We start from the raw sequence: 72,089 nt of genomic DNA, 5'->3' as shown, positions 1-72,089 counted from the left end.
GAAGAGACACAATAAAGTGGGCCCTTGGTAGCTGCTGAGGTTTGGTTTCAGGACCCTCTGGGAATAGCAACATCCACAAATTCTCAAATCCCATTAAATACAATAGCATAGTAAAGTGGTGTCCCTTATATAAAACTGAATATCAAGGTTTGCTTTTTGGAATTTATATATTTTTCAAATATTTTCAAGCTGTGGTGCTTGAATCCATGAATTAAAAAAAATGTGGATATGGAGGGCTGACTGTAGCTGTGTTGAAATTGAACAAAGGCCAGTCTTATCCAGCGTTCACTGGATAATAGTATCCAAGTGTATATTGAAGAGAAAGCCCACAAGCATGACATAAGCAACAGCATAATCCCTCTTATGTTTTCTAATAAACTGGTAGCCAGTTGAAGTCACTACTCTTTAGGATTATCAAATCAGAACTATCCCAGAATCTGAGATTTCAGGGGCCAAACCTGACCCTTTCTGATATCACAGGAGTTGGGCCCTGGTAATGTTATAATAGGGACAGTCCCTGGTGATGTCACCAAGAATAACATATTAAGCATATTAAGCATCAACAGTTGTACTGAGCATGCCATTCATTTTTTTTAAAGAAAAAACATTGACTAACAAAATGACCAACACACACACACATACACTTCAAGGCAGTGCTCTCACTACAATATACTTTTCCCATTCCCCCAGGAACTGAAGAAAAGGAGGTGGAACTTCAGTCTCCAGGTCAAGCCCTGAGGTCTAGCAATCCTACTAACATCAGGATCATAGCTCCTGCCATGCATGCATATTCTGTTATGCTTTGTGTATTGGATGATGGGATATGCTACATCACTGGTGATACAGGGTGGAAAGATGGTTTAACTTTCTTGGAGCTGAGTAATGAGCAGACTGGCAGATGGTGAAAGGGAGGAAATACAAGCTGTGAGTGTCAAGCTCCTTTCTGTGGGAATGCTTGGATGAGAGGGCCAGGCCTAGGAACAGGAATGTTTTGCTGTGAAGACAAATGGAGTGTGAGTGTGCAAAAATATAAGAACTGCTTTTAATATGCCTTGTAACTGAAATGGCTTCAGTCTTGACAACATCATTACGCTATGAACAACTTTAGTTTTCTTTATAAAGCTTTTGGAACCTACTGAAGCTTGCTTTTCAGTACTGAACTTCTGCCTCCAAGATGTTACTTTGTCTCTTTGTTCACTTTGTCTAGAAAAATAGCAATCCTAACACCCCAACCCCAATAATGGTTACTTGCTTATCCACATACAGAAAGAGCCAGCTATATAGGTTATCTTCTTTTATCTACCTTCTTTCATTATTCAAAATATATTTCCTGGGACAATAAAGGTAATGGTGGGTTTTTTTAACCTTGCAAGAACATCCTGAGTAATTTCTCCTGTTTCTACTACAAGCTCTTATTGCACTAGCCCTGCTGCGCTCTGCCTAATACAAGTACCAGAGACGTAGACTTGAATCGACTGACTCAGACTGAAGTCGGACTCAAGTGGACTTGATTCAGCAATAAATAACACTCTGACTCAACTCAAAATCTGTATATTTTTAGTGACCAACTCACTGGTGCCATTCACTTTGACTAGCAGGCAAGACCTGCTCCCAGAACTCGGGGTGTATTTCTAGGGGGTGAACAGCAAATGTGTGAGGCAATGGGCTTGAAGCAGAAGGCTCCTTCTAAAACTTTTCAAAAGCATTATTTTGTAGGGAGCATGCTGAGGGTAAGGGGAACGGGATGGCAGTCACTGGGACCACATTGATTTAGCCCTATATTTTGTGCAGTGGAAACAAGCATGCGGATTTCATTTAGCCCCTTTATTATTGCCTTCTCTTCCTCATTCATGATCAGGTGACCTTCTAGAGGGCTCCAGGATGAGGAAGCCTTTAAGGGAAACACTTTGCAGTACTCATCTTGGAAGAGTAACCCAGTATTTGCACATTCATTGTACTGTATATCCAGCTTTTAATGTGTTTTCTTTAAAGCTTCAGGCTACAGAGATGTGCTCTTCTTTATATTTTGAGTAAATTTTGAACCTCTGCAATTGTGGGTTTAAAAAGTAATTTCCTGGATTTCTAGGGATTAGCATAAATATAGGATTTAGAGACAAGTTGATTATGTACACCTTCAGCTACCAAGACTTAGGAAATATTGTTAAAAGTGTTCTCTGGAGTCTTCTAGTATCCCTTCTTGTCATCTGCATTATTCCTCATATTGAAGATGGCATTCTTGTCCAAATGTATGACTAAACACTTGCTTTTGTAACCACTAGTAACTGAATGAGCTGGTGGCTTTTCATGCTGTAGTAATAAGCTATATTACTTGAATGGCAAAAGGATGGTATTTTGGGATGTTCCTGCACATTAAAAAACAAACAAACAAACAAAAAACACCTCTCAGCTAAAAATTAAACAAAATAACCTTAGCACACAGGGCTGGATCATGTTGTTTTGATGCCTAAGGAATGGTAGAAAATCCCTCCTCCCTGAGCAAGTTACAGAAGCCAAGGCAAGTTATTTTTCCATCAAAAGAAGAAAAGCTCACAAGCGTAGAAGTACATAGCAACCCTGTATATTGAAACATATGCAAAAGTAATAAATGGCACAACACTTTATTTATTTAATTAATTCATATCCAACCTTTCACCCAAAGATGGAACACAGAACGAATCTGCTAAAACCAGAACAATAAAATTTGAACACACTTAAAATCACATTAAAACAATACATTATATATATTATAAGATCATTACCAAGCACAAAAAATTAAGATAAAATGCATGCACCCAGGCTCCATGCAAGCAGTTGCTCCTTAAAAGCTTGTTTGAACAAAACAAAACAAAATGTCAGTTTGTTGCCCTGACTTGATATCCAAACCCAGGTTTCCAAACACAGCTACTTCAGTTCTCTCTAATGGCAGGAATACTTCTGTTATTACATCAGAATGAAAACGGGGTTAGCCCAGCATCTCCCTCCGCCAGTTGTTTATTTGTGGAGGAATTCTTTTGTGCAGTGGAACATTCAAAATGTTACCATTCAGTTGGTACAACGTGATACTATCTATTATACTGACTGTGGGCACCCCATATTTCATGTGCCAATCAGTTCTTAGTAACACAGTGATAAGATTTAGTCTGAAATGATAAGTTCATTTACTGTAGGAATATGTGGTGTCTATGGAGGCAAAACAGACGGCCCCAATGGGAGCGGAAAAGATCTGCTATATTTGGGGTGAAAAAAACCATCCTTTTGCCTCTGGAGCCGGCTTTTTGCTGGTTCTGGGGTATGTGGCATCTAAATGCCATGCCCCAAGCTGGATAGAAGTTGGCCAGCATGTAATCAGCTTTTGTCCAGCTCGAGGGTGTGGTGCATCTAAACACTACACTCCCAAGCCGGTGAGAAGCTGGCTTTACTGGACCATATGTTTGGCCCTATAGCAAGCAGAGTTTAGTGAAGTCAGTGCAATATTACTTTATGGTAGAAAACAGAAGAAATACTCAGGATGCTCTTGGTAAGGTTAAAAACAAAACAAAACAGCAAACTCTTACATTTTTTGTTTCAGGAAATCCATCTTGGGATAGCAAAGGAAATAGACAAAAGAAGATTACTTCTGGCTCTGCTCAGTTGTTCTTAGGTTACTTCTGGCTCTGCTGAGTTGTTTTGATCTATTTTGTATGATGGTAACAGCCAAGAAATGAAGTGTTACAGTGTCAGGATTTTCTGATTATCAAGGACACTGAATCATCTGCTATCTCTATCAGTTCCTCTGTCTCCTCTGAGCTCAGCTACAATCTTCATAGTAACTGTACATCAAACTGTTTTTTCAGCGATGGTATATTGTTGTATGTTGTCTCACCATCCATCCTGTTATGCAGACTGTTTTGGGTGTGCTTGGTTTGAACATATCACTAAGGCCCAAGACACACCAGCCAAAAGTGGTGTGCCGGCACCAAAACTAGGGTTCCAGAGCACGTGGCAACCGCATGCTCCGGAATCCTAGTCCGTACAGGCAGCAGCATCATTGTGGCGTCCTGCCCACATGGGCACTGCCATGATGCTGCTACCACCGCACAGTGTCTGCATGCCGCTGGGTGTTGCATACGTCACAAGTGCGCCAATAGCACACTTGTGATGTACGCAATGTGCCACAAAAAGAAGCCAGAAGAACCGGGCTCTTTTTACTGCAGAGGGATGCCACGCGGTTTGGCAGCTGCAGCATCCTTCCACAGTTAAAACGGGCGACTTCAGCCCACCGTTTTGTTGTGGTCTGTACTGCCCCTAAGACTCAGCAGCTTTAAAAAAGAAATGATCCTGATAGAGATACACTCTGTTCAAAATGATTTATTGACATGGATCCAAATGTTTGCACTTTTTGGATTCTCCTTAGGGGTGTGACTATGGGGACTCTTGTATGTGCATGCCTTTAAGTTACCTGTGGATTTATGCTGACCTCATTAATTTCATAAGTTTCTTAAGCAAAGGATACTCCGTAGTGATTTTGCCCATTCTTTTCTCTGAAATATATGATCTTACTCTCATTGGGTTGTAAATACATGCACTTCAAAATTTACCCTTGCATTCAGCCATCATGAACTTAAGGTACTGATGACTGAGGACAGGACTTTTCCATTGGCCATATTCTGTTCATGGGTAAATTTCATTTTTAAAACCTATTACTAGTCCTACAATGCCTACAACTGTGCAAAACCAGGGATGATGTTTATTCTTTATTCTGGAGCAGCCAACAGAGAGACTTGCATCCTTGTTACCTTTTCTTTTGGCGGGGGGGGGGGGGGACTTATTTCTTTCATTTTTAAAAACTGGAATGCCTGTAACATCTACTTTGGATTGGTTTAAAAAACAGCACACCACACAATTTATTCTAAATAAATGAAGATTCAAAAAGCATTCTGTCAATGGTAAATGGTCAATGAAAAACTACTGTGAATGTGTTTCAAACATGGAATAAGGCAAACGTTTGGTACCCAATGTTCAAACTTTGGCCGTGGTTGTTAAGCATACATCTGTAATAACAGCCTAACAGAGAAAGTAATCCTGGATAAATAGCTTTATGTAGGGAAATGCTCAGTTGCCTTGGAGTCTATTTGTAATAGTTTGTCCAGGCTCTCTGACTGACAGAAGTCTAACCTTCTTCATATCTCCCCCTTTTACTGATAGGACTAGTAATAGCTTTTTAAAATGAAATTTATCCAGTGTCAGGAAAGAGCCAGCTAGGATGGAAATGCATAAAGTGAGTGCCAATGAAAATCTGTGTCACTCTCAAGTTTATCAAAAGAACAGGTGAGGTTTGTCCTCAGACAGTCAGTATAAGAAAGCATGAGTAGAGACAGCAAAATTGCAGCTGGGCATAACTAGTAAAGGCCTAGGCAAGTCTAGGAAGGCAATCCTGATTTCGATTTAATTGTCTACCATCTTTCTTTCTTTCTTGAATTTATACCATTTCTTTCTCCCAGAATGGGGTCCAAGGCAGCTTACACTAATATAAAATGAGTTTTAAGTTTAAATCTTATTTTATAAAATAAGACAGGAATAACAAGGACCAGAATCCTGTTGAGCAGTTACTAATGTGTAACCTAGAGTTACACATTCATGACCATTTGTATTCACAATACCTAAGACAATGAAGAAATAGTATAACAGTTCTCATACTTGGGATCAAACACTGATAGCAACTGAGATCGCAATCAGGAAATTAGAAGAAGATTAAGAATGGGGAGAGCAGCTATGAAAGAATTAGAAAAGATCCTAAAATACAAAGATATACAACTGAGCACAAAAGTTAGAACCATATAAGCCATTGTATTCCCTGTTACCATGTACAATCCCTACAGTTAAGACAGTTAAGAAAGAAGATAGGAAGAAAATCCATTCATTTGAGATGTGGTGCTGGAGAAGAGTGCTGAGGATTCCATGGACAGCCAAAAAGACAAACAAATGGGTCCTAGAGCAGATCAAGCCAGAAATCTCCCTGGAAGCCAAGATGAAAAGACTTAGACTGTCATACTTTGGACACATGAGACAGCACGACTCACTGGAAAAAATAAGAGTGCTACAAAAGGTGGAAGTAGAAAGAGAGGAAGGCCACATGCTAGATGGGCAGACTTTATTAAGGAGGTCATGGGTGTGAGTTTGGATAAACTAAGCAGAGCAGTGGAGGACAGGGAGTTTGGAGACGTCTCACCCCCAGGGTACCATGGGTCAGGATCAATTCAAGGGCAGTTAACAACAACAAACATAGTCTACACAGTTTAGGGGTTTCATAGGGGCTGTGAAAGTCCCACAATCTCAATTTACTGGGAAGCAGCCAGTGTGATCAATAGGGGTCTGTTCACCTGTCAGTTGGGAAACAGCTCCCAGGAACAACCTCTGTTGTGACAGGGTCCCTGTTGCAATTTCTCCTTATGCCAGAGATTGCTCATGCAAAGGATGGGTGGCTATGTCAATCATCTGCTTCCTAAGTGACAGGGGAACAGATCCTCATCAATTGCAGCACCTGCTTCCTAATAAATGATGATTGGGAGATTGGGATGGGATTCACTGCAAAGCAATGTAACTACATGGTTTATGCATACCTAAATCCCCAACAGTTTTCCAGCCAGTATTATTAAGACATATGGTTATAAACAGTTAAAAAGCCATTTAAAACATAATTATAAAAATAAAAGATAATAAACACAGCACACCACTTCACAACCACTACTGCTACTTAATTTAAAACTCAAAGACCTGCTTGAATATAATCATCTTCACCTGCTGGCTGAAAGAGAGCAGGGAGGGGGCCAACCATAACTCACATGGAAGGAAAGCAGATTAGGGACAACCATAGGTATGATCCTTTGGCATGTGGTGGGACTGAGGTTTGGGACTGAGAGCAAGCCCTCCTCTGCAGATCTTAAAACTTGGGTTGGCTTGCATAGGAAGATACCGATGAGACCCATGAGTTCTTGTTCTGCCTATTCCGCTTCACAAACACAAGCAGGAAATCACAGAATCATAGAATAAGTAGAGTTGGAAGAGATCACAGGGGCCATCCAGTTCAACCCCCTGCCATGCAGGAACTCTCAATCAAAGCATCCCTGACAGATGGCCATCCAGCCTCTGTTTAATAAAAGGTGAAGTTCATGGGGATTGCTCCCATAATGCTTAACCATGATAATGATGATAGCACCATCACTGCTACAATTAATATCAAATTTAAATTAATAATAATATCCCACCTTTTTCCCGATTCAGGACTGAAGGCAGCTTACAAAGGTTAAATCAAACATAGCTAAACATTCACAACACTCAAAAGTTAAAAATACAATTAAACTGTCAAACAAATAAATAAAACCTGTTAGAAATACAAACCTTAAAAAAAAAAAACAGCAAATAGTAAATCCAGAACATTAGGCAAGGCCGTTTGCCATTAGGCATTCAATCTTCCAAGACCTGCTAAAACAAAACAGAAGCCTTTGGAAAGATTGAAAGGGAGGTGCTAGTCTAATCTTTCCGGGAAGGGAGTACCAGAGCCTGGTATTAGCCATGGAGAACACTTTCTCCTGTGTTTGCATTAGATGTACCTGTGAAAGTAGTGGGACAGAGAAGACCCCCCTCCCAGTTCTAAAAAATAAATAAATAAATAAAGGGGAAGATAGAATACAATCCTTCAAATAACCTGGACCTGAAAAATAATAACATAATCTCCAATATTCCCAATATGGCAGGGAAAGTCCTCACTAATCTTCTGTCATCTCATCCCCCCCCCCGCCCCAGCTGCTTTCAAAATGTCTCACTTTCTCTCCTCTCATCTCCTCCCTCTTTTTTCCTCCTTTATCCATAAATTGGTGCAAACTGAGTTCAAAATGCAAAAGTAGTTTGTACTCAATTCAGCAGGGGAGGGGGCAGAAACTTAGGCCTGTTACAGACAGCCAAAATAAAGCTGCTTCGAGTCACAGTGGAGGTATGGTGTTTCAATGATGCATGCATCCTAAGAGTCCAGAAGTTGCACCAAAGCCACGCTCCAGCCTTAAGGACTGGAGCGTGGCTTTGGTGTGGCTTCTGGACTCTTAGGACGCATGCATCATTAAAACACCATACCTCCACTGTGACTCGAAGCAGCTTTATTTTGGCTGTCTGTAACAGACCTTTGCCTCCCATTAGGCTGATGCAAAAGCAAACTGCTGCAGCCTCCCCTAGCTTCTCTGTTCTTCTTCACTGATAATTTTTGTTCAACTTGACAACACTTTGATATTGCTTGGCTATATGTGTGCTGGTTTTCATCTGTGAAGTGTTGGAGGGTACTGGTTGTATTGGTTGTAATAATAACAGTGGTGGTAGTGGTGGTGGTAATGATGATGATGTATTTGAACTGAACTAGGGACTAACCTAGGCATATTAACTCTTAAAAAAAGAAAACTGGGGTGCAGTGATGGGCACCAAGAGCAGTGCCATTTGTGTCAGGTTATTATCTAGAGTAGTCCACTGAAAAATTGAAAGCAGGGACCCCACTAGTTTCTGACATCTCTTTTTCAGTTTTGTTCCTTTTCTCCAAATCCCACAGGCATTTTCTTCCTGTCCTTGTTTTCTATCGGGTTGTGAGATTTTGAATTTTCTTCCTGAATGGAAATGTGTCCACATCTTAATGTATGCGATTATTCACCCATTTTACCTAATTTACACAATTTTCACCATTGGTTGAAGTATTTGTGCCTGTAATTCCCAGACTTTCAAGTCTGTGCATCTTCAACCTACTTGCATTTTAATATGTGTGCATTGTTTTTTGCACACTTTCTCCGAAACGTCCTGCAAGCCTAAAAATGTCCAAATTCTTGAGAGTAAAGTGTATTATTTTCCCAAGACAACTCAGGATAGATGTGCAAAAAGCCTGTTTTTGATGAGACTGTGAAATCCAATTAAACTGTTATCCATTCCTGTTTCTAATAAGTCCCATGACATGCCTCATTAAGTTTTTGGTTAAATCCAAAACTGAAGACTAGTTCAACTGAAATGTAGATCTAAAACTGTGGGTGGGATATAACCACAATCTTTTCCTTTGATTAGAAGGTGAGCCAATGGCTAAGCCATTTTCTCCTGGTTTGCTGGCAACCATCTCTTGTTCTGCATGTTTTTATATAGGCAGTCTCAATATTAGGAGTTTTGTATATATGTAACATGAAACCCTGGACATATTATGTGTTTATTTAACTCTGAGCATCCAGTTACAAATAATGGATCACCTGGAGCAACCACTGCTTAATATATGGATTTGCAATGTGTGTTTGTTACCTTTCCATGCTGATATCTTGGAGATAAAGAGTGTCTCCTTTGTGGAAAATAAATTGAATTATCTCTTCTTCTGTATATCTGAAGTCTTTGCTCTTCTATAGATTATCCAGAAAGGCCAGATGGTGTGTGTATGTGAGAGAGGGGGAGGAGAGGGTAGATGTGAGTATTTTTTGCAAGCAAAGCAGTAACTGAAATATCCCAAAAATGAATTACACAGGATCAAAAGATTCTAATTTCCACATCTCTCTCAAACTCCTTTTTACTGTCTTTAGGTGTTTGTGGGGAGGGGGGATGGCTTCAAAAGACTTTGAAGGCGAGCGCTGATGGGAAGAAATCAATAAATACAGAATTGAAGAATAAAATCTACAACTGAAAAATCCAGAAATAAGGCAAAAATAACCAACCAGAGTTTAGTTGCTGGCCCATGGCAGAAGCTCCTTTTATAAAGATAAGCAGTCAATGAAATGAGATTTTTTAAAGGCATTAAATGTAACAACCCCAAATATAAGATTCTTTAAAGTTTGACGCAAGTAAAAGTTTGAGCCATTTTCTTTTAAATGAAACGTTTGTATGTGTTTTTTTAAAAAATTCCTATCTTCTTGTTTAGCTTAGAATCAATTGACTTTAAAAAAAGGAAAGGAAAAAGGCTCACAACTAACCTGGATCAACACTTAAAGCAGCCAAAAAGCAAAGACAATTTTGTATTCTTTTTCCTTCCAAAATCAGTATTAGGTTAATACCTTTATCAGGTTCACACAAAGGTGACAAAAGAGCATGGGTGCAGTTTAGTTCTCAAACTTTCCATCAGACAGATGTAAAAGAAACTAAAATGAAAGGAGGTAAATGGAAGAGAAGAAAAACCTTGGCTTTATAACAGTGGTCATATGATCTGTATTTTATCAGTCTTAAGAAGTGTGGAGAAACATGCAGGCAATTAGGCTCTTTAATGTTGTGAAGTATTGGACTTCATCTAGAAACACCCAAAGAACTGTTGGAATTAATGGCCTGTTACAGACTGCCAAAATAAAGCTGCTTCGGGTCTCTTTGGAGGTATGCTGTTTAAACGATGCATGCATCCTAAGAATCCTGAAGCTGCACCAAAGCTGCACTCCAGTGCTTAGGAATGGAGTGTGGCTTTGGCGCAACCTCCGGACTCTTAGGGCCCATGCCTCATTTAAATAGCATACCTCCAAAGAGACCCGAAGCAGCTTTATTTTGGCAGTCTGTAACAAGCCAATAAGTCCCAATTAATCCTCTGTCATGCCACTTTTCAGCTGCTTTTATGTCCCAATTTCTCTCTTCTCCTACCATTTTCTGCCTTTGTCCTTAGCTTACTTAAATTGCTTCAAACTGACTCCAAAGTACAAAAGTAGTTTGTATCCAATTAACTCAGTAGGAAGGAAAGAACCTTGCCCTTCCCTGTACTCAAGCAAAAACAAACTATTGCAGCCTCTCCTAGATTGTCTGTTCTGTTGCATTAATAATTAATCATGCTCTGCTGTTCCTTGGGCACTCATGGCACAGTTATCTGTGAAAAGCTGGAGAAATGGAAAGGATATACAAAGAGAAACTTACATATATAGATGTCCACATAAACATGAACTTGACTTAAATAATACAAACATTGTGGGTATAGGCCAAGAAATTTCAAGGCTGAGATCAGTGGAGAGGATTCCAGTGCCCTAGCTTTGTGCAGACAAATGAGGCTTGGTATGATTTGGTAACGGCTCTTTCACACACGAGGTCTCTGTTAAAAATACATTTAAAGTAGACCAGGGTTCAATTCCCAGCTTGGCCATGAAACCCTTTTGGTTACCTTGGACAAGTTGCATGCTTTCAGTCTCAGGAGAAGGCAATGGCAAACATCCTCTGAACAAATCTTGCCAAGAAAAACCCTTGATAGGTTTATCTTAGGGTCATTGGTAATCAGAAATGGCCTGAAGACACACAGCAACAACAAATAACAAACTCCCCAAATTAAACTATGTAAACTTATTATTTGTTATCATCTGGCAGATGGAACTGGAAATGGATTACAACAATGGTAGGTTCTTTGACCCTGATGCAGGAGATGCTCAGGAAGGCCTATTCAGATCAGATCAGCAGCTCCAGCATACTCTGGAATAATGACATTATTTTTGGAATTGTTTGGGTTGAACTTCTAAAACAACTGGCATTAGGATGGCCTATTTGGTGTTGCTGAAAACAAGGTTTATATTTCAGGAAAGAGGGCAAAACAGGATAAAATATACAAGATAAAATATACATAAAATGTGTGTGTTATTAAGTCATACAATACCATTTTTAAAAAATTGACACACAATATACTGTGTTCAGTGGGGCTCACTGCTCTGTGTATGTTTAGGGCTAGAGCTTCTGTTAGTAGCTATACATTCATACAGTATTACAGTTTTCAAATAAAGCAAAGCTGTTTCTCCCATAGAAAAAAAAATTCTATAATAATGGAACAGGGATAGAAAGAGGCAAAATTTGGTTAATAGCATGAAGAGAATCTTGAAATTTGAATACAAAAAGGTGGGCAGGATTCATCCGAGAATATGAAATGATGGTAGAAAGAAAGCCCTAGGTAAGCAAAAACGTTAGAAAAGGGGTGAGATTGTGTGTGTGTGTGTGTGTGTGTGTGTGTGTGTGTGTGTGTGAACACATTAAAATGCAAAATGCACTTTCCCTGGGAAATATGACATGTTTAAGCTACATAATTTAATTAATATTTAGGATTAATCTGTATAAAGCATAATTGACTTATTTAAAAGCTGATTAGATTAATGCTATTATGATGATAATAAAGTAGTTCTAAGAATCCCACCATCATTTAAAAAAGTGCGCTCGATAGTACTATATTACACAGAGCGTGCAGAGAGCAAGTATAGCAGAACACTATGATTGATTTATACCAGAGAAGGTAGTGAAATGTAAACAGTTATGTACCTGGACTCTGAAACATGACTTCTACTAGTGGAAGATATGACTTTCAGAAATCTTGTGAATATCAGAAGAATGTTGCCTTTTGTTTCAATAGACTTGGATATCATTGAGCACATCTAAACCATGGACTCTTACAAAAAAGCATGCCAATAGAGGTCAAGACAGTGGAAACAAACTGCTATTACTATGCAGTATAGATACATTTGTAGAGTTTGGACAGCCATGATGAAGCTCAGGTTGGCAATAATTTTTTGGGGGGTGGGTTGTGTATGGATGGGAATCTTACACATGTGGCCCTTGGAGTTTGGGAGGCGAGGGCCAGTATATTATTATTATTATTATTATTATTATTATTATTATTATTATTTGTATCCCACCCCTCTGAGAACAATTAGGGCGGCTAACAAGATAAAAATATACAACATATCAAATCCCTGGTACCCTCCCCCCTTCAAAAGGTATTAAATCTAACAAAGAATTAAAACCATACAGGTTAAAACTGACTGAAGGGTCAAACAACAAAACAATACAACAGAACAACAAAACAATAATCAATACAACAGTGATCAATGGGAGCAGCAGTATCTCTTTATGGGAGTTTCCTGAGGCCAGGTTGGCTATTCTGGAAAGGCCTGCCAGAAGAGATCCATCTTAACAGCCTTTTTAAAGCTGTCTAAGGATGTAAGGAGACGGATCTCATCTGGCAGGCCATTCCACAGTCTGGGGGCGACGATGGAAAATGCCCTCTGGGAGGTAGCCGAGAGCTTAGATTTTTGTGGCTGAAGTAGGCCTCTCCCAGAGGAGCGGAGTGCGCGGGGAGGATTGTAGGGGAGAAGGCGGTCCCGAAGATAGTTTGGACCCAAGCCATTTAGGGCTTTAAAGGTGATAACCAACACCTTGTACTGGGCCCGGAAACTAATAGGCAGCCAGTGGAGGGACTTTAGAACTGGAGTAATATGGTCTCTCCTAGATGTTCTGGAAATTACTTGGAACCTTGACTGACCCCAGAGATCTTGACACCACCCATAAGATTTTCAGCCAAAACTCACTTGTAAATGCTAAGAAAGCCCTTTGTGGGGTTTCTGTTTCTTGCAATATTGCACTGCAACATTTCCATAAAGATTTCATTTATATATTATAGTACTGACATGCCCTAATATGGTAGTACAACCAAACTGAGAGTATAAAATGAAGCTATTCATGAAATGACTGGTAATATATTTGGATTAGCTTAGTGTCTTGTGGTAGTTAACAAATGTGAACAATAAGTTACGAAGTTCTGGTTTCAAATGTCACTTCAGCTCAGAGCTTAATATCTTTTGCACTACAACTCCCAAAACCCCACTGCTAACATAGCCACTGGTTATGATGACTGGGGGATTCAAGAAGTTGGAGTAAACAACAGCAGCAGTAACAGCAGCAGCAGCAGCAGCAGCAACAACAACAACAACCTTTCGGTCTCTCAGACAGTCTGCAGTGCAATGAGGACAATAATAGTGACTGAAAGGGCTCAGTATTTTATTGGTAAATGCTAAGTATTAGCACTTGCAAACTTTGCAAGGTGCATTTCATTTCTGGCTAGCAGCCTTATCTCATGGACCACGACCTGGCAAACAATCAGACATTAACTTTGCAGCCCAGTTTTCACCTTGAAGATGTGCCCATCTCTTGCCAAACATTTATCCTTGACAAGAAATTCATATCACTATTAAACTATTGGCCATTTCTACTGAGAGATAGCAAAGCTGAAGGCAGCAGAGCTGACGGCTGCAAAAAGTGATGAATTGTACTTATTTTTGTTTTACTTTTCACTTGGATTATTGTTCAATATTGTCTTTCAACCAGTCTTCCCACTGGGCAAATTCAGAGCCTTTAAATTGTGCAAATCTTTGTTGTTCATCTTGTCCCTGAAACTAAACTACACCAAATATTTCTTCCTGTCTGTGTGGGAGCATCTTTCCCCCACCCCCAGCCACATAATTTCAGCATAGCTGGCTCACAGTACAGCTTTACTTCAGACATGCAATATTTAGCTGAATATTTTGTCTGTGGTCTCCTCCTCCTCCTCTTCTTCCTCCACCATACATTGATATGTGAGAGGAAATCTACAAAGGAGGTCAAACTTCTGCCAGTACCATGTGCACCTCTCTCTCTCTGTGTATCTTCATACCAAAGATTCATGAACCAAGGAAGAACCTCTTCTCACTCAGCTACTTGATGATGGAATGACAGAGACAAAAAAAAAAAAAAAAAAAAAAAAAACCTTGGAAGTTGTGAGAGGCTGCTATTGGAGATAAATCTTTGTGATAACAACTAAGAATAGAATATCTCTTTAGCTTGTGAATTTCCCACTCAATTTATCATTGTCTGATGGTTATTTTTACTTTACATAGGGCCCAGACAGACAGGTCAAAATAAACCTGCTTTGGGTCACTTAGGAGGTGTGCTGTTTAAATGATACATGCATCTTAAGAGGCCAGAAGCTGCGCCAAAGCTGTGCTCCAGTCCTTAGGACCAGAGCGTGGCTTCGGTACGGCTTCCAGCCTCTTAGGACACATGCTTTATTTAAACAGCACACTTCCAAAGTGGCTCGAAGCAGCTTTATTTTGGCCTGTCTGTTTGGTCTCTCTTTCATTAAATTTATATACCGCCAGTCTCCCACCAAGGCCATGTTCTGTTGCCTTCAGAAGTATATAGATAAATATGTGTCAACCAAAAAGGAAATATATCACCAAATGATGATGCATTCTTTGTGGGTCCCTTGTTCAACAAAGGCCAGCAAAGACAGGTCCTTCCCCTCAGTGTCTTGCATTGTGTGGGTGCAGATCCACAATTTAAAAAGAAGGAAGGAAGGAAGGAAGGAAGGAAGGAAGGAAGGAAGGAAGGAAGGAAGGAAGGTATCACAGAGTGATACATCAATCAAAGCCAGTGGTGTCACTATGGTTGCTGTCACCTGGTGCAGTAACTCATGGCATACCATGGTGTAGTATGGGAGAAGGTCTTGACTGAAGCTTGATGTGTCCAGTCACCTCTAGCCAGTGAGCCACAGTGCAATGGGTTGTAATAGGACTCCACAGGGGTCTCTGCTTTTGCTCATTGTACCATGGCTCACTGGTGGGAGAGGACCGAACACATCATCCTTCAGCACTCAACTTGTCAACACCACAAAATCTCTTCACTTACTACAGCTTGCTGGTTTTTAAGATGGGTTTAAGAGGCAGGTTGGGAGATGGAACATAGCTTTGACATAAGGGCTATGTATTCCATCCAGGATTTTAGCCTAGGTTTTCAGAGTAATTCTTGAGTTCTGTCGATTCAGGCTCTTCCACTCAGTGTTTCGCATGGCCACACAGAATTCAGCAACTTTTCTGATAGCATTTCTTCACTGCATCTTAGCAGCAATAAGCAAAGGCCCCCAACAATGAACAGACACTGATTTAATGCCTTTGGCAAAGCATTTAAAAAAAGTTATCAGTTTTGAAATGCAAAGAGGTGAAAATGAAAAAAAATCCCCTCTGTTTCTGTCACACTGCCAGTTACTTGGGGCCTTTTAAAAAATAATAATGGCAGTGACTGTGAAGCTTTCTTGACTGTGGGGCTCGCCTGCAGTTCCTAAAGACAGCCATAACTCTCATTGGGCTTTCTGTTCAAATTGAAGTGGCTGTCATTCTTAATGCTGGCTCCTTTGAAGATGTCACAACTTGAGGAGAAACCAGTATTTGCAAGATGAGAGTCTTTCTAGCAAGCCAACTTTTCTTTTTGTGGCAAGACAAGTGTTCTGGAGCCTTGCAACATTTCCAGTACAGAATTGGACATTATATAAAGCTGGGGAAGAGTGGGTCAGGGGGATACAGGGATTTGTAATAACCTTTCCTCATGCACGAAACTGGACCTTGGAAAAGGTACTTTGCACACAACAGCTCCCAGAGTGCCCCAGTTGGCATGGCCACTGGGCATCTTGCTGATGTAAACTGTAGTCCCAAAAATATTTCCAAGCTGTTACAAGAACGCCTTAAGATCTTCGTATTGGAAATGGAGAGAAAAATAGTGGAGTTGGAATCATACAAGGGGTCGTTCTAGCCATTTAGTATAACCTCCTCTTTGGTACAAGAAGTCCAGAGATAAAGCTTCCCCCATGATGGATACCCATCTTCTGTTTTTAAAGATATCCACTAAGAATAATCTCTCTGTTCCAAGGACTGCAACTCCCTGCAAATTCCATCAGCTCTGGCCAGAGAGATGGAGCTACTGGGTATTTTTTTTTTTGGGGGGGGGGAGGTGGAGCATTGTCTCCCAGATAAAAATTCTGAAACTCCTTATGAAATTTTCATTCATTCTACAAATTTTTTAGCATTGTAGTAACTTTAATTGAGCCTTCAGAAATGCAGTTTAGGCATCGAAAGAAAAGGGGCAGATAAAGTTACCAAAGGAGTGCTAACACAGCGACTATAAGAGTTCAAGGTGTCACATGTTCAGTGATTCACCCTCTGCAATGCTAGAAATGTGAGTATTGAGAGAAAATTTCATGGGAGGGCAACATCTTTATAAAGGACAATGCCTTCAGTTTGCTTTCTCCATAGTTGAACCCCAGCCTAGCCAAGGTAGCCAGTACTGAGGAATGTTGAGAAATGCAGTTTAACAAAAGCAGCAAGGCCACTAGGGATGTAATTTTTTTTTTTTTTTTGCTTATCTTTTCAAAAGAAGTAACACGTAATATAAGCAGTTTTCTTCCCACTGTAAGAAAGTTTTCAAAATGTGATCAGTTTTGGAAGATTGTCATTTGGGTTTTATTCTCTGCAAAATTTGCATATGGTTGTTTTACACAGAAAACAGGTACATTTTGTGCATAATGAGGCCCCAATTACAGTACTTTGTTAACAAAAAATAATAATATTTTTGTGCAGATTTATGATTTTATGTACAGAAAATGCTGTTTCCTCCACAGAAAATGCTGCTTTCTTGTAAAAAAAACCCACATACAACCCAAACAATTCAAAACCAAAAATCCAAAATAAAAAGCATGTGATTTTTTTGTTGAATAAGTCCTGAACTGTGAAGATTCTTCTTATCAAGGTTTCTTGATATTCAGCAAACAACCTCCTCCTCCTCCTCTATTGCTGCTGCTACCTCCTCGTCCTCCTCCTTGTCATCCTCTTCCTCCTCCTCCTCTTCTTCTTCTCCCATTTTTCAAATATTTTGAATAATCTTTTCACTTATAAAGACCATACAATCCCTACCCCAGTTATAAATAATTGTTTCCACTTTTGAAGAACTTCTCCTAACAAGTATCTCCTGATGCTCAACTGAAATCTTTCCTCCAATAATTTCATTATCCAGAATGTCTTCTGCCTTCTGGGTCAGCAGAGAACAAGCCGAAGTCTTGAGGTGATTCTATGTAATTCCTCCCACTGTTCAGCAGAAGGGATCATTAGGCTACTCTGGCACACAACAAAGAAAACATGTCAACAGTAGAATCTGGCACCTCATGCTCAGAGAACATGGTGGCATGTGGCCATGGCTTGTCTGAGGAGGAAGAAGTCAAAGCACCCGGTCAGTATATAATGACGAATAAAAGATAGATGTGGTATTTGCAGCTGTTCTGCTTTGTAGAAGAAGAAAAGTGAGAGCAATCTAGGACCATGCATCATCATGCTACTCAAGCAGAACTGGCCCACTATTTAACCTGGGCTGAAATCAGGAGGAGGCTGTTCTCCTGAGATATATCCTTGGCCCAAGGTTTCCTTTTCACCCCAATTCTGATCCCCCCCCCCCACAACAGCTTCCCAGATTGTCTGAGGAGCCACTGACATTTTGAATGGTTGCATCTATTCACATGGTGTCCACCATAAAATGGACAGAGTAACACTAGGTGAACAGGGTTGAATCACATGTCCCAAGTAGGTTCATGTCATTCCTTCACAGAATGATTAAATGTTCACCCCATTTGTGATTTTTGGCATAACTTATGAGTTATTTGCTTTCCTCCCACCCTTCACATATATGCACACAAAACACACTCTAGTGGATGCACATAAAATATATGCAACAGGAGCTTAGCTATTGGATGATTGTTTCCAAGCTATTGCAACAGTCTCACCTTTTCATACATAGCCTATTTAAATGTTCTTGCTGCTGGAGGAATAAAAATGTCAAATGTAGTTAGAGCTCTGACAGTATGTTAGTTGCAAATAAAACAAAAGCTATAACTAAAATAAATGCCACAGATAAACAGCACACTGTGAGAAGTGGGTTCAGCTGTGAAGCTTTATTTTAGCTTTATGGCTGTAGGACATAGCAAGGCACTGCTTAGATTTCTCACGTAGAAGAGAAGCTTCTGAATAAAACCAGATAATAAATATAAGCCTATTACATTTATTATATATATATATATAATATTCAATTAAGCTGTATTCATTGTTGATATTATTATGGGTACATACTCTGAGTCTTAAAAAAGGAACAGATATATACACAGCAAGATCTGCATTGGAGGGGTAATGAAACTAAAAAAGATGGGATAAAAATCTGCATTAACCACATGCATTAAAGTATGTTTGATTATTAACTGTGATAAAACAAGAGCTTGTTTTTAATTGCAATTACCATCTAATGAATTAGATGGTATTAGAGGTTGGAAAAGTTGCTATCTGGATTATGGCTCCAAGAATTCCCCAGCCAACATGGTTTCCTATGTGTCAAAACATACAGGAAAATAGCTTACACTAAGGGAGACCACTGATCCATCTAGCTTAGTATTGTCTGTGTTGGCTGGCAGCAGCTTCCTAGGGTCTCAGGCAGTAGTCTTTTAGATCACTTGTTACCTGACTGGAGATGCCAACCTGGGACCTTTTGTGTGCCTGTGTTCCTTAGTTTACTAAGGCGTGTTACAGGGCGCCGAAAAGCGGCGCTCTGCTTGCACCGTCATTAGCTGCGCCGAGAAGCCCCAGCAGCCAAACCGCGAGGCTTCCCGGTGCAGCTAAAAAGAAGCGCCAAAATGGGGCTTCTTCTTGCGTCACGGAAATGACGCGACGAGGCGCCAATGGCACACTCGATGCATCATTTTCGTGACGCTACGTGCAGATGCTAAGTGTCCGGCACGTAAAAATGGCCGTGCCCATGAATATAGGGCGTGGCCATTTTTACGCCCCCGTCACGTGCTAGAGGTGAGGCCGATATGGATGCTAGGTCCTCGGCCAACCCCTAGCACGTGACGGGGGCGCTGCTAAGGCCCGTACGGAACGGGCCTTTGATTCATTAGATGGTAATGAATCACAATACTTCCTAGTATTAACCAGGCCTAATCCTGCCTAGCTTCCAAGATCAGATGGGATACAGTGTTTTTAGGGTCCTTATGTCTACAAATAATTAGGCCTAAATACCCTGAAGTGATCCAGCATAGTCTAGTGGTTTGAGCACTGGACTGTGACTCTGGAGATCAGGCTTTAAATTCCTGCTCAGCCATGGAGATCCACTGGGTGGCCTTAGGCATGTCACACTCTCTCAGCTTCAGAGGAAGGCAAAGACAAGTCCTCTTCTGAACAAATCTTGACAAGAAAACCTCACAATATGCTATACTTTGAGACACCTTAGGGTCCATTTATATCAGAAACAACTTGAAGGTACACAATTATTACAAATAAGTACTTGTAATTTATCCCTTTCTCAAAAACAGATACATCTATATTACTTTATGATTATGATTTAACAGGAGATAAATTTATTCTGTTTCTGAAGTAACAGCAACTTTGAGTTACATTTCGTTTGTGGGGAATCTCAGGAATATGAGATGGCTCATATGGTGACTTCTGTTCTGGAGTGATGAGGTGACACTGAAGTGGACTGAGAATCTGTTATGTACCAAAAGCCAGTGGCTCATACTATTCAAATTTTTTAAAGTACCAAAAAAGTAACTATCTCTAGGAAATGGGGAAGCCCAAAGAAAAAGGTTCAATTTTTTAAAATTGCAATGGCATATTCGGGGAGCCTGTTAACTATAATTACTTTTTAGAAATAACTTTCCAGGCCATGGTTTGTGTGTGTTTGCATCTCTGGGTGCATGAATACTGTAGAATTCATGCAGTTTGACACCACTTTAAGTCCCATAGCCAGCCTATGGAATCCTGGGATTTCTAGTTTTACAGGTTCTTTAGCTTTATCTGGCAAAGTGTGCTGGTGCCTCCCAAAATTACAAATCCCAGGATTCTTCGGATGGAGCCATGTCAGTTAAAGTGATGTCAAAAGTCATCATTTCTACAGTGTAGATGCATCCTCTATATACAAAGTCCATGTGTGGGTTGCTTCACTAAAATTTTAATGTACCAGTTCAGAGCTTGGGTCTGATAATCTTGTGACAAGCCCTGGAAGTAGACAAATGGTACCTGATAAATATATAAATGGATTGTCCTCAGGCACCTGGGAAGTCATTCATGCATGCACTTGGGTTGCACAGAAGCAAAGTAATTCTGTGCGCTAATGCTGCAGAGCCCTGGCTTGTCAAGCCTAAGTATATAAAGACAAAACACAATAAAAATGACCTCCCATTAATACCCCAAATGAATCTAATCCTTTTAAATATGGGCAGAGTGTAGTTTTCGAAGTCACTTGTACCAGTCTTCTGTTGGTGTAATTCCACTGACCTCAGTGGAATTATTTTAGAACCACACTGGATTAATTAAGAAGAAAATCAGGCCCAAGGACGTTTATACATAACAAGTATTTCTCCTCTTCTCCCCTGCCCAACCATTGGGGGGGGGGGGGAATTAAAAGGACACAGTGGGGTCTGGGTTTTACATCCTTTTCCATGGATTTTCCATTTAGTGGTAATTATAATTCTGTGCAATGCAGTGTTGCCGCAGAACACAGCAGGGACTAAACTATTATTTATTATCACTGGTTATTAGCCAAGCTAAAATTGTAAAAGGGGGAGGGTGTGAAAAATCTTTTTTTGTCATTTTTGTTATACATCTAATTGGAGTTTTAAAGCTGCATGAACATGTTCCTGAAAGGATATATTTAAGATTTTTTTTCTTTTTTCTTTTTTTCTTTTTTTTTTTGGAAATTGCATTTGGAACAACATTTGTTTTGTGTGGTAAACAGATGCCTTTTGGCAGTGGAATCCTTTAGTTTTGAAAACTGCCAAGAATTATTTGCTTATCTGCAGAATTTCAACTGCTCTCTCTGCCTGTAAGTCATATGGAAGCGGAGCTGGAATAAACAGGATTCTGTAGCAGAACGGCTGGGCGTACTGTAAACATACATTATTATGTTCACAACCTAAGCAGTTTGCATTTCCCTATTATTAAGCGGGGAGAGAGAGAAATAGGGGGAAGAAGGGAGGGAGGGAGGAGAGTGGGAACATTAAGTCAAGCCTGGATATTCTAATGTAATTTGGAAAGGGCTGCCGAGTTGTCTAAATGATAATGGTATTTGACAGTTTGATATGTATTTATAGCTGTTGCCAGCCCTGTCTGAATACTATATAGGATTATCAGGGATTTTCTGGGTTTATCACCACAGGCATGCAGGATTAACAGACTGATGAAGTCAAAAAGAATTATTCAGCCAATCCTATCCGTATACTTATATGGCGCCCTTCACACAAGGTCCCTGAGAGCTATGTATATAAAGCACAATAACTGTCGGAAGTGGTGAGAGGAGGGGGGAGAGGCAAAGCAATTAAAAACAAAACAACATAACACCTAACCTATTTGTTCCTGAATTAAAATTCACAGAGAGGCCCACACTGTCCAATTTGAAAAGAAATAAATGTTGCAAATCGCACCAAGGTTTTTTTTTTTTTTGGGGGGGGGGGGGTTTGGTACAAATCACACCAAGATTTTTTATTTATTTATTTTTAGTAAAACTCCTTTGTGATTGTTATTAACTGTCCTGAAGACAACCTCGACTCATGGCAACTTTGTGCATGAAACATTTCCAAGACATCATGTCCTCCACTGCTCTGCTTAAGTCTTGTAGATTCATGCTCATGACCTTCCCAGTTGAGTCTAGCCATCTGGTGTGCAGTTGTTCTTTCTTTCTACTGTCCTCTACCTTCTCTGTGGGATGCGGTGGCTCAAGCAGTTAAGACGCTTACTCTGTTGATTGTAAGATCGGCAAGTTGGCAGTTTGAGGCTCAGGTGCCACATGATGGAGTGAGCTCCCATCACTAGTCCCAGCTCCTGCCAGCCTAGCAGTTCGAAAGCATGCAAATGAATGTATATAAATAGGTACCACTTAGGTGGAAAGGTAAACAGCATTTTGTGCAGTCATGCTGGTGACATGACCCATAGAGTAGTCTCTGACAACACTGGCCCCCTATTGTTGGACATGACTTGACAATCTTGTCAAAGGGGAACCATTACTTTTACCTACCTTCCATAGCATTCTTGTCTTTTCTAATTAGTTGTGCCTTCTCATTACATGGCCAAATATAGCCTCAATTGACCATCTTGGCTTCTATAGGGGTGTTTCAGGCTTGATCTGTTCCAGGACCCATTTGCTTGTCGTTTTGGCTGTCCATGGTATCCTCAGCACTCTTCTCCAGCACCGCATCTCAAATGAGTTGATTTTCTCCTCATTGTCCTATTCTCACATCCATACATGGTGATGGGGAATACAATGGCTTGGATGATTCTAACTTTAGTGCTCAATTGTGTATCATTGCTCTTTATTATATTGTCTAGTTCTTTCATTGCTGCTGTTCTGATTCCTAATCTCATTCCTAGTGAATTTCCTAGTTAAGAATAAATATATCTGAAGGGGTCATACAAGTGTGTGTGGAGGGAAGTAAACTTTTTCTTATTGTTGTGTGCCTTCAAGTCATTTCCAATTTATGGTGACCCTAAGGTGACACTGTTAAGGAAAAAGCAGCATGGGATATACAGTGAAAGAAATAAAACATGTATGTGAGAGTCAGGGTGACTCAGCAGAAGCAATTAGGAGCCACACAGGTGTAAAAGGTAATGCAATTAGCAAGTCCTAAATGCCAAGGACAGAAATGTAAAGTGGATAATTGAGAACACCTGACAATTGTTAAAGTGGACAAGGCTGAGATGATGAAATCATTAATTGTGGGTTGAACCAAGAGAACCAATGAGAATGGTTGTACACGCCCACTGGGTGGAAACAGACAACAGTGGGTGGTATTTTGCAAGGACTATAATAATGGCTATGAATCCCAATGTATTTTGTGGGTAGTAGGTGGGTAGTAGTGAGGAGTTGTATTGGATAGTTTTGGAGCTGTATATAGTAGAATAAAGTAGATCTTTTATATAAGACTACTGAGTTGTCTGGTGTCTTGAGTGAAGATACAAGAGCCAGCTGGATCCTGAAGAAGTGGGAAGACTTCTGTGGAAGCAAGAGTGAGAAGGCTTGGAGAGTTTGTCGGGGTCTTCAGCCTATTCTCTGTAACTCTGCTGCTTTAGAGCAAAACTTTAACCACTGGCCAAAACTGGTCAGCGCCGGTGCGTAACAAGGTGGTGAGTTCGAGCCAGAGGTGAAGAGCAACAACTCCCATCATCCCTGACAGACACTGTCATGGGGTTTTCCATAGAGCAGAGAACTGAACTCTCATCTCTAGAGTTGTAATCCAAATATCACACTGGCTTTATTACACATTAGCATTGTATACATAGGGGCATAGGAAGTAGCTCCTCTTGAGCAAGCTTTACAGACTATTAGACATACAGATTTTAACATTAGTCTGTGGAACTGGATGCATCAGAAAATCAGTGTAATGGATGAGTTCAACATTAGCTAACATGGTTTTCAAATTTATTTTGAACTGAAATGCTGCCAACAGCACCATCAAAAATTTGGATGCAGGACAATGTTTTGACATCTTGTGGAGGAGTTGAGGGGTTCCTGCACATTATGAAGTCTTCAAAGTCTTTGGAAAGGAGTGGTAGGGACTAAATGGCTTGACCTGTGAACCAGGAAGTCTTCTGCTCAAATGTCACCAACTTCAGTCAGGATTCTCAGGGTGGCCTTAGGTAAGCTCTCTTCAGCTTCCTCCCACCTCACCCCACTAACTCACACAGTATGGAGACAATATATTGTCCTGCCTTAATGGATCAGTATCAACAAGCGGCATAGCACAGTTGGCATAGGCGGGCTTGCCTTCCGCAGCTTTGAGCTTACATGAAAGGCAAGCCCAGGCAGAAATAATGGGGTGTGTACTTGTGCCTCACAACCTGTGTGCCACCGTGATCATGCACCCCATTATTTTCTATGAGGCTAAAACATATGCTGTTTTCCCCATACACCGGGGGGGGGGTGGTGGTGGTCCGGAACAGATCCCCCACATATAGGGAGGGCGGACTGTACATGGATAGTGTATATACTTTGCATACAAATGTGCCACATTCAGGGGCATCATTGGGGATGTGGACTGCATCAGATGATAACTCAGAGAGGGTGAACGCCTGATTGGATGATCACTCACTGTCTGTCCCAAGATCCCCAGGGAGCCTCTGCCATCTGCTCTCTATGGCCACTGGTGGGAGTGTGGTGCTGCTGCCACTTGGCAGCACTTCCAGGTCTGGCAGGGCTGCTGGTTTGGTTGGTAAAGCATGATGGTTTCAGCAGAGGTAGCCATGGACTCCTCTCCTTCTACAAAGGAACAGTGTCTATAGCTGTCCTTGTTGCCTTTGTCTCCCTTTCCTGCCTGGCCAGCAGCTACAGCACTCCCAGAAGGGGCTGCCAGGCAGCAGCAGCATCCCGCTGCCACCATGACAGAGGTGGCCTGGCTAGTGGAGGGGGATGGCTGGAGTGTGTGCCAGGCAGCCTGGGGCATGATACCAACCCTAGTTGGTGACACCATCCTTAGTTGGTGACACCAACCCTAGTGATGCCACTGGCATCATTCACTCTTTTGTAGCTCTACAAGAAACAAGACAAGAGAGAGCCTTCTCAGTGGCTGGTCCCACCCTGTGGAACTCTCTTCCATGGGAGACAAGGCTGGCTCTCTCACTGTTGGCCTTTATAGAATCATAGAATCGTAGAGTTGGAAGAGACCACTAGGGCCATCCAGTCCAACCCCCTGCCATGCAGGAAATCCAAATCAAAGCATCCCTGACAGAAGGCCATCTACCCTCTGCTTAAAGACCTCCAAGGAAGGAGACTCTATCACCTTCCGAGGAAGTGCATTCCACTGTCGAACAGCCCTTACTGTCAGGAAGTTCATCCTAATGTTCAGATGGAATCTCTTTTCCTGTAGCTTGCATCCATTGTTCCGGGTCCTGTTCTCTGGAGCAGCAGAAAACAAGCTTGCTCCCTCCTCAATATGACATCCTTTCAAATATTTAAACAGGGCTATCATGTCACCTCTTAACCTTCTTTTCACCAGGCTAAACATCCCCAGCTCCCTAAGTCGTTCCTCATAGGGCATGATTTCCAGACCCTTCACAATTTTTGTCGCCCTCCTTTGGACACGCTCCAGTTTCTCAATGTCCTTTCTGAATTGTGGCGCCCAGAACTGGACACAATATTCTAGGTGGGGCCTGACCAAAGCAGAATACAGTGGCACTATTACTTCCCTTGATCTAGACACTATACTTCTATTGATGCAGCCTAAAATAGCATTGGCCTTTTTAGCTGCCGCATCACACTGTTCACTCATGTTCAACTTGTGGTCTACTTGGACTCCTAGATCCCTTTCACACGTAGTTTCATTCAGCCAGGTGTCACCCATCCTATATCTGTGCATTTTATTTTTCCGCCCTAAGTGCAATACCTTACATTTCTCTGTGTTGAATTTCATTTTGTTAGCTTTGACCCAGCTTTCTAGTCTATTCAGGTCATTTTGAATCTTGATCCTGTCCTCTGGGATATTAGCTATTCCCCCTAATTTGGTGTCATCTGCAAATTTGATAAGTATGCTCCCAATTCTGTCATCCAGGTCATTGATAAAGATGTTGAATAGCACTGGGTCCAGGACAGAGCCCTGTGGGACCCCACTGGTCACTTCTCTCCAGGATGAAAAGGAGCCATTGTTGAGCACCCTTTGGGTTCGGCTGGTCAACCAATTACAGATCCATTTAACAGTTCCTTTGTCTAGCCCACATTTTACAAGCTTGTTTGCAAGAATGTCATGGGAAACCTTGTCAAAGGCCTTACTGAAATCAAGATATACTATATCCACAGCATTCCCTTCATCTACCAAGCTGGTAATTTTATCAAAGAAAGAGATTAGATTTGTCTGGCATGACTTGTTTCTCTGAAACCCATGTTGACTTTTTGTGATTATGGCATTGCCTTCTAGATGTTCACAGACTCTCTGTTTAATGATCTGCTCCAGAATCTTTCCTAGAACTGATGTCAGACTAATTGGACGATAATTGTTGGGATCCTCTTTTTTCCCCTTTTTGAAGATGGGGACAACGTTTGCCCTTCGCCAGTCTGCTGGGATCTCTCCTGTTCTCCAGGAGTTTTCAAATATGATTGCCAATGGCTCCGATATTACTTTTGCCAGTTCTTTTAATACCCTTGGATGGAGTTCATCTGGTCCCGGAGACTTAAATTCATTTAGATTAACAAGGTGTTCCTCTACTATCTCTTTACTTATTCTGTGCTGAAATTCCCCTATTCTGTCCTCTGCTCCATTATTCTCAGGTTGAGCACCCTTTGCCTTTTCTGAGAAGACTGAGGCAAAGAAGGTGTTGAGTAATTCTGCCTTTTCTCTATCTCCTGTTAGCATTTTGCCATCTTCTCCACGCAGTGGCCCTACCATTTCCTTCTTCTTCCTCTTGCTGCGGACATATCCAAAAAAGCCCTTTTTATTGTTCTTAACCTCTCTAGCAAGCCTGAGTTCATTCTGCGCTTTAGCTTTTCTGACTTTACCCCTACACATGCCTGCTATTTCTTTGAATTCCTTTTTCGTGATTTCCCCCTTTTTCCATTTCTTGTACATGTTCCGTTTCAAACTTAGCTCGGTTGAAAGTTCCTTAGTCATCCATCCTGGTTTCTTGAGACACCTCCCGTTTTTCTTTCTCACTGGAACTGTTTGAAATTGTGCCTTCAGTATCTCCCTTTTGAGAAAGTCCCATCTGTCCTGAACCCCTTTATCTTTTAGTATTTCTGACCATGGAATCGCCCTCAATACTTCTCTAAGTTTACTGAAATCCGCTCTCCTAAAGTCTAGGATGCGTGTCTGACTCTGCCTGGCTTCTCCTTTCCACTGTATTACAAACTGCAGGAGAACATGGTCACTTCCACCTAATGTTCCCACCACTTGCACCCCATTAACCAAGTCATCCTTGTTGGTTAGGATCAGATCTAAAAGAGCTGACCCCCTTGTTGCCTCTTCCACCTTTTGGACCATGAAATTGTCTTCCAGGAAAGTGAGGAATTTGCTAGACCTTGAGGATTTTGCTGAGTTTGACTTCCAGCAAATATCAGGATAGTTGAAGTCGCCCATCACTACTACATCTCTCTTTTCTGATTGTGTGGTCATCTGTTCTAGAAAGATATCATCCAATTCCTCAGTCTGACTTGGGGGTCTGTAGTAGACTCCCACCTTTAACACCCTTGTTGTTTCCCTCCCCTTTGATTCTTATCCAGATGCTCTCCACCTGGCTTCCAGGATCAGTGTCCTGGATCTCTTCAGTGGTGTAAATGTCCCTGATGTATAAGGCTATTCCTCCTCCTTTCCTGTTTGGTCTATTTCTCTTAATAAGGTTATACCCCTCTATTTCCACATTCCAATCATGAGACTCATCCCACCAGGTTTCAGTGATGCCTATTATATCATATTTGCTTTGTTGTACTAGGAGTTCGAGTTCATCTTGCTTATTTCCCATGCTCTGTGCATTAGTGTAGAGACATCGCAGACCATGGTTCCCTTTTACTTGCTGCCTGTGCAAGTTTTTTTGCCTCCCACTGTTGGGTCCTTGCACTGTTTGCCTTGTTTCCTCTATGTCAGTTTGACTATTTTCGCCATCCCTTTCGCCTTCCTTAATATTGTCTCCCTTCTCCTCGGAACTCAGTTTAAAGCTCTCCTGATCAAGTTCTTGAGACTGTTGGCAAAAACATTTCTTCCAACTGGCGTGAGATGCAACCCGTCTGTTGCAAGAAGTCCCTCCTCATGGAACCGCAGCCCATGATGGAAGAATCCAAATCCTTCTTGGCGGCACCATCTGCGAAACCAGTTGTTCACATCTGCTATTTTCCTCTCCCTTCCTGGACCATGCTCTTCAACTGGCAGAAGAGACGAGATGACAACCTGTACATCCATTCCTTTCAGCTTCCTACCAAGCGCCTCGTAATCCCTTTTGATGTTCTGAATGCTGTGTCTTGCAGTATCATTAGTTCCCACGTGGACCAAAAGGAAGGGGTATTGGTCAATAGGCTTGACCAGTCTTGTCAGCCGCTCTGTCACATCATGGATCTTTGCACCTGGAAGACAACACACCTCTCGAGACATCTTGTCAGGCCTACAAATCACTGCTTCTGTACCCCTCAGCAAGGAGTCCCCCACTACGACCACACGCCTCCTCCGAGGCTTAGCAGTGACTGTTCCCTCGGGTGGGACTCTCAGGCTCCCCTGCTCTGTCCCTGAAGTCTGTCCATGGTGCTCTTCTTCATCCTCCTTGATAAGGGAAAGAGCTTCGAATCGATTCTCTAGCTGCAAGCTCCCCGAACAATTCCTTCTTGGCTTACTTCTCTTTGTGACATTTCTCCAGCTGTGTGTCTCCTCTGTTTGGCAAGTGACCTCTTCCACCCTAGCATCTTCCTCCGCGTGGTACTCATCCAAGATGGTTAGTTCTATTGTGTCCAGGAAATCCTCTTGTTTCATAATATGCTGAAGTGTAGCTACTCTGGACTCCAGCTGCTGCACTTTCTCCTCCAAGAGTGCTACCAACTTGCACTTGGTGCATGTGAAGTTCTCCACTTCTGTAGGCAAGAAGAGAAACATCCCACAAGAGTTGCAGGTGACTGCGGCAGATCCCTCGTTGTCCATACTGCAAAGTCTTTAGTAATAAATATAACAGTCAATCTACTGGGAATACTTCTTTAAAGGTAAGTACTGGCTGCTATCTTACACTTAAAGGGAAGGTTCTGTTTCAATATCTGATTCTAACCTGATGCCACTTGAGCAGAGTTGTTGAGTTAAAGGAAACGAAAAAGCGGCTCTGGAAGGTGGTATATAAAGCTAGTCTGCTAGCTCTGCCCCCTTGTGACTCACAGATGTGACTCACAGAAGCTCCGCCCCTTCAGTAACGAGCACACGGTCTCAAGCACACGGTCTCAAAATGGCTGCCAAGCAGCTCCTCTCCTTCTCCTCTCTCTGGCCAGACTGTTCTGGAAGGCTCTGGAAGGTGGTATATAAAGCTAGTCTGCTAGCTCTGCCCCCTTGTGACTCACAGATGTGACTCTCAGAAGTTCCACCCCTTCAGCAACGAGCACACGGTCTCAAGCACACGGTCTCAAAATGGCTGCCAAGCAGCTCCTCTCCTTCTCCTCTCTCTGGCCGGACTGTTCTGGAAGGCTCTGGAAGGTGGTATATAAAGCTAGTCTGCTAGCTCTGCCCCCTTGTGACTCACAGATGTGACTCACAGAAGCTCTGCCCCTTCAGCAACGAGCACACGGTCTCAAAATGGCTGCCAAGCAGCTCCTCTCCTTCTCCTCTCTCTGGCCGGACTGTTCTGGAAGGCTCTGGAAGGTGGTATATAAAGCTAGTCTGCTAGCTCCGCCCCCTTGTGACTCACAGATGTGACTCACAGAAGCTCCGCCCCTTCAGCAACGAGCACACGGTCTCAAGCACACGGTCTCAAAATGGCTGCCAAGCAGCTGCTCTCCTTCTCCTCTCTCTGGCCAGACTGTTCTGGAAGGCTCTGGAAGGTGGTATATAAAGCTAGTCTGCTAGCTCCGCCCCCTTGTGACTCACAGATGTGACTCACAGAAGCTCCGCCCCTTCAGCAACGAGCACACGGTCTCAAGCACACGGTCTCAAAATGGCTGCCAAGCAGCTCCTCTCCTTCTCCTCTCTCTGGCCGGACTGGCAGTCAAAGACATTTTTGTTTAAACAAGCCTTTTGAGATCTGGCAGGCTTGGTTTTATTGGGAGATGGGATGGTTGGTCTTGGATTGTTAATTTTAACTTTGTGTGTTTTAAATTTTATATTTGTAATTTTTATATTTTTACGATTTTAATTGTACAGTTTTAATTGTTGTGTTTTATGTATGCTAACCACCTTGGGTCCCACTTTGGGAGAAAGGCAGGATAAAAATAAAATAAATAAATAAAATAATAAGACTAAACAAGAGAGGCCAAATACTCTGACCAAATACTGAGCAGAAGTAAGGCAGGACCCTCTGTTACTGAAATTTATTTTCTGCTTGTATCATATTGCTCTATGTTCATTCTCCTACAGCCTATTCTGGGTTAATTTAAAAAGTCGCACTGTGTGTGTGTGTGTGTGTGTGTGTGTGTGTGTGTGTATTTGGACAAAAATAATTTTGTGATGGTCCCAATCTTTCCTCCCTTTTTGGAAATGCTTCATAAGAGATTAGATCCCCAGATCTGCAGAGACTAATAAAATTCGTCCAATATTCAGCCTTACAGAAATGACAACATCTGGACAAAACTGTTGTCTGTGAAAGATATTGCCTTCACTGAGATAGTGAAAGTAAAAATCACTTTAATTATCCAAGTGTCAAAATACACTTGAGGGTCAGTGTGGTGCAATGGTTTGAATGTTGAACTAGGACACTGGGAGACCAGGTTCTGAATCCTGGCTTAGCCATGGAAACCCACAGGGTGACCTTGAGCAAGTCACACTTGCCAAGAAAACCCTATGATAGGTTCTTCTTAAGTTGAAAATAACTTGAAGGAACAAAACAACAACAGTTACAACAACAAAATGCAAATGGACACATCCTCTGTCTGTGGCTCCTTGTCAGTCAAAAACTTTTCTCCAGCTGCTTCACTCTTGGAAATGCAACCCTATTTAACTTTTAAACTTCTCACCTGGGGACTGGTTACATTATATATACATTTTAAAGTTAATGGCATATCAAAGGCACAACTGAAGTAGATGTAGATGGTGCGTGCATCATGGGCCGAATAAATTATAGATGTCACAGCAAACTGGATGCTTTGGGAAGGATATCTGAGGTGGCATTACTGCTGACAGTAGGAGATTCTCTTTCAGCTGAAAAGGCAGTTACTACTTTTGGAAGCACAAGCTCTCTCAGTTGCATTTCTGATGCTTTCAGAAGGAAAAAAATACACTTGTTTAATGCTGTGACAGCTGAAAAAATATTTCCTTTGAATGTTTTGTTGATTTGATATTGAACATATGAGACATAAGGAAGCGGGAAAGAAAAAAAATGGAGGTGAAGAATAAAGAGAGTGAAAGAGAGAAGGGAAAGAAACAAGAATTAAATTGGTAAGGGAAAGCAAAACTTCTAACATCAGGTCTCTTCTGGGAAATGACTAAAATTGTGGCCTATTCCCTGTCCACATTAGTATCAGAATATATATGCTCCAGTTTTCCAAATATTCTGCTATCTCTAAAGGACTGAACATATTACGGGGCTGAACAGACCGCCCCAATGGGGGGTGCAGCCACCCCTTTTAGCACTGGATTGAAGCTGCGGCAACTATATGCGTGGCCCCAATCTGGCCTTTCTGCAGCGCAAAAGGGAGCCGCAAAAAGTGGCTCCTTTCTGCACTGCAGAAAGGGTGCCATAGCCACTGGTGCTATGGCTTTTCTGTGCTCCATTGGCACTGAGCCATCTGGACTCAGTGCTAGAGGAGTTCTGTGACACTGCCCGGCATGTGGTGGGAAGGGTGTCATCATGCCAGCATGGGGGCAGAGTTGGGGTATGCATCGTGTGGATGCCACGCCCACACTCCACCCTGATGCTGGCCTTTATGGCCGTTTTGTTGAGGCTCTATGTCCCCATTTGGAAAGATGTTAGGAATACGTTTTTAAAATGTTGTTGGAATGGGTTCTCTATATCATCTTTGAACATGTCTTATTCCCCATTTTTGTTCCCATTTCCCAGGTCTCTTGCAGAGTTTGGAATAGTTGCATTTTGGACTATCAATAGAATCTACAACAGACTCAGTCCTACATTTAGTCTGCAGAATCCTGCAGACAGCATGGCAGGTGGTTATGGCACCCCCCTACACACACACAAAAGCAAATTTTTCAAAGCTGTGGTCTGAGTTAATGCACTTACTGCCGAAATGACATGTGATGTTTTGGATGACATCACCTGAATTTTTCATTCTTATGTTGTATATTAAAAGTGCTTTGAAATTTTGTGTTGTATTGTTTTTCCCATTGTCCATTTCAAGATCCTATTCTTAGATGTGTTCTTTAACATTTAAATTATTTTATTTTTACTTTTTTGCACTTGGGCAAAAAACAGCTTGCATGAAATCAGTCAGGGAAATTGTCCCAGGAAAAATGTGTGTGCTTGCATGTTACAACTGCCACCAGAAAGTCTTCAAAATTAGGACTGTATTTTAAGAAGCCACATATATTGCATCCTTATTATGTATTAAATAAACTTGGAAAGGAATGTTATGTTTTATTATTAAATATGAAACAATTACACGAAAGAAGAAACAGGCTGCAATTCTAGTGGAAGAGAGCAAATTCTCCCCTTTCAGTCTCAATCTGAGTCTATACAGAGAGAGAGAGAGAGAGAGAGAGAGAGAGACGCACATGTGCACATGCCTACTATTAAATCTTTCTTTTTTTAATAAATGAAAGCTGGAGATGGTTTTCACAGATTTCCTGCCTCATGTCTAGCTGGGCCTTAACACCATCATCAACTTATCCGCAGCCAACAGGGATCTGAGCTTCATCAGGATGCATTCAGCAAAGTGGCAGCGCACAATAGATTGCGTGACTGAGGCTCATGCTTACTTATTCCTTGGACTATATAGCATTGCTGGGTTACATCATGATCTGAAACTCATGCATAAGGATTGGGTTGAATACCTTTAAGTCAAACTCTATTTTTTGGGCCTAGGATGCACTGCCTAAGGAGAAGCCCCAAGAAGAAGCAATGACTCATGTATCAACAGCTGCTTTTCCTTACCTTTCACACCTCCCCATTCAAGCGATGACTTTCTCATAGGCCTCCTTGCCAAAAAAGATTGTACAGTGCCTGCCTTAGAAACTCAGAGAATCACTACAATGAGACTTTGGCTTCATCCACACTGCAGAAATAATGCAGTTTGACACTGTTTTAATTACCATGGCCAAATGCTATGGAATTCTTGGAACTGTAGTTTGGTGAGATATTTAGCCTTCTCTAAAAGGTCCAGCAATCTACAAATCCTAGGATTCTGTAGGATGGAGCCATGACAGTTAAAGTGGTGTCAGACTAGATTATTTCTGCACTGTGAATGCAGCCCTGGACTGTAATCTTATGCTCAAATATCTTGGAGTAAATCCTGATTAAATCTATAGGATTTACTTTTCAGAAGACATATTTGCCAAGTCTAGTCCAAGTCATTGTGCTTCCTGAGATGGAAGGCGAAATGGCACCCACTTTTCATTCCATATATAGAAGCCTGCTGGACTGACAGTTCAATCTTCAACATGGTTTATGGGAGATAGCATTGGCAGAAACTGTGGCATCGGGTAGCTTTAGGGAGCTCAGGACAAATTCTGTGACAGAGAACAATGGTGGACTCCAGAAGTTCATTGTCCACCCAAATTCGTCAACAGTCTCACTCTCATAGTTGATCTGGCCCTGAAGACCATACTCTTAAAGTATTAACAGTTCTATCGGGACCCTAGTCAGAATAAACTTTTTCTTTTCATTGCAAATTGCTGGTGGACTTTAAATACCTGCAGCTTATATTGTTCAAAACTGAGTGTGATCAAGAGTGGAGAATCTTAGCCTCTGGAGCTGAATCTGGCCCTCTGAGGTCTGAATTATTATTATTTTTATTATTAACCTTTATTTATAAAGCGCTGTAAATTTACACAGTGCTGTACATACAATCTTTTAGTTAGATGGTTCCCTGCCCTCAGGCTTACAATCTGAGAAGACACGACACAAAAGGAGAAGGGAGTGGTGGTGGGGAATGGGATCATGTCCAGCAGATCTTCTCCACCTCCGAGGCCTGGACCAAGGCAGATCGACTGTAGGAAGGGCTTGGCTTCTTAATGGATGGTTAAAATCTGAATCTGATCCTCTGGGCTTTCCCCTGAGAGCCATACCCCCCAGCCCATTATCTCCAACAGTGATAAGAGATAGCAAGAATTCCATTCCAAATTCTTAGCAGTTACTCAGAGCTTTTAAGGGAAGAGCATAGTAGCAGGTACCTGCCTCTGTGGATAATCTCCAAATGGAACTTGAGCCAGGCCTTAATAATGTCAAATGGTATGATGATGGCATCCTTTCCTTTGCTTCATCCTTTACATCCTTTGTTACATGCCCCTACGATTTACCCTCAACTTATCCACAAGTTGTATCAAAAACCATAATTTTGGCCCCCAAACCTGCCCTTGACTTATACAATCAGCTCTCCATATCAATAAATTCTTTATCCACTGAATCAACTATCCCAAGTTTGAAAATATTAACATATATATAAATTCCAAATATGCCATTGTATTTAATGGGACTTGTGCATATATTGAGGTAGGTGTCCATGGTGTGGTTGGGTGGGGGTCCTGGAACCAAACCCTAGTAAATACCAAGGCCCCAATGAACAGGAGGTCAACATATATATGGTAATGCAGCACTCCTGTTATATCCTCTGTATCCATATTGTAAGCTACACTGAATTGCCTATGAGGCTAAATAAAAAAAAGAGTAAGTTCCACATATAAATGAATCATTATTTTTAAATTTGGGGGGAATGTCAGATCCTGTTGGGGTCAGAACTGTGTTTTCTAGCATACGTAACCTGCATTTTGTTAGGTGGGCATATGTTAATTCACCCCTCCCCCAAAAAACATATGCTTTTAGTACAGACTACTTACAAGAAACTGACTCTGACAAAGGCTGCCCCTGAAACCTCCTAGCACTCAAGGAAGTAGTCCCACTGCTGTGCAGGAAAACTGATATTAGATGAAATTGACCTTAGCATAAATATGGGTGTGTGTGGGCTTATGAGCACATATACAGCCCAAATGCTATTTGTACCCAGAGGGGGAAAAGAATAAGAACCAAAAATTACCTTCATTTTTTGTCAAGCATAGCTGTACATAGGGTCACCCAAGCTAATAAATGAAACATGCATAATTCATCACTCTATGCAGCATTCAGATCTTCTAAATCACTACCAATGAAATACTTGAACTGTGAGCTGCTACCATGCCTACCAAACATATCTGTTTTTCTTTAATGCCAACTCTCTTTCTCTCTTTCTTGCCTTCTAAACTAGCTCTCCCTTCTTACTCCCAATTTTAACTATTTACTGTTTTAATGAAAATGCAAGCTGGGCTAGGTTTATTTCCATAATATACAGCGACATAAGGCACATCAATAATTTACAGGCTTTAGTGCGAGGAGCTGTTTCAAAAGCCCCTTTCACACACGATATAATCACACACAAAAGCATCTCCCGCTTTGCTCTGCACCTTAGTGAACACAGGCAGGGCCTTCATTTGAGCATTTTTCAAAGATCTCTCTCACCACAGCTCAGCAAACTCCAGAGCATCAAGAAAACTTCATCTGAGATGGGAGAATTTAGCAGGCCTTTCTGTCTCCCTTTCCCCATCCCTGCCTCCTTTCATTTGTTCTGTATTCCATGTAATTAAAAAGAAAAGAAAAGAAAAGGGATAATTTTTGAAGAAATGAATCCTGTTTTCTTCCCCCATTAGAGGGATGCATCACTCTTCTTCTGTTTACTGAAAATGGGTCTCAGCATAGGTAGTGAGTGATAGAAGTCATTTATCATGGAAAGCCTTCTTTCGATAAAATAATAGAGAGTAACCCTGGGGATAATGAGAAAACTTAAGTGAAGAGACCTTCAACAGGAAAAAGTAACATGACTCCATTGAAACTGGCAACATTGAACACATTTATCTGATACGAAACATTAAGGCAACCTCTTCCCTCCAAAACCACCTCACCTATACTGTTAACCTACTTGCTGCAAGGCAACAAAATTGAGCCTCCCCTCCCATCCTATGTAAGAAATATCTGCAACTTTTCTAGTCTTGAATGAAATAGTGTCAATTGCAAGGAAAATAATATGAACCACTTCTCACTTCAAGTGATAGAGGTCTGTTCTGCTGGCAATTAAGGCATGTCACTATGATGTTTGCACCCCTCTCCTGCCAATGGCTGAGGCAGCAACAATCAGAAGCATGACCTCCATTGCAATTCCACACTGTAGCCTCACTTGCTGGCAAAAATGAATAGGAAACATCATCCTGCTTTGCCCCAGTTGGCAGCAGAAGAGACCTCCATCTTTCAGTGCAGCTTCTAACAGTTAAGGTAATTTGGGGGGTGGGAACATTTACAATTGTGACAATAGTGCCATGATCATGAATATGTAGCATTAGTGAATATGGAAATGTTATAGATTTGTAACTCTAGGTTAAGAATCTGTAACCGCAATACAGGATGCCAGTCACTGTCTTTCTGCAAAGAACACTCTTAATGGGGGGAGGGTGGCATATTTTGTGCTAAAATTATGAAACCTTTGCAAAAAAAAGTCATAATGTGACAAAAATCACTAAGGGGTGCAGAAAAACCTTCAAAATCTCACCCAGCTGGAAGAAAGTACTTGAAATATTTTGTTCTTGCATGTACAGTGCACTTTTGCCTTACAGGGGGGATGCATTCCAGACCCTCCTGCATAAGGCAAATGTTGCATATCCTCGAAACCATTGAAAACAATGGCACTTGTGCACATGGCGTGGTTGGGGCAGTGTGTGCGCCATGGGCATGTGCACCATTGCCTGTCCCATCATGCGGCTTTCAGCATAAGCTGAAAGCCAAGTACAGCGTGCTTGCATATGATGCGGGGGTACTGTAAAAGTAAAATAACTGAAAATCAACATTCCTTGTGAAGTTGAAGTCTTTCATGGCCAGCGTCCATAGTTTTCTGTGGGTTTTCAGGGCTAGGTAGATGCATTCTGGAAGAATTTATTCCTGATGTTTCACCTGCATCTGTGTCTGGCATCTTCAGAGGGTGGTGCATGGAAGAGGGTGGTTGGCATGGTCCAGAATTTCAGTATTTTAGAATAGTATTCTATGCCTAGGTTGGTTTGTGACATGTTTTGCTACTACCAATTTTTCTGGCTGGCTCAGTCTGCAGTATCTCTTGTGTTTTTTGATTCATGTTTGAATGCGGCATTTAGTGGTCCCTATGTAGTCCTGCCCACAGCTGCATGGTATGGTATAAATTCCTGTGGTAGTGGGAGGGTATCTTCTGTCCTTCGCTGAACACAGCATATGCTGGGTTTTCTTGGTCGGTCTGGAGAGCATTTAGAGGTTGTGTTGCCTTATCAGTTTCCCTATTCTGTCCATGACTCCTTTGATGTATGGTAAAATACCTTCCCTTTGAGTTTCTGGACCATGCCAAGAACTACCAGGACAGAATGCATAGGGAGGCCATTGAAATCCACAAACACCTGGACAACCTCAACAGGAATGAAGAAACTCTGAAACTGAACAAGGTTTGGCTACTAGTCCTGAAAAAAACAAAACCCCAAATCAAGACTCAGTACATGCATATGAACACCACTCAGCGTCAGGGATTTCCCTGCAGACAATGGGTTACTAATTAAATTAATACACATCCACCATGTATATCTTCCTACCCTGAGGCCTTACCATTCAACAACAGACCAAAACACAGATTAACATGTAAATCACTTCTTCCCAACCAAGAGTCACACATGTATATATACCCCACACACTTCCATACCACCACCCTCTGAAGATGCCAGCCACTGATGCAGGTGAAATGTCAGGAATAAATTCTTTCGGAACGTGGCCACATAGCCCAGAAAACCCATAGAAAACTAACAAACACACCAATTCTTCAGTAAGGTCCCACAAAATCAGACCTAGAGAAGGGGAACATGGAGTTTTTCAAATGTTGTTGGATTGCAGATGATCGACTGCACATTGCAGTCCAACATCATTTGAAAAGCCATACATTCCTCTTTCTGGATCTATACAGATTACGCTGTCAATTCATTCATTCCCTCAGTCATTGCCAAAAACAATGGGACTGTTCTGGATCTATTATACAAAATCTGAGGAGATTTTAGTAGCATGAAACTGCTGGCCTGGTTTTTTTCCTCTCTTCTTTGCGGTAAATTTTAGTCACATGTTGAGGTTACCTGTTTAGCCATTACAATGTAAGTATGGGCACCTCTTTCCTTCTCTAACAGCTTGAACATTGATTCTCTGCTGTTCACTTAGATTAACTTCAAATCCCTTTGAAGCCAAGGTCCTTTTCAGCACACATCTCTATCAGGGTTGTTCTGCTGGAGCTTCTGCTGTGCTGACAGGCTTCTAGCTGTGAAATACAGCTTGATGGTGATGGGATACACTTTCAGGGATGCTCAGTGTTGTAGGAGGGGCAGGGGATTCCCTGGTACCAACTGGCTACAGTTGCATAGATGATTAAAAAAAAAACACTTGAATTTGCAGCAAGCACTCAAGAGGTCCAAGAAGGTGACCGCTGTTTGCTTTCCCCTTCTTTTCAACTGCTGCCTAATGACTGGGAGGATAGGCCCTGAACACTGATCAGTAGTCAAGCTTCCGTTTCATGGGGCAGGGGGCTAAGAGGGAGAAATACAGTGATGTAAACTTGAGTTAACTGACTCAAATTGGACTCAGATCACTTCAGCGACTTGACATGGACTCAGCTCAGCAATACATGATGCCTTGACTCGAGACTTGTATATGTTTTGCACCTAACTTGCTGGCCTAACTTCATGCAGAAACAACAAATGCATTAAGGCAATAGGCTTGAGACGGGGTTGAGTTCTACTCAACTTTGGCAATGAGTTTGAGGCAAGGGTTGAGATCTACTCAGCATCTTGTCCCTGCTGCACATTGGAGCAGCCTTCCAAGCTTTTGATAAGCTTTAGAAAGATCCTTCCACCTCAAACCCATTGCCTAACACATTTGCTGTTCACCTCTCAAAATTATTTTTTACCAAACATTATGGACATGTTCTTCATTTTGTAGTGTTTGAAACTCCACACACACCACCACCACATCCACACTACTACCGTTGGGTTTTTTTTCTGTTTAAGTTGGCTCTCAGACTTGAGACTTGACTTGAAAATATCTTGCAAGAATTTTAAACTTGATAAGTATTCAGAGAGATCTTGTAGCACCCTTGAGACTAACTGAAAGAAAGAAACTGGTAGCATTAGCTTTTGTAGACATGGGCCTACTTCCTCTGGTACATGGAAAGCTCATGATAGCAACTTCTTTCTTTCAGTTAGTCTCAAAGGTGCTACAAGATCCCTTAGCATACTTATTTTCCAGACCAACACAGCTATTTCTTTGAATTGAGACTTAATGTGAGACTTGAGACTCAACTTGAGACTTGGAGTACAAGGCTTGAATACATTATTAGAGAAACTGTTGCACAGGGAGGTACAAGGACACCCACACTGACCAAAAACCGACATAAAGTGAAAAAACGGGACGTTACTTAAATGTATATCACCATTCCATCCTATTTAGCGAATTATTGCCAGATGATCCTGCCGACTGTGACTTGGTGCAGTTTAAACAGTTCCATCAAAGATCCCTAGCTCCACTCATAATAGAGTGGCCTTATATCCTACTTTAAAGTGGACAATTGTCTATATTAAAGATAGTCAAAGAACATTCCTCTATTTGAATACATTATCTGTGAAAAGGTTACCAGGTACAAATCTGCTTAAAAGATAGATCATGAGAAGGTAGAGGAAGAAGGGCTTTGAAGGGACCATCACCAGTTAATACCAAGGCAACAGGCAGTGGTAACCAATGGCTTCCATGCCAGTGGAATGAGCAATCCAATCTGTGTTTAAATCTGAACTTCAAATGAGCTATCCAAAGAACTGAACCCTACCTCACTGTTGGCTGGCACATGGTTCACATAGTCACACCTTTCTTTGTTATGGGGAAACATGTTTTATTTCTATTTAAATATTAATAATTATGTTGGGAAACGCCTTGATAAATCATCCTATGCTAATTTATGTTAATCTATAAATTAGCATCAATGTTATGAGGATCTTGCCCTCCTTTGTTCTCTTTTGCCAATGTATTTATGGTCACTCTACACACAGGATGTTCCTTGAAGTCAGGGCCATTTACGGACATAATCCTATATACACTTAAGGAAGGTTTATTTTTGAGAAGATTTGCAAAAAATTGTGTAGTAACTCTATAGTTTGAAATCCCTGTGTGTTTTGGGGCAGTGGGGAGGAATAGAATAGGAAAACAAATCCATGTAATCCACTTATCTACAGGAAGTGGGGAAATGGTGACAGTTGAAACAATGTCCAATCTGGAGCTAAAGGCACCCAGAAAGTATAAATACCGAGAGGAGTCCAGACTATCATGGGGCTTTATACTTTTCATCTGGCTTTTCTGGTTTAGAGATGCTGCTTAAGCTGGAATTAGCCATCAGCTCAGCCCACAGTGATTCACTGATCACAGCAACAGTGATGTTCCAGTGGTAAAGATGGTACCAATTTAAATATTTCATTGACATGGGAAAGTAGCTTATTTTTTCTCCCCTTTGAAATGGGAAATTTGGGGAGGGATGAAGTGCACACTAAATTGTATTTTTCAGGAAAATAATGAAGAAAGTAGAATTTAGTCAACATATACAGTATTACTTGGCATTATGAAGCTGCAGATGGTAAAGGAAAATATTGTGTGCGTGTGCTAGACAGACAGAAACCGAGGTGCACAGCATGGCATGCTAAAATGCTCAGCAGCTTTGTTCAGAGCAGTAGAAATCAGAGAAGTTTGAAACAGAAAGCCAAACTCTGCTGGAAACAAGAAGAATGTGATCCTGGCAATGGATTATTAATAATTAATAATAATTTGTTTTATTTATATACCGCTATTCCAAAGATCATAGCGGTGAACAGCAAGTAAGCTAATTAGCAAGTAAGCTAATTTGCCCCCAACAGTCTGGGTACTCATTTTAGCGACCTCGGAAGGATGCAAGCCTGAGTCGAGCTTGGGCCCTTTTGCTGGTCTTAAACTCGCAACCTTGTGGTTTTGAGTGAATGGCTGCAGTACAGGCATTTAACCACTGCGCCACCAGGGCAGAATATGCATATTTTTTTTAAACTCTCCCTAACAGAGCTTGGAAAATTTTTAGTTTAGGCTGCCACTCCCAGAATCATGCCACCAGGGATCAGTGGGATTCTGGGAAATGTATTTTCAAAAGTAACTTTCCCAAGCCCTATGTAAAATTGTCAATTGATCCGAATAGAAAAGGAACAGTAGTTAAGAGTTAATTTTGCTTTTGAACACATTGCCAGGAAAGCAAGGGGTGAAGTAGGATTTTCCCCCTCAATATTTTTTTAGATATTGTATTGGCAAACTTTGCAGACACACCTGCCAGGGAGGACTTTATTGTCTTTAAAAAGAACACAACAGACAAAGAAAATGTTTGGTGCCAGGAAATATTAAATCCAGTGACCCCTAGTGACTAAACTTTACAATGACCTTATCCATTCAAAAGTTTACGTGGCTAGATGGGTTATTCACTTGCCTGTGCTCCCTGATGCTTCCCAAACCATTGGGATCTACTTTCAGGACCAGGGAAAATACAGTTGGTTTAGCTTTATGCAAAGCTTAAATATCTTTAGTTTTAGAAGAATAGGAATATTTTCCCCTCGCACAAGTACATAGCATAGTACATTCCCCTGAAGACATTTTGTTGGACAAAGGATGCAGACTGAAATACAAAATGGCAGCCAAATGGCCCACAGAGATGAAAATGGAGTCTAATCTCATTTGCACCACTTTAGTCTGGTGAAATGCCAGTGATGTCAGAAGACAGATTGTTGACTAATGCCTATGCCTGCGAGATAAAAACCTGTTCCATTAGCTGTAAAGTGCAGGGGGTTTGCTCAGTTAAAAGGCAATCCTTGTTAAGCTTATTCATCTATTTGTGACTGTAATCACATCCTACAGCAAGAAACTAATGGTCTGGCCAAGTCTATCGTGAAAGCTCCATTGATTTTTGTATTACTCTAGCTGGAGCCAGATGTGGATGACAGATGTGCAGCAGGTGCTATACTCTTCTTCTGATTTCATCTTGTAGTGAGGCTCAAATCCAACTTCATGCCAAAGGCCTTCTGCTAGCATAAACAGGTCTTATTTCTCCTCCCCTCCTTCTGCTAGCAGCCCTTATGTCAACTGAAACTTTTTCTGGTGGTCTTCCTAGTCCTCTGGAGCTGGTTTTGTGGACAAAAACGGTGACTGTAGGGAGGATGGAAGAATAATCTACTCATATTCCACTAACAGAAGTGGTTTCATCAATTGAACAACCCCACTGGATCTTGTCCTGTGATCAATGAAAACAAAATTAATGGAATCTAAGCTGATCATATGTAACATAACCCTAGTTAGTTTAGGGTCAGTTAGTGTGGATGCCTTGGGAATTACATGTAAATAATATAAGGGAAAAGGTTACATCTCATATAATAAATATGATCTAGGATAATAATCAGACCAACTGAGTTCAAAGAAGAACCTATCCTAAAGATCTCAGGGCCCAAGCAGGCAAACATATATATGTATGATATAGAACTTAAACAGAGAGGATGATAAAATGTAAGCTTGCCTGATCCTTTTGCCAATTAGAAACCAACTTGTTTCTCTTTGTTCTGTCCAAACATTTAGTCTTTTCTTATGAGTACAAGTTACACATCACGACAATAAAATGTTGGGGCACACCCTTTTCCTCAAGAGCAATCTACAGTTTTTCATTATCTATATAATCAAATGCTTTGCTATAATCTATAAAGAATAGGCTGATTTTGTTTTCAAATTCTTTAGTGTACTCTATTAGCCAATGTATGTTTGCAGTATGATCCCTAGTGGCTCTTCCTTTCTTGAACCCAGCTTGAACATATGACATTTCTGGCTCCACATATGGTAGATGTCTTTGCTGTAGAATTTTGAGCATCACTTTGCTTGCATTGGAAATTAATGCAACAGTCCTGTGGTTACAGCAGTATCTGGGGTGCCTTTTCTTGGGGATTGGAATGTAATGAATGAGAGTGTCTAATCTGTGGGTTATTCTTTTCATTTGTTGACAGATTTTAGTTAGAACTAGAGTAGATTGTTTGACATCATTCATTCCATTACTTATGCCAGGCAGTTTAGAACCAAAACAATTTCCCTGTATTTTGGTGGGAAAGTGCAGTTGAGTTGGGTGTCATCATTATGCTGTTCCCAAACTCTGAACAGCCTCTCTAAGCAATTTTACATTTATGTTAAACAACATGGGTCTCAAAACTGAACCCTGAAGGGCACACAGTATCCACAAGTCAATGGCCATGATACTGAACAGGAATCCCTCAGTACCACCTTCTCAGTTTACACTTAAAGGGGTATCAGAGCCATTCTAAAACAATACCTCCAAGTCCCAGCTCAGAAAGGCAGCCCAGAAGGTCTCCATGGGTATTGAAAGCTACTGACAGGTACAGTAGAAACAACACAGACACTTCACCTATATCCATCTCTCAGTGTATGCTACCTGTGAAGGTGCATAAATATTTCTCTGAAACATAACCAGGGCTGAAGCCTGACTTAAATGGATCTAAATCAAAAGTGGTAATTGCAGTGTGTCCAAGGGTAGTATTTTTCTTAGACTCTGCCTATGGCATAGGATAAGATAGTATTCCTCTGCCATTACACATACACCATCTTACTGGACTGACAGTTGAATCTTATTTCAATACTGGCAGTTGAAATGGATCCTTCCCTATACCAGACAGCAGTGACTTTGTGGGGTTCAAAACAATTTCTTCCAATAAAATGTGAGGACTGAGGGGGAAAACCAGCCACAACTTCTGAAGTGATTGCTTCACTTTCTCTGACATCTACACTGCCCCTGCATGGTTGCCTCTACTGGCACTGTAGTTCATGGGTTTGTTGAGTGCATAAAGGGGAGAGAGTTTGGGTAAATCTGTGGACATTTCAATCCTATTTTATTTCAATTATGACTAGGAAGGTAGGTAGCCTTCTACCCCTGCTCTCAAGGGATATCATTCCTAGAACTCAGGGAGGATGCAGTCTCCTGCCTCATCTTTCCAAAATCCACATGTGCTTGCTCTTCAGGACCCCCTATATTTTCTACCAACTCATTTATGCTGTCCACAGCATGACTGTTTGAAAAAATTAACTGGGCCTCCATGTTGCATACATGTATGCCTAAAGTGTAAGCCCCTTTGCTTTTTTAAAATAAAATCTGTTTGTGTTGACCAACTAACCAGACATTCAGTCTTGTTTTATTGTATTAATTTGGAGGGTATCAAAATAGAATATAATAAAATATATTAGAATACTACATACATATATTCTTATTTTAATGCATATATTTATATTGAGATGCACATATAATGAGAAAGAGAGAGAGAGACAGACAGACAGACAGACAGACAGACAAACTGAAGAACAGTATAAGTTAGCAAAATACATTAATTCCTTCAGCACTTTGAATCTTCCTCAGAATTGACTGAAGGAAATAGTTTCTAGGTTTCTTTTCTTAAAACAGGAAGGCTCTAATGCAAAGATGGCTATCCTCCAGGTTATGTGCTGATTAGCTCCTTATAACAGGAAACTTAAATTTATCTGTCACTTTCCAGTATTTAAATGAATAAATATATAATCATGCTAGAATGGTCCACATATTCAAGGCTCCACAAATTCAAGGCTTTGCTTGCATGGCAAATTAATGCAATAGTCTTGTAGTTACTGCAATACCTGGTGTCCATTTTCTTGGGGATCGGAATGTATACTGAGATATTTGTGTGATCCATTATTCTGGAAAATGGAGCTTCCTCAAATTTGCATGTTCAGGTGTCTGCATTCATGGGCTTTGTGTAAAGAATTTGGGATTAGTGGCAGAAACTTTAGTCAATATCCTCCTGGCAATCAATTAAGGAAAATAAATAAATAAAAGAAATTGAACAAAGAAAAGAAAAACAGACTGCTTGGGAATAGTGGGGGGGGGGGGGGGGGAGAGGGAAACAGAATCGTCCCACTCACACCACATGACTGCTTTCACATTGGAACGGCTTTGGGAGGAATTTATGACATGTACATCCAAAGGGGAAAAGTACATAATTGGGAGGCATTATGGGTTTTGTCCATCAACAAGAAGGAGCTCTCTGACAGTGATAGACTACAGATCTACTGTAATGCACTCTACTTGGGGCTGCCTTTGAAGAGTGTTTGGAAACTTCAACTGGACCAAAGAGCTGTGGCTAGGTTGTTAACGGGGCAGGTTACAGAGATCACACAGCACCCCTGTTAAAACAGCTGCATTGGCTGCCAGTTTGTTTCCAGGCACAATTCCAAGTGCTGGTTATGACCTATAAAGCCCTATATGGCTCAGGTCCAGGCTATTTGGCAGACCGTATATTTCTGTATGAGCCAGCCTGGACACTGAGATCTCTCTGTCCCACCACCATTACAAGCACAGACACAAGAGAGAGCCTTTTCTATGGCTGCCCATAGACTCTGGAACTCCCTCCCCAAGGTCCAGGCCTCAGAGGGAGAGAAGAATGCTGCACCTGATCCCCTCCCCCCCTCACCATTCCCTTCTCCTTTTGTGTCGTGTCTTTTAGATTGTAAGCCTGCGGGCAGGGAACTGTCTGGTTAAAAAAATAATAATAAATGTAAGCCGCCCTGAGAGCCATTAGGGCTGAAGGGTGGGATATAAATACCTAAATAAATAAATAAATGAATGAATAAATAAATAAATAAAATGGCCCCCCTATTTGTTGTCCTTCCACTGGCAAGCTAAGACCTTTCTGTTCAGACCGTCATTTGAAACAGAAGGTTTTTAAAGAAAAGGCTGGGTGTTGTATTCTTTTAAATGTATTTTAAACACTTGTATCTTTTAAAATATATTTTATTCTTTTATATGCAATCTGTTTTAATATTGGAATAATTTAATTCTGTTTTAATGTAACACTTTTCTATCATATAAGCCGCTCTGGGTCCCAGTTTTGGAGAAAGGATGGGATATATATATATATATATATATATATATATACACACACACACACACACACACACACACACACACAGATCAGCTACTGGAAAGATACAGCATTGTTTGATAAGGTATGGCCAAAGATTCTACTATCCTATTCTAATTCCACTTTTCAAGCCTCGTGTGATAAAGTTCTAAGAGCAATAAGAGAAATTGCCTTCTGAGACTACATTGCAACTTTGACACATATCTGAAAGGGCTTCAATAATTTTCCTCCCAAACTGGTTTGCCTTTAATCCAAAACTAGGAAAAGTGGTCTCCATCTTCTTCTACTTCACGCCCACCCCAAGCTCCAACTGACCCCACTCAAAACCTGTCCCCTAAATTTCAATCTCTGTAAACAGAGGAAATTCCAAAAGAAAACCAGCACATGCTTTATAGACTGTAGCAAAGACTTTGACTCTGTAGACCATGAAAGGCCATGGAATGCTCTTAAAGACATGGGAGTGCCAACACACCTGAAAGTCCTGATAAGGAATCTATTTTTGGGACAAGAGGCTACTGTCAGAACAAAACATGGAGAAACAGAATGGTTCTCAATTGGCAAAAGGGTCAGACAAGGCTGCATCCTTTCACCCTACCTGTTCAATTTATATGCAGAACATATTATACAAAAAACACACTTGGATGCAGAAGAAGGTGGAGTGAAAATAGGAGGAAGGAACATCAAAAATCTAAGCTATGCAGATGACACCATGCTACTAGCAATAGCAAGTACATTTTTATACTGCTTATCAGTGATCTAGCACTCCCTAAGCGCTTTACAACATGTAAGCCAATTGCTCCCAACAAGCTGGGTACTCATTTTACTGACCTACAAATGGATGGAAGGCTGGAGCCCTGCCTGGGATCGGACTTACAACCTTGTGGCTGCAATACAGGCATTTAACTACTGTACCACCAGGGCTCTACTAGCAAAAAAAATCACAAACCTGGAATACCTATTAAGGAAGATCAAGGAAGGAAGTGCAAAGGCCATCTTATTGTTGAACATAAAGAAAACAAAAATAATGACCACGGAGAATCTACATAAATTCAACCTAGACAATGAGGAAATAGAAATAGTAAAAGAATTCTCATATCTGAGATCAAACACCAACCAGAACGAGGACTTCAGCCAAGAAATTGGATTTAGGATAGGGAGTTGCTGCCATTGTGATATCATGTCAATGTGCCCTCATTGTTACCATGACTTCTAGTGTCTGCCCAGTTCTCCATGAATTAGCCTATTTTTTTCTAAAAGCCATTGAAACTAGTCCACTGCATGCCAAAATATTTTGGCACCCAAAAATGATGTATATTAACAAATCATCACTTTCACAGCAGATAGTGTTTGTTACGAAGTGATGACATATTTGGTGAATTTAATCTGCGTGTCATCTCACTTCTCTTTCAGGCTAAAAAGGGTCAGTCCTGTGTAAATTGTGGGCAGTGTTGTGTAAGTTGAGGGTGGTACTGCAGGTCAGATGTGAAGTCATGTTTTCAGCTGAGAGCCACTGCTCAGATGGACTATAATGGCAGAACACACAGACTTTCACACATTTCAGCAATCCCTGCAGAAAAGGAAGATCTCCACTGGAATCCAGAGATGTGGCAAATGTGCAACAAAATGGAGTAGTACAAACATTTTGTTGCCAAAAAAGTAACAATCTTAAAATGGTGTTGAAGGGGGCACTTCCAGAATAGGAAGGGTTATATCTCTGCCTGCACAATTTTCATGTACACGCTCTCTCTGTATGTGTAGATCAGAGCTTGGGAAATTCCTTTTTTCTAAAGTAATTAGTTAACATTACTTTTCTAAGACACTCTGAAGTACATAGTATTATAGGCCCCATACAGACAGGCTAAAATAGAGCTGCTTTGGGTCACTTTGGAGGTATGCTGTTTAAATGATGCATGCATTGTAAGAGTTTGGAAGCCGTGCCAAAGCCACACTCCAGTCCTAAGGACTGGAGCGTGGCTTTGGTGTGACTTACGGAACCTTAGGATGTATGTATCATTTAAACAGCATATCTCCAAAGCGACCCAAAGCAGCTTTATTTTGGCCTGTCTGTATGGAAATTACTATAGTAGTTGCATTTTAAAAAATACCACAAAAGGACTGTTTATCCTTCAGTCTACTATAATTTATAATGTAACTTAGTTTTGCCTTAGTGAAAAAAGAATAAATTACAAATACTTCATTATTTGTAATAAGTTACTTCCATGCTAAACTACAAGCATGCAAACAGCTAAGAAGTCTCTCCAGTGATACCAGCCTACCTTAGAGGGAGAGTAGGAGAAATGTTTTGAACTATGTGTTATAGAACAGCTTGTTATTAGCAATTCAGATTTTAAAAACAATCTTCCACATTGCAAGCAATAGAATGGGACACGGGCACAAATGAGCTTTTCTGGATTGTACTCAAAATATATAGGCTGTCCTGCCAAATAAGCTTATCTAAATAGCTCAGGTGAAACTGTGTTTTAATTTTAGAAAAAAACACTGAATGAAATTTCTCCCCATTTAGCTCATATTTAAAAGACTATTTACAGGATGTCTGATCCTGGCTATAAATAAGTCAGTGGTACAAAGAAGGTACATTGTGTTTTGTTTGAAATGCCTGGAGGAATTGTGACGATTCCAAGGTGCTGCTTGAGCTGACTGAAAGGAGTCTGCACAGGCTTCTCCATTTTACAATGTTGGAATTTCGGGATTAATTTTGAGTTTGCTATGCTATAACTGTGCTGAGACTGTCATTTTGAAAACTAGAGATTTGGAAAGTTATTTTTTTAAGGCTATAAACTGCCTGAGGAATTCAGGGAACTGTAGTCCAAAAAGTAACTTTCCCAGTTTCTGGTGGGAATGAGGCAAAACTCTGACAAATTTCCAGTCTACTAATTGTTATTGTAGCTGTGTGCCTTCAAGTTGTTTCTGATTTATGACAATCCCAAGGTGAACCTATCATGGGGTTTTCTTGGCAAGATTTGTCCAGAAGGAGTTTGTCTTTGTCTTCCTCTGAGGTTGAGATTATCAGATGGAAGATGGGATGTCCTTGTTCCATCCTTCCCGCACGATAGTGGGAAGGACTTTCAGATGATGCAGCACAAATGTCCTGTCTGGGAAGCACAAATGACAGTGATCATGCAAAAGACTTTCATATTGTCATGCTGATCCTGTCATTCTCCCATCAGTGAAGAGGAATTGTCCTGTCCTTGCCCTTCATTTTGCATTAACAGAAGAACTCATTAATGCACTTCACTGACAGGTTTATGACAGGATCAGTGTGTCAAGAGTGAAAATCTTTTGCACAATCACTGTCACGGATGGGACAGGGACAGGTTTCACTCCCGTCTCCCATCTGATAATCTCCTGAGACAGTGTGATTTGCACAAGGTAACATAGTGACCTCAGACATTTCCATGGCTGAGCAGGGATTTGAACCTTGGTCCCCAGAGTCATAGTCAAACTACTACACTATGCTGCCTCTCTTAATCTCTAAATTATCTTACTTAAAGATGTGACACGGTAGTTTGGTTTAACAGTTGCAGCTATTCTTAGTCTGTTTTCCTCCCTGTCTCCTTCTTGTCACCTTTGAATCACCTCAGAGGATTTATTATCAAGCTTGGTTTTGCATTCATAATTACTCTCTGTAATTTGACATCCCATAATAGCTTGCTTCAAGCATTTGACTTTTGGATTATTGAAACTCTTTTCATGGTCTCTGCTGGGTCTCTTTCATACTATACAATTGTATTACACTTTAACTGGCATGGCTACACCCTATTGAATCTGGGATTTATAGTTTCATGAGATATTTTAAATTCTTTGCCAGAGAGCTCTTCATGTTGTTGTTGTTGTTGTTGTTGTTGTTGTTGTTGTTGTTGTTGTGTGCATTCAAGTCATTTCCAAGTCAGGGTGACCCTAAGGCGAACCTATGACTGGGGATTTGCCATTGCCATTCTCTAAGGCTTAGAGAGAGTGACTTTCTCAAGGTCACCCAGTGGGTTTCCATGGCTGAGCTAGGATTTGAACCCTGGTCTCCCAGTGTCTTAGTCCTATGCTCAAACCATTACAACATGCTGGCCCTCTAATGCCTCAGTAAGCAATAAATCCCAAGATTCCACAGGATTCAGCCATGGCAGTTAAAGTGAGACCAAAGTCCTATAATGGTATAGTGTGAAAGATACCCTGGATTATTCCAGGCCTCAGTGCAAATAAGTCTTAGGATACCAGTGATCCCAATGAGGCTACTAATGATACAATCTCTCTGTCCTGGGATTCACTTAATTTAATGTCAGCACTATCAGATTTCATGGCACATAGTTTCACTTAACATGACATGTTGAGCTAAGTTATTTTTATAAATTTGGATGATATTTTGCAGCAAAGTGCTTTTGCACCCAGAACTAGCAATTAAGACAATGCTGCATGAGATACATGGATATAATTGCATTTCCATCTTCAAATGATGGGACACAGTGAAGTGTGACAAAGGGAAAGAATCTGAGAAGCAGGTTGTATTTGTTCCTTTGTTAGCTAACTCTGTGAAATCAAGAATGTTATTGTCAGCACAGGAACTACCCCTTGATTCATTTCAGTGCTGTAATACCCAAGAAGAAAATCTGGGACAAGCTACATAGGGTTGCCATAATTTGCTACCATGAAACCGGGACAACATGAAAAAAGTAGGACAATATGTAGGACAAATGTAGGGCAGATTTGGCACAAAATGTAGGACATGCAAGAAAAATGGAGGACACAACCCGCTAAAAGCTACAAACATTAATAATTTTTAAAAAATTAATATAAATCCTTATTTACTGAAAACATTCTTCCTAGACAGAAGGCACACAGCAACAAACAAAATACATCTCAGGAAGTAGAGTAAAGATATCGAGGCGGCCTCCCTCTATTTTCTTGGGGCCCAGCTCTTCCCCACCTGCACAGCGGAGGAGCTGCTGAAGGAGGCCTTGCCGCAGCAAGGACTGCTTCTTTGGGGTCTAGCCGGCCAGCTAGCCCCATGTGGCTCTTCCCAGCCTTGTCTGACCCTTTTGCCAGCTGCTCAGCTGTTTTCTACCTATCAGATATACTGGGGTTGGGGAGGATCATGAGAAAAGTGAGTTTAAACAGAACTTGGAGAATTAGGGGCTCTACAGACTGGCACTTTGTGCCACCCTGTACGTGCGGTAAGGGCTGAGTGTCTGCCCGCTTGAAGCACTTACTGCGCCACCTGGCCGCCATTATGGCACATGTGCATCCACACAATGTGCGCCATGATGACACACGCCAGGTGCAGTGCCCAAACGGTGCTGCATGGAAGGGGCATCATGATGTCACACCAAGGCACTTATGACACCCCTTCTGGGATGCAAAAAGATGCACTTTTGGGAGGTTTCTTTTGCTCTCTCTGGAGGCTGCGGTGTGCAGTTCTTGTGGCCTCCATCTGGGGCACAAAGGGATGGCGTTGAGTCAGCAGTATGTACAGCCCCTTATGTACAGCAATAGCATGTACATTTCTGTATCACTTATCAGTGAACTCAGCACTCTCTAAGTGGTTACAATCTGTAAGCTGATTGACCCCAACAAGCTGGATATTCATTTAACTGACACAAGAGGATGGAAGGCTGAGTCAACCTTGGAGCCCTCTTGGATTGAACTCACAACTTTGTGGCTGCAGTACCGGCATCTGAAACACTGCACCACAAGGGCTCCTTACTTCTAAGAATTAATATAACAACATATGTACAACATATGTTCTCACATATAACTATAATATCCAAAGACGAGGTTTAAACAGTCCTGGACATGATGACTAATGATACCTTTTTTTTTAGGGGGGGGGGGTAACTGCAGGCGTTGGTACTCTTTCTCCCTTTTGAGCAACCAAATCCTCCCCACTCCCAGATCTACTGTAGAGATCTACCACTGCAACCCCACCCACCCATGGATATTCATGCCTGAAAGAGAATAGGAGGAGGGAATTACAGAACCACCTGGCTATGTCCCTGAAATCAGGCATGAAATGATTATCTCAGGCCCCATACAGACAGGCCAAAATAAAGCTGCTTTGGGTCACTTTGGGGATATGCTGTTTAAATGATGCATGCATACTAAGAGTCCAGAAGCTGCACCAAAGCTGCGCTCTGGTCCTTAGGACTGGATTGTGGCTTTGACATGGCTTTCAGATCTTAGTACGCATGCATCATTTAAACAGCATACCTCCAAAGTGATCCAAAGCAGTTTTATTTTGGCCTGTCTGTATGGGGCCTCAGCCACTGAGTCCAGAGGAATATAGCAGACTCGATGGGTTACTTCAGCACTCAACAAATGGCTGCGGGTGGGGCGTGGGGGTTCAACAGCTGTACAGGAGGTCAGGGAATAAGTAACTAGTTCAACATAATGTAGTTCTGCATGGAGAACTAGTAAGCTGCACTGAGCCATGTAGGATTTCGAGAGAGGTAGGTGGCATCTGCACTACAGAAATAATTCAGTTCAGCACTGGCTTAACTGCCATGTCTCCACCCTATGGAATCCTGGGATTTATAGTTTGTGGCAGCACCAGAGCTCTCTGACAGAGAAGGCTAAATATCTCACAGAACTACAAATCCCAGAATTCCATAGTATAAAGCCATAGCAGTTAAAGCAGTGTCAAATACATTTTTTTCTGCAGTGCAGATACAGCCAATGGCAATGTGACATGAGACGTTCATTACTCTCTTTTTCTCTGTTTATGCACTGCTCCCCACCTTTTGCCCATGACCACAGAAGTATCCTTATGTACAAAATTTCCTAGGAAGTGGCTGTGACCTTCAGGCTCAAAGAAGCTTCCCACCCTTACTTTAATATGCCAGCTTCATCCAGGATACACCTCAAATACCAATAGAAACTCTGGGCCCCGAGAAGCCCAGCAAAAGTCACCAACACTTTCAATTGGGCCTGGAAACAGATGGGAAGCCAACCATGTCCAGTTTGTTTTCTTAGCATTGAGGCACAGGCCTCTTCACATGCCGATCACAAACAACACCATACAATGTAAACATTATGCAGACTGAAGCAGTGGCTCTATAATGCAAAGCATTGAAGCATAGCCTTAAATATTAAAAGGGTCATGATACTTTCTTAGTACAGAGAACACAAGCTAGCCACTTTATTTATTTATTTATTTATTTATTTAAAAACTGCCAATCAATTAAATACACACACACACACACACACACACACACACACATACAATCATTTCACTTTCCTAAAATATTGATCCCTGTTGCTTTCCCTTTGGTGTTTTCACTGGCAAGTGAATATCTTTCTGTTCACTTGGGGCTTTTAAATAAGTAGTGGAACCTGGGCCTTCACTTTTAAAATCTATGTCTTTCATTTGGAGGGAGGAGGGGAAGCTGTAAGTTTTCACCTGCTATTGCATTTTATCTTGATTTCAGTTTTATGATTTTGTGTACTGAATTGTCTACATTATTTTGTGTTTTATTGCATGCTGACGAGCTAACTTTTTTGTTATTAGTAGGATTAAAATGTCTGGGGGGAAATAGATACACCAACCAACAGGCAGATACAGGTTGAGTATCCCTTATTCAAAATTCTGAAATCTGAAACGTCAAAAACCCATAACCTTTTGAGCACTGACATGACAGGGCAGCAGTGCAAGTGGTGGCAAGCCCTGACTACCACGCATGCATTCTTTGGGCTCCCCTGCCTCCAGGAAGAAAAGAGGAGCAGGAGGAAGGGAGGGAGATAATGTGGTCAACTTTTCAGCCAAACTTTTCAGAAGTGGTGGCTGCCGTGACTGCTGCTGCTACATCATTTTATATACATGTATTCCAAGCATTTCAGATAAGAGATAGTCAATCTGTAAAAAATGCTGGTTTGTTAGCTCACTTAGGGAGAAGATCATGGTGAACAATAAAAATGGCATACAATTGAGGGTCTGATGAGAAGCAGTGCATCCCAAGTAACTGGTCAAAGAAGTCTAATCCAAGATGGGAGTTTCATAGTATATTTTTAAAAAAATTCATAAGAAATGGTATATCTTTTGATGTTATAGATTGTATTGAGGACCAGCATAGATTCTGCCCTAACAGGGACGTAGCCAGGATTTTGGGAAGCGGGGGGGGGGGGGGGAGGTCCAGACTAAGTGCCACCATTATAATGGGTCTTGGGTGTGGCGGTGCAGCAGCATGCACCATTCATTTTATCTAACGGAAGGGGGCTCCAGACCCCAAGGACTGCCCCCCCCCCCCGGCTACATCCCTGGCCCTAATTCACATGCAATAACCAAAATCCAGTGCTGCTCACCAAAAGTTTTGCTGGTTGCTACTCCTGCAATGGCTGCCAAAATTCAAGAATAATGTGGAGGTGCTAAATGTTGTAGGAGGATATCAGATTAACTTTCCACATCAGAGATCCACATGGACTGGCATGGTGGAGTGTCAAATCATCTCAAGTCTGGGAGCCAACTTTAACAGAAAAAAAGAGGTAGTGGAGGTGTGTGTTGCATTTGTATTTCAGTAACTAGAAAATCAAGAAGACATGCACAAAGTTAGGTAAAGAAAATTCCAGAACAGGAAACATGAACTTGAAGTGGAAGGATCCTTCTGAAGCTTTTCAAAACCCCTGCCGAACGTGTTTGCTTTTTTTGGATGAAGTTACTCCAGCCTGACAGTTGCTAAAAAAAATATGCAAGTCTTGAGGTGAGTCAGGTCAGGGCATCATTTATTGCCAAGTCAAGTCATTAAAGCATCCTGTGTTTGATCTGAGTCTGAGGAGTTTATCAGACAAGGGAAATTGGAAGTATAATCCAATGGCAATCTGAACGCAATCATGGGATTTAACCTTATTGCATGATAAACTACCGCATGCAATTTCGGGCAATGGGAAGTCAGTCTGAACGCAATCATGTGGTTTCACGTTATTGTGGGATAGACTGCCACATGCAAATTCGGGCAATGGCATGCTATTTTTGGGCAATGAGAAGCCAGTTCAAACGCAATGCACATTCACGTAATTGTGCTAAACTAGTGACTTTAAGTGAATGTGTTCTGGCCCCACTTTCTTTTCATTTGAATTTAGGAGAAATTCCTCCCATTTGATAAGCACCTGAATCAATTGACTCAAGTCTATATTACTGCTACTTTCCCTGATCTGGAGAGTTTTTTCCTGTTTGCTGTTCTGTGTTGTATGTAGCATCTGTCTCCATTCTGGACGACAATGGGCAGATCTATATTTCTATCACTTCCCCATATGTTTACACATATGAACTCATGGTGATCGTACTGGATGTGAATCTTCTACACTTCGAAGTGACAGAGAGAAAGGAGAGAAGATGTGATGCCTTTTAAGGATAACCATAGACAGATGGGAGGTACAGCTACCAGCCTCCTGTAATAAGTTCATCATAGGAGAAGAGGACAAATGAGACTTGACAACATTCTTGTCAAGAGAATTGATAGAAAAGGCCAAGGCTTTGCCACATGAATGCACACTGATTGTAGCTGGAGGCTTTGGGAATGATGAGCAAGTGTTGGCTTTGCCACAGTATGTTTGCCACTTGCATCCAGCGCATGCAGAGATTGACCAGATGAGAATCTGAAGACAACTATAATGTAAAAAAGAGAACTGGCCTCACTCCCAGCCACATTCCAGTAACTACAAATTCAGCTATCTATTCACAGTACATGTGTTTTTAAATATAGTGTATACAATGGTTGTGATCCAGCTAAAGAGAAATCCTCTGTATTTCACAAAATAAGGTTAAGCAAGTGCCAGAGAAATAAATGGGTTTAACTTGGGTGGACTCACATGTGCCTTTTAAACACTCACTCATATCTACCACTGCCATTTCACACACCCACAATTTCATGGCCAGTTTGGAATTTTGGCTTGGTGTTCCCCAGCAAAAATTATCCCCTTTCCAATGTGGATGAATAAAATGGCTTGTCAGAGACTAGGTTATGGTTTATACTAATGTGTAAGTCTTGAAATTTTAGTGAAAAAATCAACTCACAAATCTGAGTTGGCGTATCCATGGGTCAATCATACTACTGTACTTTAACTCTTTTCAAAATAGGAACCATCCCCTTCTCTGAGTAGAGTAGCAAAAGGCGAGAGCTTAGTTCATCTTGGGAAAAACTAAAATAAGCACTGACCTCCTCTACTCTTTTCACTGCAGCACCACTTTGGGCCTTTCTGAATACCTGGGTAGAAAATAGCCTCATCCTTTACATCCTTTCTTACACGCCCCTACATTTTACCCTTGACCTATCCACGGGTTATAACAAAATCCATAATTTTGGCTCCAGCTCTGGATCTTGGATGGGAATAGTTCATTTTTGACCAGAATCCTGTGCAGTTGTTCTGATGATATAACTGCTTTTGTTGATGGAACCAAGAATGGGCAATGCACTGCTCATGTAGACCCTCACAACCTGCTCCAGAGCTCTGGGAAATAATCCAAACCATGTTTTTAGGTGATACAGAAGGTAGCAGGCTACAGAGGAGGGATCTGGTTGCAGACCAGACAGCTGCTAATGCTACCTTAGATGTTGACCTTTGGTTTTATTTCACTTGCATGATTCATAGGAATGTTTTTGTAGATTTGGTCTTTAATTTCAACAACTGAAGACCCCAATGGATACAATAAGGCTTATTTCTAAGTGAAGATATATGTCCTCTTTAAAAGCTGTTCTAAAAATAATAATAAAAAACCTTCCTGGGAACAAGCTTCATTAAATTCCAGGAGACTGGTTTCTCAGTAGATATGAATAGGATAATACTCTTAATGGACTCTTGGCGTACTTTGTGATGTTTCTTAGTACCTGCCTTCACAAGATTCTGTGGATTAGTGCAAATAAGAAATTATTACTTTCTGAAATGATTTACTGGAAGCTGCTTTTACCTTGCTCTGATCTCTCTAGCCTCTGATCTCTCTAGCAATATTGAGTGGATACAATGTGGTTGTAATGTAATAAGGATAGTAGTGAGGTACCCTTTATGGATCAAGACACACAAAGTAATGCATTCAAATCTTTCTTGAAATGCCGTTGGCTTTCCTGTTAGTCACGCATACTATATATCTTAGTTCAGGAAGACAAACAGCTGGTTGAGTTGGGTTGCCCAGGGCTATTAAAATTTCCCTCCAGGCGACCACCACTTTACCAGCATTGACCCAGATCTACAAGTACCGGAAGAACATTCTTTTCAGTCCTTGCCTCTTCCAACCTGCCACCGAATTTTATCACCAAATGCTGAAACAGAGCAAAGTTTCTAGGTTTCCCCCACCCCAATCCAAAAGAAAATCTATCCACAGCCAGACACAGAGTTAGGGTATATTCAAGCTGCACAATTATAGCAGTGCCATACCACTTTAATTGCCATTAACTTTTCCAGTGGGAACCTGGAATTTGTACTATGGTGACTTGCACAGATTTTCATTTTGCCAGAGAACTGTAATGCTGTAGGACCTCACCAAACTACAAATCCTGAAAGCCTGAAGGATGGAGCCATGGCAGTTAAAGTGGTATCAGCTTGCTATAAATGTGAAATGCAAATATACCATATGTCAGAGGTACCTGCTAGAAGCTGGAAGGACTCTGGAAGAAATGAATGTGTCTAGAATAACAAGGGGCAACTGGGGCAGAATCTGTGGGGGAAACATCCAGTGGGCTCTCAATAATGATTCTGGGCTCCCCATATTGCATAGGGGAGCTTGCCTCTCTTTCCCAGAAAGCCCAATATGCTAGATGTATAAATTAATGGCCTGCACAAGATCCTTCCTTTCACACAGCCAAGGCTGGCCCTACCATCAGGGATAGGAAACATCTGGCTCTCCAGATGTTGTTAGACTAAACATGTCCCTTCACTCTCAGGGAGCATGGCCAGCGGTCAGAAATGATAGGAGCCAAAGTCCACCGACATGTGCCAAGCTACATGTCCACCATGCATGCCATTCAAGTTGCTTGTCAATTATGGCTCCCCATAAATTTCATAGAGTTCATAGACAAAGAATAACTGAGATTTTGCCAGTTCCTTCCAATAAAATACAGCTTACAGCACCTGGTATTCATTGGTGGTCTCCCATCCATGTACTAACTGGGCTGACTCTGCTTAACTTCTGAGATTAGACAGGATCAGAACAGATGCCTTTAGGCTAAAGATCTCTCTAATAAAGCTGTGCAATCATTTTTCCCCTCTTGACATATCATGTTTTATTTCTATTGTGCATGAAAACCTCCCAGGAAAGAAAGGCAAGGGTGTTGGGTTTGTGTGTACTGGAACTGAAGGAAGGAGATGAGACTGTGCATGGTGAGTGTTGTAAATATAAATTTCTCACCACTTGTTGTTATAACAGTGAACATAATTTCCTGTAAGACTCAGCATCATGTTGCAAATTATAAGCCCGGGGCAAATGGAGGCAGTGTAGTAATTTTTTTCCTGAAACAACCAAAGCAGAATTTGACTATTTACGCTATGCGAAGCGGACACCCTATTATAAAAATGATGCTAAGTGTGAAAATCTAATAGCACTTAATTTCCTAGAGGAAGCCTAAGCATGATGCAACGGGTAATATTGTTATGATGTGAAGAATTTAGGCATGTTGTATCTAAATATGTGTTAATAACTCCCTTTTCTCCAATCCTGCACCAAGAGATAAAAGCAATAAAATGGTAACTCTTGTGCATCTGAGCAAGAGAATATTTGATAACAATATAAGGATGCCATATGGCCATTTTAATTTAAAATTATTGGAGAAGCGCTGTCATCTTTAGCATATGTGTTAACTTCCAAAGCACGCTTGCCTCCAAAAAATTTTTTCACACAGAAACATTAAAACAACATATGGCATGCATAGGCTATAGGGACAACTAATGTCTGCTTTTGGATAGATGTGCCAAGCCAGCAATGTCTAAAGTTTGCTCACAAGCTGTGATTGCCAAAACAGGGCAACACCAGGGGAGAACAAGGAGACTGTGTACACATATGCATGCACACACACACACACAAAGACATTTAACACACTGTGGTGGATAAAAAACTCAGGACACAAATTTATTAGCAGTTAAATACACTACGCCAAGTTTGGCAAAGCACTGTTTTAACCTAACAGCCAATCATTTTTTTCCCCTGAGAGAAAGATTGTTAGAAAGTAGATAACACTCTTCTTTGCCACCTTCCATGGGACATACCTTTTGTTCCCTTCTGCTCTAACTGAAATTGCAATTGCAAGATTGGTTTAGGGGTGTTTCCAGCTGAGGCTTTTGTTCTGCAATCACTCTGCATTCTTCACTGAATTTTTAGAAGCAATCCAAACAATGCTGTCTTCCAATCATATTCCCATGTTTAGTATCCCCCAACTGTTCTTATTTGGAGAAGAAAGTCATAACTAAGCCTCTGTTGTCCCATTTTTCAACTGCTTCTAAAGTGTACAAGTTTCTCTTTCCTCCCCACATTTTCCCCCTTTGCCCTTAGCTTATTTCAGTTGCTGCAAACTGAGTTCTAAGTGCAAATGTAGTTTGCATGCAGCAGGAAGAAGAGAGGTGGGGGTGGTATTTTGCACTTCCCAGTAGACTCAGGCAAAAGTCAACTGCTGCAGCAACTCATAGCTTTTCTGTTCTTCCTCATTAATAACTGTTGTTGTTGTTATTATTTATGGTATTTATACCCCTCCCTTCAGCCCTAAAGGCTATCAGAGCAGCTTACAATTCTTTTTAATTAGATAGCTCCCTGCTCTCAGGCTTACAATATCTTGACCTCAGTTTGATGTGGCTTTGCCACACTTGCCTCAGTATTCATCTGTGAAGTGTTGGAGGGTATGCTCATGTTTCCCCACCACCTCTTCCATTTTTTTCCTAAGGCAAAAAAAATTTGTTGAACATAGGATGAAGTGGTTGCTAGGAGGCCTTCAGTCTAGAAGCACTCTAGGCCTAAGGACTTTGGATTTAATGTTTTGAAAACTCTGCTATCTGATATGAACTTCCTTAACTTCAGTTCAGAACTTGTTATCCACCAGATTGGCTATTTGTCCAAGTGTTGCAATGGCTCTTGGCTAAAAAAAGTTTTTTTTTTTTTGGGGGGGGGGATGTATGTTTTGAGGGACAATATTTAGAAGTGTTATTTAGAAGTGTTCTAGAGCCACTATGTGTGGATGTGAGAACTGGGCAGTGAAAAAAGCAAATAAAAAAATAAAGCAACTCATTTGAGATGTAGTGCTGGAGAAGCATATTGAGGATACTGTGGACAGCCAAAAAGACAAACACATGGGTCCTTGAACAGATCAAGCCTGAAATACCCCTAGCAGCCAATATGATCAAACTGAGGCTGTCGTACTTTGGTCACATCATGAGAAGGTACATCTCATTGCAAAAGACAATAATGCTAGGACAGCTTGAGGGTAGTAGAAAGAGAGGAAGATCGCACCTCAGATGGATAGACTCAATCAGGGAGCATGAATCTACAAGACCTTAACAGAACAGTGGAGGACAGGGGATCTTAGAGATGTCTCACTCACAGAGTTGCCATGAGTTGAGGTTGACTCAAAGGCACTTAACAACAACAACAAGAGCAACTGGCCTCAAAAGGACCATTATTGGTTGACAGTGCACAACTACTCCTAGGATTTACATGAAATTTTGTCTCCAACCTTTGTTCCTTGTCCTTCCCTTTCCTTAATTCTATCCATCCCCTGCTTTTCTTCATTTCTGTGCAATTGAGCCCTCTTTGACTGAGCATCTCATTCATCCTTTTCCTTGCCTGTCCAGCATCACTACATCAGGCTCACAAATAATGCAGTTTGACATTTCTTTAACTGTCATGGAATCCTTATGGAATTCTGGGATTTATAGTTTGCTGTTGCATCAGACTTCACTGACAGGGAAGGAAAAATATCTCACTAACTTTGACACATGACAGTTAAATCAGTGTCAAACTGCATTATATCTGCAGTGCAAATGCAGCCTCACTCTCTCTCCTGCCAACACTATGAGCATAAAACTTCATTTCTCTTGCTAATATACATTCTACTTCTTTTGTAGACCCTGTCCTTTTTGTCAACAGCAGTGTTCCTCCTGACAGCTTCTTCCAAGTAATTAAAATATTTGTGAACTTGCTATTACATCACAACAATCTAGCCAATGTCTCAGATGTCCAGATTATATGGTATGCACACCTTTACTATCAAAAAGACAAGGTCGACAAAGTCTGGGAATGGAACATGGAGGATAAGTCAAAACAGATTCATTTTGAGAGATTTCAGCAATGTGGTCTCTTCTGCATAGAAGATGTAGCTTTTTCTCCCCGTTTCCTTTGTTGGCAGTATTGAGATCTGCTGCTGACAAGCTTTCGAAGACAAGCTGCTGCTGTTGTTGCTGCTGGTTCAAAATGTGGAAGAAAACTAATTTTCATGCTTTTTAAAGACTTGATTCCTAATATGAATCTCTGGATTTCAAACATTTTCTGAAGCTAAAATTACCCTCTGTAATTGCATGCCATCTTGTATACATTCATGTGAACCACACTGCAATTAAACATTCTGACTTTAGTATTCAAATGGTAGGTTTGCTAAAATACGTCCCCCTTTTTTGTCCTGTGGATCTCATTCTTTGCATACACCCATCCATCAAAAACACACACACCACGCTTTCCATTAATAAACAGAATCTGCAGTATACAATAACAACCCTTCCCTGCCATTGAACATTTTAAATGAAATGGATGATACTTACATCCTTGATAAGGTCACATCTGTCAGGATAAATTGTTACTTTCTGTCAGTTTCCAGCCATTTCAATATACTCTCAGTTATAAAACTCAAATAAGCCCATATGAGCAGATCATAAATATATCTCAAATCTAATAAATATAAATTGGCCCTTTATTTTAAGGAAAGACACCCACTTTGTGGGAGGATTAATAAAATATGAATGAAGTATCAATAATGTCTTCTTTAAAAGTAGAAAAAAATGTTTACCAGCTCCAAGTATTATTATTGCGTCTAATATGTTTATGAGAGAAAAGTACAGAATGTAGTGTGCCATGGATATTTAAAAATCTCACACATGAAATTAAAACTATGTTGAAATTGAAAAGTCAAAATCCATGTGAAATGGCCTGATGCTAAATGAGGTCCCTGGCATATCTAGCCCATTCTGATTTGTGGTGGCCTAAGTGATGGCATGCCTAAAATCTGTTACCCAAGGCTGGAACTTGGGGAAAGTTATTTTGTGGACACTCCTCCATACATTTAAAAAAGAAAAGCCCAAAAATTTCCTGGATTTTAAAAAAAATGCCCAAGAAAAACACATCTGAGTTTCTACATATGAAAAAACCAACCAACCAACACCTTTACAGTCCAGTGCAGACCTGAGTTAGAAACTTTGAGGTGGTAATCAGACAACTTCAGTAAGATCAAGATTTACAGATTGACACGTCTTCAGTCATATCTTGGTATGATGTAAATGGTAATGACAGTATCATCCTCTGGTCTATTTATTTCAGAATTGAGTCTTCCATTCTAATGTACATATATTCTGGGATATTTACTTATATTAGTATATCTGTCCTCTACAGTGTGCTTTCTACTGGGAGTGCAAGCACACACAAGCATGTTTTGACTTGCATACATCATCTTGCCTCATAGCTGTATGTAGTTCTGCTAATACTGCACATTCTGTATAGGTTAATCACGTGTATAATGTTATATTTATATTCTTCCAATTTTTTAATCCTGTTGACCAGTGATAAAAATTGTGTGCACACACACACACACAATCCCCAAACCTAATTTAAAGTAGAACCATCGCCTATTATTATTCACTCTACAAATCTGTAAACATTAACTGTAAGGGCAGCATTCTGTTAGTAACATACAGTATGTGCATGCAATCATGATGCACATGTGCCTGCCTCTTTCTGGATGGAGGGCAGAGAGCTCCTCTCTAGCTCTTTGTACTAAGGACTTTATCAAACCAGCCTGCTGTCTTGCCACAATAACACTAGTTTAAGAATGGAAGCATACCAGTTTGGCATACTTTTATCACTCTTTTATGATCCATGGTTACCATGGTCCACGGTGACCTGTCTTTTGAACTGCTAAACACCACCTTCCAGGTGGAAGAGTGGGAACGAATGAGTGCAGTCACCAGCCTCCTCCCAAAGCTAGCTGCTGTGTGAATGAATGTGCACACAGCAGCCATCTTTGAGAAGGTGTTGGTAGCAGCAATTGCTGTGAGGGGGATGGGGGATACAAGCAGAATCACACACAGTCACACCACACTACCACCTGAGAAATGGAATTGCAGCAGAAGGGACCTATCAGGTGAAGGCAGCAGTGGAATAGCAGCAAGATTGAGAGCCTATTGATGGGTTTTGTCAGTCAATGAAACGTGCACCACAGGAATGAATGGAATGCAAGGCAGCAACAGGATAGACACAAGTAGGATGTGATAAGTACCAGACAAATACACTTTTATCCTTTTAAAATTCTTCTTTTCTATCCACATATGATAGTCCTAAATCCTAAATCCAGCTCTCAGATTCTAGAAGGGGCCACTGCTACTGCTACTGCTTACTGCTAGGGAGTGGGGTGGGGGGAATGGGTGAGGCAATTGAGATTATGAATATGTAGCTACTCTGGACTCCTAGGCAAAGGAAAAGGAAGGTGCATTCCTTGTTACTCCACCATCACCCATGAGCTGAGACTAGTGGCTTCTTTATTTTCTGAATTCTTCCTCTCTTCTCCTGCATACAGGGTTAACTTTTGCTCTCTGAACTCAGTTTGCAGCAATTGAAGTAAGCTGAGGACAAAGGGGGAAAGTAAGAGGAGGAGGGAGAAATAGTGACATTGTGAAAACAACTAAAAAAGTGGGATGACAGGATTAATTGGGACTGCCCCTGCCAAATCAGGGCAATTGGTAGTGGATTTTCACTTTGGATAGATTTGTTATTGCTGTCAGCTCATTTCTGTCTTTGAAGACTTTGAAGACTTTCAAAGTCTTTCCCCTAAATATAAGCCACTCTTATCCCAACACCCTTCTCCTATTAATGTACCTTTATATCCATGAAATCTCTTTATTTATCAGGACATCTTTAATATGTCTGCAATGGCAAGTTGCTGCTGGCATATGAAATTTGGAGATGTGTTTTTCTGTAGTTTCCCCAGCTCCTTGATCTCCAGTAAGGAAACTATATCCTTCCACTTCTATTATCATTCTGGGTTGACAGTGAAAAATCAAAACTGCCAGTTATTGCTTTGGAGGTACGTTGAGCTGAAGGTATGTCTGCACCACAGAGCCTTACTTATCTGCTTCCTCCTTTCTCCAATCAGCTACCCAAACAGTCTTATTTTCCATAGCCTGCTCTTTATCTGCCATGGCAGTATGCAGAGATAAAAATCCCTCTCTTCAACTCTCTGCTAAATATTTTAGCTTGCAGTGCTATGTCCCTCTCAGCTTCAGCTCTTTCTTTTCAGTGGTTCAACTTCTCTTGCAAAATAAATTATGTGTTCAAGAGTGTTCCAGTTTTTCCTCTGTTGTGGGGTTGTTGTGACTGTCCTCTTCAACTACATGCTATTGGAGGGATTTTACTCCTTTACTATTTCTGATGCTACTTAGTGTCATGGAGACTTTGCTGTAGATAAAACTGTTTGGGGCAGAATTAATTTGAAGAAGAGCACAAGGCCATGGTGAAAAACAATTCCATGTCACATTCCTCCAACTTTCCCCTCCAAGACAGCATAAGGGAAATCTACAATGATGTCCAATACATGGGGGAAGATAACTAGTCAGTTGTGGGTCTATTTAATGGCAAGGCAAGATGCTAACAAGTTAACAAACAAATAATTATCTGGGCGGTTATGTCTATTATTGTATCTGTTATTACAGCTCATGAGATTCAATTCCCTCATTCCCCAGGCATTTGTGCACCTGAAGTTTCCATTTCCACCACTACTGAAATTTCCACTATAACTGAAAAAGGTCCGAGTGATTCTGCCAGGAAACATAACCATGTGATGAGCATATGCCTTGTTTACCAGCAGAATCACTCCCTGAAAGATGCCAGGAGTGTAATTTTTCTGGGAAACCAGGTATATATTCCTACATATCATGGCTGACATCCTGTTCGTCAAATGCAATGGCCTATATTAGACCTAAGATGTTGTAACTGATTTGTATTCTCATTGGCAATTGTGGCACTATTGCCATGACTACAAGGGTCCCTGAAACCCACCTTAAAAGCCAGTCAGCCATTCTGAGTGGTAGAAGTCTGTACTGCTGCTGAGCGGGTCGCTATAGGTTGACATATCTGTCTCCCTCCTGACAGTGATCAATGATGGGGGAATACAGAGTGTTTTGGACCTAAGCCTTTGCCCTTAGTTTTATGACCATTTGGTGAAGAGGTTAGGTAGGACAGAGGAAGACTATCTGGCTCAAGATCAGCTTAATGAACAAGCAGAGAATTTAATTCAGATCTCCCCAGTCTTTAATCAACGCTTTTTCCAGCCTACAATTTACACTTTTGACTGTCAAAGGGACCTTGGAATTAAAATGGTACAAATAACTAGTTCCTTTTAACCAATTTCTTTTTCCAGTAACAAAAAGTATAACTACGGTGCGTTACAGACCGCCCTAAAGCGGGCGGTCTGCCGCCACCGCCATTAGCTGCAGCAGGAAGCCCCAGAGGCCAGACCGCAAGGCTTCTGGCCGCAGCGAAAAAGGAGCACCAAAATGGTGCTCCTTTTTGGCCCCCGGAAGTGGCACCGCGAAGCGCGAGGAGCACACTCACGGCGTCACTTCCGGTGCGCCACGTCTGGACGCTGTGTGTCCAAGACGTAAAAATGGCAGCGCCCATGTGGATGGGCGCTGCCATTTAGGATGCGCTCCGCACATGTTGGGAATGGGGGCGGTTAGGAAGGGGCAACCCTTCCTAACCCTAGCACGTCCCTTCCTAACCCCAGGACACGCGGGGTGCATCCTAAATGGCGGTCTGTAACCCGCCTACCTTTCTCAAAAGAACTTGTTGTTGTTGTTGTTAAGCTGCTTATAGATGCATGGTATATTACTAAAATAAAAAATCTGTACTGGCTGTTTTTCAGTTCCAATTCATAGTGTTGGCTTTGATTGGAAACTTAAAGATTTGGTTATCTAAGGGATCACCAGTCTGAGTAAGAAGCTGTTTAGAACTGTAAAGTCTCAGGCAGTGGTGTAGCTGAGGTTGGTGTCACTCAGTGTGTGTGTGGGGAACTGGCTTTACCTCCCCCTACACTACTCACCTGCCCAGCCAGCTGCTCCTCCAGTGTGCCCATTTAAGGTTCAGTGCAACTTCTGGGCAAATGAGAAAAGGAGGCAACACCTTTTCACACTTGCCAAATAGCCACACCAGTTCCTCCAGATGTACCGCCCCACTGAGTGACACCTCCCTTTGGGGTGTCAGCCAGTGTGGTCTGCATCCCCTGCACAGCCCTAGTTATGCCTCTGGCCTCAGGTGCCAGCTGAAGACCCAGGGAATAATAATTATGCTTTTCTGAGTCCCCAGACAGGGAAGCAAGGTGCACTGAATGAGGAGAGAGTTCAATTTTTATATGTGGGGTGGCTTTAAAAGCTTGGAACCAATCTTTAGTCATTCACAGCTGCACTTGCTCATGATGAAGGTGTTCAAATGTGTGTTGCACCTGTGCAATCTAATGTATCAAAAAACATGAATTCAGGGAAGGACTAGAGAGATGATGGGCCCATCGTGCCATTTGGAACAATGCAGGGAGTGAAATGAATGATGAATTACATTTCCATCAGATTTGTAGGGGTCAGACCGGAAGAGGTAACTTAGACCCGAAACAGAAGGGCCGAAAGGGCTGATGTCTAGCAGCATTGGGGGCATGACATTTATACAACACACATCCTGAGCATGGCCAGAAGCCATGCTAAGCCCACCCCAACCCAGAAATACTGGAAAAAAAGAGGAGCAGAAAAAAGCACTCCCTTTCAGTGGCTCTGTTCAGGACCAGGGCCGGACACATGCAGTTGCCGCGGTCCCACAGCGACTGGTGTGGCAGTGGTCTCTTGCCTCTCCTTTTACCCTGTCTGCTTGAGACCTTAGTTACATATGCTTAATTAGGAGGCTGATGTAGAATACTGGCCTGTACTTGTAACTAATTACTTTTTTAAAAAATAACTTTACATATTTTCCTGTTTAAAGCTGGTTTTAGTGATCCTGGGAAGGGGAGGGGGAAGAATATAGTCCTAAATAAGGATGTTAGTACTACTTTTGAACTGTTCCAGTGAACTTCCTGAAAGTCTAATTTGTTTGAGAGTTCAGATAGTTAATCTTCACAACCCTTTGTTCTGCTTCATTTGTCAGTATCTTTTCTTTAATTTCTTTGAAGTCAGCTTAGGTATTGAACTATCTCCCTTTCAACCCATCTTCTTTATTTACTGTCTCCTTTACCTTTTGATTCACCTCCATTAAATCTTTCCATGAAGGTTCCATGGCCATTTTGGCACCTAATTCTTTGCTTGGTGAACAGAGATTCCCCTATCCTTCATATTTCCTTTTTAGTGCTTTATATTTAAAGCACTTTCTGCTTAAATTGCTCTTAGTCCTTCCATTTTTCTCTATAAAAGAATATCATGAGTATTTCATTTTAGATCAAACCTCTCTCTCTCTCTTAGTACAATTGCAGACTTGTATGACATTATTGTAGGTTATGTGTACACACAAACACACCTGAGGAAAGATCCTTTTCACAGCTAGTTTCTGGATTTGGACCAACTTAACATATTATATTTTAAAAAGATAACCATCTAATATATTTTAAACAGGTGATCAAAATATATTTCATGATTGCCATAGTCAGGCTTTTGCTATTCTGAGTAGTTTTGCTTAGAAAAGTAAAATTTCCAGATTTTTATTTTATATATATATATATATATATATATAAAATAAAAATCTGGAAATTTTACTTTTATATATATAAAATAAAAATCTTTACTCAGGTGTGTATGTGTGTACACGTAACCTAAAATAATGCCATACAAGTCTGCAATTGTACTAAGAGAGAGAGAGAGGTTTGATCTAAAATGAAATACTCATTATATATATATATATATATATATATATATCTGTAGATTTGCACAGTGCTGTACATACAAACAATAAATAGATAAGAGCAAACCTGCCTATGGTGTACAATCTAACTATGAGGTGGAGGGACCCTTCTCCATTTTTTTCAGGTCTTCCTCATCCCTGCAATTTGGGGAGAAACTTCAATGTAAGTGATAATTTTTTAAAAAACAAAACACATCTAAAGTATCTTTGTTACTTTGGCACGTTACAGACTGCCCCTTTGGGGGGGCCTGTAGGCACTCCTTTCCCTGACGGATCGGGGCCTCAGCTGCCAGAGCGGCAGCCTCCGAGGCCCCGATCCGCCACTTTCCAGGCCGCAGGGAAGCGGCAAAAGGCTGCTTCCCCGCGGCCTGGAAAGGGTTGTCCTTGGGGCTTCATGCCCCAAGGACACCCGCTGGTGTCGGGGAGGAGGAGAAAGGGGCCGCTCGGCCCCTTTCTCCCTTGCGTCGCTGGTGCAGCCATCTAAAGGTTGCACCAGCCACGCAAATCGCGGAAGGAGCTCCGTTTCAGAGCTCCTTCTAGCACCGCAGAAAGGGCACTCTGTGCGCCCTCATGCAGCATGAAGACGTCACGTTCGCGCCGCCCTGTTTGGAGGCGGCGCATTTGTGACATCGTAATGGCGGCGCCTATGTGTATAGGGCACCACCATTTTGTACGTCCTGGGACCGTACTAGGGTTAGGTGCGTGCGTAAGGCACGTACTTTCCCTAACCCTAGTACGTCCCCAGGACGTATTTTACGCCCGTCTGTAACGGGCCTTAGGAGCATAAATAGGTTATCAATAGCTTGGTTTGCTTCATAAGTGGCCATGGTGAGACTTATTAGTTGAAAGCTATTCTTGATTCAGACAAGTACAAATGTCCTAACAAAACTTACTTTTAAATGTTTTACAATTTTGTTACAAATAGAGCTAAAAGCTAATGAACTCTTAAGAAATCTAACATATCTTATTTTTTTCCCCGTTTATGAAAAGCAAGGAAAAGGTCAAAGTTGACAACAGAAGTAATGGTTGACATTATAGTAAAACAAAGAAAATAATTATGCATTCTGAACTTAGTCACCTCCAAGTGTTAGGCTGACATAGAAAGCACTAATTTTCAGGAAAAGAGCTGAGCAGAAAAAGGGCTAGGAGAATCAAGGACTCATTGAATACTAATTTTGCTTGATAAAACTTTGTCTTATCAGTCTAATTCTTCAAGCTTTCACTGCTGGTACAACTCACATATACACACTTCTACTGCTGATGCTGGGAAAGAGGGAAACAGTCCAGTAGGTAATAGAAATATCTAGCAGTTATAATGGCTCCAGAACAATAGCATTTAGGCATATTAGTTTCTAGAAGCATGGTGACTGCCATCTCTTTGAGTTCATTTTCTCTGCAACATCATTCTGTTGTGTGGTATAAGACTCATTGATTTGATGCACAATGCCATGTTCCTTTAAAAACTCATTAAACAAACTTACTGCCATTATCAGTGTGCAGGCGCTTTGGTTTCTAGCCAAATTTACAAGAGACATGGTTAAAGTACTCCTTGAATTTTTGAAAAGCTTGGCTTTTCTCTTTGAGAAGGTAAGTGTATGTACATCTGTTGAAATCTTCAGTACAATAGCATTTAGGCATATTAGTTTCTAGAAGCATGGTGACTGCCATCTCTTTGAGTTCATTTTCTCTGCTATCAGTCATACAGTAAGAGATTCCATATGTAGACTTTTGACAGAATGGACCAGAAAGATCAGCTTCTGAGCAGAAAGGAACAGCAGAGAACATCACCAAGGGATCGTGATGTTAACAAAGCATGATCACCCCAATTCCCAGCTTCAGAGTTAAATGAAGAACCAGGTAGCTCATTACGGTTTCTGCCTCTGGCCTTCACCACAACCGGGGTAAATGCAGGAGAGATCCTCCTCTCCCTCAAAGTTCTGGTTCCAGAGAATGCCCTTAAGTTGGATCTACACAGTATAAAGCAAGCCCTTCAATGGGGGAGCTGGAACATGTGCAGAAGGAGGTGGGATATGTTTGGACCATGTTTTTGGAACTCTTCCCAGGCACTAACAGCCTTGTGCAGAAGAAATAGCTGAAGTATGTAACAAGCAAGAACACTCATAGGCAGTGTTGTGCAAAGAAGTTGTGAAGACACACCCAACTAAAGGTGGTGGCAGGTATGGGTGTGCAACGCCGGTACCCTGGTGAGATCAAACTCTTCTACCCAAAAAAGGCTCTGAAGCTGAATGTGAAGTTCAAAATGGGGAAATTTAATTTAAAGGACAAAAATAAAGAGTTTTCTCCTCCCCAGCTCTAGATAAAAGATACTTTACAGTTTCAGCAATCTTCCGGATGTCATCTTTCTGGGTCTGATGTTGGTTTGCTCTCCTCACTCAATGGAGCTGGTGCAGGGTCTTTCAGCTCCTGAACTCCTTTATTTTCTTGCTGATGGTAACTAATTTGGCTAAAATCTGGTAACTGAAATGGCTAACTTGGTAACTAAAATGGCTTTTTCGGGGAGGAAAAATCCATCACATTTCAGAAGTGTTTAATCATGAGAAGCTTTTGGGCAGCTGAGGTCATGGATCAGTTGTGGTTGTTGGGTTGTATATTTGTTCTTTCCTCTTCCTTTCCCTGGCTCCCACATGAAAGCCTGAATGCATCATCCATACATGTATAGCTAGGCTGCCCGAGAGGCAATTTGTAATATTTTTTGTGCTTCTGTATAGCTCAGGAGAACGGAAGTACCTTCCTCTCATGACTGTGGTTATAGCTGTTCAGCTACAATACAGTAACCTTTCAGTCAAATGGAGGAGTGATGCCCATGTGTTCTGTATCTTATAATTTCACTACACTTCCTGCATGGTAGACCATCTAATGAAATCAAAGCTGTGGCCTACATCAGGGTCTTCACAGTCACTATTCCTATAATCTAGATGAGAATGGGAACAAACACTGTGCATGCAATGATGGGGGAAAATAAACCTTTCGTCATTCTCATGTTGCCCCATACTTCACTGGGTTATGCTCACAATATTATTCCGGTTGGATTTTGCCTTGGTTCATCACTGTTTAGCTTGTTTTCAAAGGTTAGCAAAGACAATATTGTTCTTCAGAAAGTAATGCATGATTAATTAGTTCTTTTGGTTGTTTCAGGGTTGGATATATGGCTACAATCAATCAATATTTATGAAATGCTAGTCTTTTATTAATTTAACAACAATTGAGTTGATATTGTCCAATTGCTCCTCTCCCTCTTTTTACATCAGCTCTGGAAGGTTAGGAATCTTTCTTTGTTAAAGTGATCTGTTTTCAAATATAAAAGACTAGCGCACACATAATTTTCTCATTTCATTATCTAAAGTTAACATTCTTGTACCTTATATCTGCTATATTGACAGGTTCCTCCTGCATGTAGGACTCATAGCTGGAAGACAATGAGAATCTAACAAGATGTTATGCCAAAGGTGTGCTTGTGTTGACAAGGGCAAATCTATATTTTCTTCACCTTCATCCACCTGTATAAGTGGTAGAATTTATATATGCCCTGATATCAAAACT

The sequence above is a fragment of the Sceloporus occidentalis genome, unplaced genomic scaffold, assembly GCF_023333645.1.
Source record: "Sceloporus occidentalis isolate IW3139 unplaced genomic scaffold, rSceOcc1.0.p SCAF_1, whole genome shotgun sequence".
Classification (NCBI taxonomy): domain Eukaryota; kingdom Metazoa; phylum Chordata; class Lepidosauria; order Squamata; family Phrynosomatidae; genus Sceloporus; species Sceloporus occidentalis.
The sequence above is the reverse complement of the archived record's forward strand: the minus strand, read 5'-3'. Positions refer to the sequence as shown.